The sequence below is a fragment of the Medicago truncatula genome, chromosome 8 (genome assembly GCF_003473485.1).
Source record: "Medicago truncatula cultivar Jemalong A17 chromosome 8, MtrunA17r5.0-ANR, whole genome shotgun sequence".
In the NCBI taxonomy this organism is placed as follows: Eukaryota; Viridiplantae; Streptophyta; class Magnoliopsida; order Fabales; family Fabaceae; genus Medicago; species Medicago truncatula.
In genome coordinates, this window is record NC_053049.1 from 43,820,748 (window position 1) to 43,881,695 (window position 60,948).

At 31.1% G+C, this 60,948-nt stretch overlaps 5 protein-coding genes and 2 non-coding genes across 9 annotated transcripts; 2 read left to right on the top strand and 5 right to left on the bottom strand.

The window, feature by feature from the left end:
- Nucleotides 1-1,584: 1,584 nt before the first annotated feature.
- Nucleotides 1,585-14,826, top strand: LOC120577588 (early nodulin-like protein 2). The gene is made up of 3 exons (XM_039829192.1): nucleotides 1,585-1,641; nucleotides 13,406-13,586; nucleotides 14,099-14,826. The coding sequence occupies exons 1-3, from the start codon at nucleotides 1,585-1,587 to the stop codon at nucleotides 14,824-14,826; spliced, it is 966 nt and encodes a 321-aa protein (XP_039685126.1).
- Nucleotides 14,827-20,118: 5,292 nt separating this feature from the next.
- On the top strand, nucleotides 20,119-21,639 carry LOC11435744 (early nodulin-like protein 2). Its single transcript, XM_003630336.3, has 2 exons — nucleotides 20,119-20,290; nucleotides 20,774-21,639. Exons 1-2 carry the CDS (start codon nucleotides 20,119-20,121, stop codon nucleotides 21,547-21,549), a joined length of 948 nt encoding a protein of 315 aa, XP_003630384.1. The 3' UTR covers nucleotides 21,550-21,639.
- A 2,215-nt stretch (nucleotides 21,640-23,854) lies between these two features.
- On the bottom strand, nucleotides 23,855-28,153 carry LOC11442448 (probable LRR receptor-like serine/threonine-protein kinase At5g63710). 3 transcript variants are annotated; one of them, XM_003630337.4, is made up of 11 exons: nucleotides 27,960-28,153; nucleotides 27,554-27,708; nucleotides 26,986-27,118; nucleotides 26,810-26,881; nucleotides 26,339-26,482; nucleotides 26,164-26,229; nucleotides 25,998-26,068; nucleotides 25,728-25,871; nucleotides 25,236-25,577; nucleotides 24,746-25,140; nucleotides 23,855-24,441 (listed from the first exon to the last, which is right to left on the bottom strand). In XM_003630337.4, the coding sequence occupies exons 2-11, from the start codon at nucleotides 27,660-27,662 to the stop codon at nucleotides 24,124-24,126; spliced, it is 1,794 nt and encodes a 597-aa protein (XP_003630385.1). In that variant the 5' UTR covers nucleotides 27,663-27,708; nucleotides 27,960-28,153; the 3' UTR covers nucleotides 23,855-24,123. The 3 variants fall into 3 exon arrangements, with proteins under 3 accessions (XP_003630385.1, XP_024629082.1, XP_039685370.1); XM_024773314.2 differs by having other exon boundaries at nucleotides 27,956-28,153; XM_039829436.1 differs by lacking the exon at nucleotides 27,960-28,153 and adding an exon at nucleotides 27,829-27,883.
- A 5,921-nt stretch (nucleotides 28,154-34,074) lies between these two features.
- Nucleotides 34,075-36,895, bottom strand: LOC11442449 (ammonium transporter 3 member 1). Its single transcript, XM_003630338.4, has 3 exons — nucleotides 36,166-36,895; nucleotides 35,283-35,568; nucleotides 34,075-34,734 (listed from the first exon to the last, which is right to left on the bottom strand). The coding sequence occupies exons 1-3, from the start codon at nucleotides 36,826-36,828 to the stop codon at nucleotides 34,226-34,228; spliced, it is 1,458 nt and encodes a 485-aa protein (XP_003630386.1). The 5' UTR covers nucleotides 36,829-36,895; the 3' UTR covers nucleotides 34,075-34,225.
- Nucleotides 36,896-49,098: 12,203 nt separating this feature from the next.
- Nucleotides 49,099-49,170, bottom strand: TRNAH-GUG (transfer RNA histidin (anticodon GUG)). The gene has a single exon. It is a non-coding gene; the product is annotated as a tRNA-His (tRNA).
- Nucleotides 49,171-50,091: 921 nt separating this feature from the next.
- LOC11406579 (probable magnesium transporter NIPA6) lies at nucleotides 50,092-60,446 on the bottom strand. Its single transcript, XM_003630340.4, has 9 exons — nucleotides 60,075-60,446; nucleotides 59,932-59,988; nucleotides 59,752-59,842; nucleotides 59,345-59,505; nucleotides 59,133-59,260; nucleotides 58,876-59,013; nucleotides 57,686-57,778; nucleotides 57,479-57,596; nucleotides 50,092-50,689 (listed from the first exon to the last, which is right to left on the bottom strand). Exons 1-9 carry the CDS (start codon nucleotides 60,193-60,195, stop codon nucleotides 50,559-50,561), a joined length of 1,038 nt encoding a protein of 345 aa, XP_003630388.1. The 5' UTR covers nucleotides 60,196-60,446; the 3' UTR covers nucleotides 50,092-50,558.
- Nucleotides 51,920-51,991, bottom strand: TRNAH-GUG (transfer RNA histidin (anticodon GUG)). The gene has a single exon. It is a non-coding gene; the product is annotated as a tRNA-His (tRNA).
- Nucleotides 60,447-60,948: the final 502 nt, after the last annotated feature.

Below are 60,948 nucleotides of genomic sequence, written 5' to 3' on the forward strand. Positions count from 1 at the left end.
TTGTGTTGGAGCATTCCAAGCAGGTGGTTGTACTGGGGAGCGTGCCGGAGCAGTCCAGATAATATCACTTGGTGGGGGAGCATTCCAAGTCGGCGGTTGTGTTGGGGAGCGTGGTGGAGTAGCACTTGGTGAGGAAGCATTCCAAGTCGGTGGTTGTGTTGGGGAGCGCGCCGGAGCAGCACTTGGCGAGGGAGCATTCCAAACCGGTGGTTGTGTTGTGGAGTGTGTCGGAGCAACATTTGGTGAGGGAGCATTCCGAGCAGGTGGTTGTGCTGGAGAATTCCATGAGGGAGACGATGATGGGGAGTGCACCGGTGCAACCGCTGGAGATAATGATGGACCGTGGTGGTGGCGTGGAGAGTAAACAACGACCTTTAACTTTTGACCATTTTGACAATTCACAAGGTTTCCACTGATGAAGTAAAAGAGACTTACTTTGTCAAACTTATAAGTTGAATCTCCATCGCTCATCTTGTGGATTGGATTTTTGATGTTGCATGAATCATAATCGTGTTTGTTTACCACCAATACTGAATCAAATCCGTTGTTGTACTTGAAAACTGCATGCCAAAAAACATCACAAACATACATGAAACAAAAATGATTACCATTTACTTTTGTTAGAACTAAATGTGAATTTTAATCTTAATGAATTCTAAATATTTTAGTTTGTGGTCATTGTAATACGTTTTAATCCATGTATTCAAATTTCAAAACTTTTTTTTTTTTAAGAAATAATTTCAAAACTAATTGCTACAGAAAGGCTTTGAAAGGTGGATATAGACTAAATATAAGATTCTTATGAAAAGATCCAATGTGACCATAACGATTAAATATATAAGGAAAATGTTAACAAGTGTCTCCGGGTATTCTTTAAGGATCTTAAATAGTAATTTTTTATGAAAATTTGTGTATTCAATGCATTGAAAATTGAACTATTTGACTTTTTTAAAGAATAATTTTTTAATGTGGAATGCTTAAAGAGTGTCTCGAGGGCACTCGTTAACAAAACCCAAAATATAATTTAGTTTTTTTCTCAAAAGGTAAAATTTATTTAACGTCTATATAAAGCACAAGATATGCAAAACGGAGCAAGAAAAAAACAATCACCGATGCATCCCAACAGTCTCGATAGAGAAACGATCGAAAAACCACGACAAACAAACACAAGACATGTAAACACAAACGGAAATATTGAAGCCAAAATACATAAACATTGAACCACCTTAAACTCAAATTTGATAAAACCATAAACTGCCGGAAATAGCAGGAAAAATTAGATGTAAATTTGGATTGGAAAATTATACGTAGTTTACTAAGCTAATTTTTAGAGATGATAAAAAAAAGAGAGAATTTTTTGGATTGAACTTACAAAGTATGTCGTTGATTCGAAACCTAGTCCTGGTCGCCCAATTATTGTAGTAGTGTCGTGAGCTTTTGACTGCCCAACCATGGTTGCCACCGACATTAAACTTGTATGCAGATGACAATGAAGTGCTGAGAACTAGCATTGATACAATCAAAACAAAACCATATCTCATCATTGTTAATTGCTAAAATATTTAGAGAAACAATTCTAATACGATGATTGAATTGAAATGTGTGAAAAAGGTTAGGGGTGGTAATGGTTATTATAGTGAGGTGACTGCGTTACAATATAAATCATTGCCAAAAGTATAGGAAGTTTTCATGAAAATAATTATTATGCAAGTGATTCTACTCAATGTTAATAGGTTCTAACAAAAGAAGAATCGTTCAAAAAAACTCTAGTTCAATTTCTGAATAAAATAATTAAAATATCGAAAAGTTAACACAACTTAACTAAGTCCACATAAACGTATTATGTAATGTTCCTATCAATTGAACTGAATTCATGTAAACTTATCATATTAATTAATTAAAAATTAAGATTAAGATATAGTTTTTTATAAATATGTAATATATTAGTTTAAATTATCTTGTGGTACATAAGGTTTTAAATAAGCAGTTAGTTATGGAGTAAGTTGATACCTACAGATATACACCCAATTTTGAGAAATAATTATTGATAAAAAAAGAAAAAAGATATTTTGACAACCATTTTGTGACAACCTATGTGACAACTTTATCTCTCATAATCACATTATTTTTTTACTTTCTCTCTTTATTATTTTGGTTTCCGTGTCACTATCTACTTTTCTTTATAAGTTAGTGGTTGTCACAAAAGTTGTAATTCAATTGATTATTCAAATAACACACCTCATAAAAAAAAATGTATGTATAAAAAAAAACTAATTTATGTCCATCACACGTTTACATCAATGTCTTCTAATTAATGTGTTTCTTTATTTAATTTGGTATGTATTAAAATATTGCATTTAATATTATTTTTTGTTGTTAATCATTTAGTTTTTAAGGGAATCGACTTTAGTGATCCAGAGTTTGGTGGTGAAAGTAAGTATTATTCGAACAAGAAGTGTTCTCATTAGAAATCATACTCGGGCTCTCCTAAACGATGAAGGTGAGAAAAACACAAAAAAGGTTGAATTGTGTTAATTTTTTCTTCGTTTTCTCCTAAGCTGAAAACATTGATCATAAACAAATAGAGTTCTGCTTCTGAAATGATTTTCAGAACTAAATAGCAGTCATGTCCCCCTTGCACTTTCAAGAAGAGTTCACTATGTATACAGGTTCCTTCCACAAACCGGAAGTCAGTCATGTCCCCCTTGCACTTCCAAGAAGAGTTCACTATGTAATATCTGATTACAACTGCTCACTCCTAAAACTAGCAAGAGACTTCAAATGCTCAAGCACAACTGCAAGAGTCTTCCTATGCTCCTGAACACAATCAAGAGACTTCTAATGCTCAAGCGCAACTGTAAGAGACTTCCAAATTCAAACAGAATTACAAAGAAAATTGTTTGAGGTTGAACACTTGATATACAATCAATGGTGTTCACAATACAAATCAGATACAGACTCTTAAGACTCTAGAATTTCTAAGATATGAACTTTGATAAGAAATTCTAAGTGAACTTTTGATGCAGAACAATTTTGACAGAGTTTAGGCGCTTTCAAATTGTTGTTGAGTCTTGTCATTCTCTAAGTCTTCACTCCTTTATATAGAGGTGTAGAAAAGAGATGTTGTCACATTGCCAGCACATCAAAATATAGTCGTTGAAGCTTTGATCAATCACCAATGATCTTTTGCCTGATATGGTTATTGTCCTCTGAAGGATCAATTTCAAATCCTTTCCATGTATGTAGGAACATTGTTGCAGGCAAAGCTGTTATCCTTGTCTTGTAGCAGAGACACAAACTGAGTAGTGGAGATAGTGGTTGTACACTTCGTACAATTGTACTTTGTCAACGCTCTTCAAAGAACAAGCATCCAATGCTTTCAAATCCTTTCAAAATAGTCATTGCTTCACTCTTCCAGTCTTCTGCAATGCTTAGACGAGATTGAATCCATTGAACAACCTTTGAAGCTTTAAGTCTTGCATCTCCTGATGAGCTACAACTTCTGGTGATCTTCAGCTTCTGATGACATGCTTTTGATGAACTTGTTTCTGATGACGTCATCACTTCAGGTGCACTTTGACTTCAGAAGCACTTCTCTTCGGATGCTTTAAGCTTCTTTTTTGTTGATTCATTTGCTCTCTTTCGTTCTTCCAGAACCTAATAAAGATATCAAATTTTTGTCTATGGTCCTGTATGTAACGCCCTATTTAATTATTTGATTATTTTTAGAATTTAGAGTCTATTTATATGACTTATGTGATTTATATGATTATGTGATGTGTTGTTGATTTATTAAGTGGCTTATTTTATTATTTAATAGAATAAGATTTGAAAATAAAATAAGATTAAGTTGTGGGGGCTGTTTTGGAATTTAGTAGAGTTTAGTGGAATGAGTGGAAATAAGATAAAGAGGGTTGAGGAAATAAATAGGAGAAAGTAGAGTCAGAATAGTTTTCACGTAAAATAAGTTTTTGGAGAAAAAGGGAGAAAACAAGAGAAGAGAAGAACCTATAAGGAGAAGCTTGCAATCGACTAACCTAATGTAAGGGCGTGACTAGCTTTCTCTAATTATAAGTTGTATGATTCTGAAACTGGATTTAACAAGTTGTAGGTTGTAGTTTTGGGAATTTGGGAATTAGGGTTAGACGTTGTAATTAGTTGTCGTAATAGTAGAGAATCTGTTGAATTGGTGTAGAATTAGTGTTCAGATCATAGACTAATCATAGTGCAATGTTCCAATCAATTTTGGGGTTTGGGTTGATGAAAGTTGAGATTTTCGCTTGAAAAGTCGGTGTCTAAACATTTTTGCAAATAAGGGATTATGTGAGGTTTGGGAAAATGATTCTTGGGATGGTTGAGACTTGAAATAGCCGTAGATTATGATAGAACCAAGTGTCAGGAGAGTGTAGGCGAATACGACATCAAAATCCGATTAACGGTTTGTATTTTACGCGCGAAATGGTGAAAATCGCACTTTTTAAGAAGCAGATTTATGGACCTGAAGCTGTCAAAACGTGTCACGATTTTGCAAGCGTGGCACGATTTTGTTGGCCGAGAGTTCAATGTTTCTGGGCATAAAAACGTGGCACGATTTTCTAAAATCGTGACACGATTTTTGTGAATCAGATCCTTCTTATTTCACTATTTTTCACCCCTTTCCGCTTTGAACTGGGTCTTGGTGTAAACATGAAAATTTTAGATAATTTTGTTAGCTTTCCAATGGCTTTGGTTTGACCTGAAAATGATTTTTGGTTTTTGAGATATGATGAAAATACTCCAAGGAGGTCTTAGTGAAATCTTAGGAAAATTCAGCATAACCGTTTCTAAGTTAATCCAAAACTTAAGGAATAATTCAAAACCTCAAAACTAGAAGTACTATGAGTTCAATTAAGGTGTTTAAGAGTGTTTAACCTATGTTGTGAGTTGATCTTGGGATAGGAATGGAAGTTGTTATTAAGTTATAGACTTATAGAGAGACTGAATCAAATGATTAATGATTGTTGGCTAGTTTAAGATATTTATATAAGGTGTTGAAAATGTATGATATAAAAATTATTATTGTTTATATCATTCAAGTTGTTATTATTGATGTTGCTATGTTGCAAGATGTTTATGTTGTTGTTTCTGCTGTTGTTGAACCATTATTGTCATCAAGTTGCAAGTGTTGGTCTAAGTTGTGAAGTTGTAAGTTGTTATTCCAAGATATTGGAGTCATATAAGTTGTGGAGTTGTTTAAGTTGTACGTTGTTGAGTCCATGCATACTCATTTGAAGTTGAGGGCTTGATGCCCTGTGAGCTTTTGCTCTTTACGTTGAGGGCTTGATGCCCTGTGAGCTTTTGCTCTTTAAGTTGAGGGCTCGATGCCCTGTGAGTATAATTATACTCTATATGTTGAGGGCTTGATGCTCTGGTTGGCACTACATGCATGATTAAGAAGTTGTAGTTGCATTGTCGAGTTGAAGTCGTTGATATCGCATTGTCGTTGTCGTTAAGTTGTCATTTATCAATGAGTTGTTAATGAAAAACTATGTGAAGTATTAATATTTATTAATCGTTGTTGTTTATGTTGTTATCCGATGATTTTTATGATGTGATGTTTACGTTATAATATGATGATGTTTATGATGTGATGATTATGTTGTTATATGTTGATGTTTATGATGTGATAATTATGTTGTTATATGATGAATGTATATGATGTGATGAATATGATATTAATGATGACTAAAAGTTGATTGATGATTTAATGAAGTACTATATGAAGAATTATTATTATTAATTGATGAGGTTTAAGTTGTTAAATGCATTTAATGAATTAAATGTTTTTTATTATTGAATGTGAAATCTCACACCTTCTGCTTGGAAATGTTGCCTTTACAATTGGATAACTTGCAGGTAATCAAGGTTAGCTGTTGAAGTGAGTGACTCTCACACGTGTCGTCTTAGGGTCGCTCTGATACGTAACGGGATGAGGATTTTGCTTGTTTTCCATGTGTTACGTATTTATTATGATTTTATGCTGAAAATTTGTCTAGACTGGATTTTAATAAGTTGTTTAAGTTAAGGCCGTTGTGCCAACACGATGTTTAATTTAAATGTTTTCCGCTGCATTGAGATTTAATTTGATAACATGAGATGATTGAAATAAATAGTATTTTTACTATATTTATATTTGAAGGAAGTGTAGCATCCTTTTTTTAGTTGTTCACTCTGATTTATGCAAAAAATTTCAAGTTGAGAAAACGGGTGTTACACTGTACACTTGAACAAATATTAGCATATCCACTTGACAATTTTTAATATCTTGTTATCATCAAAACTCTCAAAGGGTAATGTTAAACATATTTTGTTCCAACAAACGATTCGTTATAGAATGAGCTCATTAACCACCTGCTTCTAATCACTTAATTTAAATTTATTTTTTGAGGTGCACTTGGTTAATATTTGTATAATATGAAATAATGCTTGCATTGTGTTTAACTCAATTGATAATATGATTCAATAAAAACATTATTTTTTTAAGAAGGTAAAATAGCTCACAAAAACTGAATAAAACATGTACATTAATATACATAAGAAAATCATTTTCTTTTCAAATGAATTAGAACCCAATTATTATTAAGGATTCGATAAAAAAAAAAAAAGATTTGGACTTTTTTATACCAAAATATTTTTGTACCAGAAATTGGCAGAATAATGGTGTTAATTTTTTTTTTAAAAAAGCCAGTTGTTGGGGGAGGCCAACCCCTAAAATGGATTTCAATTATCACGATGATATTAATCCGTGCAGTTACTTGTGGAAAATACTTTTTGTTTTAGCAAGAACAAAAATTGATCTCTCAACCATTTTTAAAATTTCTCGACCAAATATTGAAATATGGGCGCTACAACAAATGAATATAATTTAAATTTAAAATTTCATAATTTAAAGGATAATGACTAATTAATCATTCCCTTAAAAAATAACTAATTAATCATTACTCACAAATCACCACAAAATTGGTATGCTGTAAAGTATAAAATGGGACATATTAGTCTCGTAACTCGTAAGTGCATCTCGTTGATGCTCTATGGACATTGTTACGTAGTTCTTAGGATTTGAACTTCAGATTTCTAATTTCTTCGTGTTTGTAAGTCTAGATATTAGGTTACTTGATAAAAAATGCACAATTAATATCATTTTTTTGTGTGTAAATCGGATATTCTTTTAGTAGAGCTTAACATGCAGAGACTAATCCTCGAGTTTGCGGGATACTTGGTTTTATCATTCAATAGTATCGTATTATAAAATGTCAAAATTGTTTTTGCTAATTATAATTGCGGCAAATTGAAATAAAATTAAATGAATTTTTTTCTTCATATAGTAAGTATCAGGGCCGTCCCTATGAAATAGGAGGCTTGGGTCTCTATTTAAAATAGGCCCCCAATATAAAAATGCAATTTTTTTTGTGTAGCTATATTAAAAAATCAGAATCAGAAGAGTTTCTAAACATGAAACGAAATACAAAAAAAATAAGTGAAAGAGAGGTAGAATTTACTAACAGTGTCATTTGGATTTGTCACTTATCCGTTGTGGGAAAGGCGAAAACGAATGGTTTATGTAAAAAAGAAATAATTGTTGTGATTCTTTCAATGAAATAGCTTTTCAAATTGACTAATTAAATGATCATACAAATTGGTGGTGGTTTGATAGTACCAAATTTATGCCAAGATAGGAGAACTAAAGTCTAGAAAAAACTCAAACGTGTAAAGAAGTAACATATATATTTTTTATTTAAGTGGAGGTGGGTATTAAAGTTAATTTTTCTGAGACCCATAACTTTTGGAGGTCCAACTTAATTGAACACCTTGCATTCCCTCAAGGCCCTTGAGGCCGGGCCCGGTAAGTATATCAATATTACCTTTGCAATTCCTTCCAAAATTATATTACTCATTTTTAAAGCCTATTTATACAGCCTATTTATATTCACATAATCAAATGTTTAAATGCATTTGAGATAAAATTTCAAATGATTTTTTCACATGCATATAGAGAGATACCTTTGATAGTTTAGATTTTGACTACAATTATTGGAGGCTTAATACTCTTTCTTGTTTAAGGGTTGTAATTTAACCTTGTGCTTGGTTGTTTTGTTCCTTTTTTAGTTATCATGGTATCGTTGTAACTTTCATAAGTCTTTTTAGGCACGTCTTGTGCTTAAAGACTTTTTTGGCGTCGTAATAAAATTAATTTTAGCTTGTTTAAAAAAATAAATACTCATTCTGTTTTAAAATGAGTGTCTCTTTAGGCAATTGCACACATATTAAGGTATGAAATAAAGTAGTCAAATGTTATAGCAATTTTACCAAATTATCCTAATCAACTATTGGTTTGTTTTTCATTAAAGAAAAAATAATATTTTGGAAGTAATGTAACATAGTATTAATTGAAGGGTACAATTGAAAAGAAAAAGTTATTATTGCATTGGAAACTGAAAGTGACATTCATTTTGAAACAATTTTTTTGGCTAAAACGACACTCATTTTGAAACGGAGGGAGTATACAATTGTAGTGTTTATAATTTCAAGTATTTTTTTTTAATAATAATGATGTTATTATTTTATCACTTACATATCGCTAAAAAATTTGCTTAAATATTTATTATATAAAACCTTCCTCTCAAGTAAAAACTTTTGGATCCGTCAGTGTACATTGTCTCTGTTAACTGAGTTGTACATTGTTCCTGTTAACTGATCTTATGCTCGCGGAAACTTAGTTAATCAAATTTTGTCCTCTAATTATGGTGAAACCAATATTTTTTTTAAGTTTTTTGAAATAAAATTAGATACATTCCCTTTTGTACATTAAATATGAATTTTGGTTTAACGAATATATTTCAATTTCTTTTTGCACATTCCTTTTCCCGTGTCAAGGTAAAGAGGCTGTATAAATGAGTAATATAATTTTGGAAGGTTTGGAAAGGTAATATGAAATACTTCGTACTATGAGAAATATGTATTTTATGGACAATCAGATTTCATATTTGGAATAACATAATTGGAAGCAAGAAATGTTATAGAAAAATAATGGAAATGAATACATTTTATTTTATGGAGAATGCTAACTTGTTCCTTTAAGCACAAATTTAGAAGTCAAATGTAGTAATTTATTTTTGAAAATTGTACATTTAATGTCTTGAAAACGTTACAAACTTATTTTTTCAATTCAAAACTTAAGGTTTAATTCTTTTTTTTTGGGTCATGTTAAGTTGTGTCTAAGGGCGTATGTCAAAGAACCCAAAAAAGCAATTTTACATTATAAAACATAATACTTTAACTTTTAAAAAGTTAAATGCACGACTTTTGATACGTATATTTTTATAATAAACTCCTTAACATGTGTCCTTGAAGACACAAGTTAGCATTTGCCTTCTTTTATTGATATTTAACTTGTGCATTTAATGTCTTGAAAGGTTACAAACTTATTTTTTTCAATTCAAAACCATTGTTTAATTCTTTTTTTTGGTGATGCTAACTTGTGCCCACATGACCTTTGTTTTACACTGCACAACTTTTGATACGTATATTTTTATAATAAGCTCCTTAACATCTGCCCTTGGAGACACAAGTTAGCATTTGCCTTCTTTTATTGATATTTAACTTGTGCATTCAATATCTTAAAAGGTTACAAACTTATTTTTTTTTCAATTCAAAACCATGGTTTAATTTTTTTTTGTTTTTGTGATGCTTACTTGTGCCCACATGACCTTTGTTTTACAATGAAGAAATTAATATGCGAGCAACATTAATGCAAATAAAGGAGGTAATTGGTTTGCGTGGTAATAGAAAATTGATTAATTTCTTGGAAAAAAAATTGATTAATTTTATTTCGATTTGCCGCATTTATAATTAGCCAAAACAATTTAGCATTTTCTCATATATTAAGTTGCATTTAGAGGATACGCGGTTTACATAAAAAATGACATGAAATGTGTATTTTTTTGTCAAGTAGTTTGATGTTTAGTTTCACACGTGTGTAGAAGTAGAAAATCTGAGGTTCGAACATCGATCCCTACATAACAATATCCATGCAGCTATCAAAAAATAAATTTAAACTAAGTGGTTAGACACAATTGGTTAATGAACTCCTTCTATACCAAATCATTAAAGAGAAACAGAATTTGATTCCTATTGAGAACACATTTTGATCAACAATAGTTACCTTTCGACCGAACTCAGGATCACTAAAACTGATTCCCTTAGAAACCGAATGATTAACAAAAAAAATATTAATAAATGCAATATTTTAATACATACCAAATTAAATAAGGAAATACGTTAATCAGAAGATATTGATGAAAACTTGTGATGAACACAAATTAGTTCTTTTTTTATATACATAATTTTTGAGAAATAATTATTGATAAATAGTTATTTCTGAAAAATTATGTATATCGGAGGAGGGATCAACTTACTTCATAAGTAAATAATTCGCAATAAAAACAAGGCTAGATACCACTTTTGCTCCTTTTAGTTTTGACAAAATTCTTATGTTAGTCTTTTAAGTTTTGAAAGTTTCAATTAGGTCCTTTTAGTTTGACAAAATTCTTAAGTTAGTCCTTTAAGTTTTAAAAGTTTCAATTATGTCCTTTTAGTTTGACAAAATTCCTAAGTTAATCCTTTAAGTTTCAAAAGTTTCAAATATGTCATTTTAGTTGATAAACTATTTCACCGTTACCCCTGCTGTCAGTCTTCGTTTAACTAATGCTGATGTAGCCGTTAAGTTGTTGACTTTATCAAAATGTTGCCTTTTAAAAGCTCGAGTGTGTCAAAACGCTACGTTTAATGGTCATAAGTGATCATTTATAATGCTAGAAAGACAATTGTTTACAACAATAAATGCCTTTCTAGCACTATTAAACGACATTTATAGTGCTAGAATGATAATTTGTGACGATTAAACGTAACATTTTGACACCCTTAGAGCTTTTAAAAGACAGCATTTTGATCCAAGTCAACAACTTAACGTCTAAATTAGCATCAGTTAATTATTAACTGATAGCAGGGGTAACAGTGAAGTAGTTTATCAACTAAAAGGACCTATTTGAAAGTTTTGAAACTTAAATGACTAATCTGGGAATTCTATCAAACTAAAAGGACTTAATTGAAACTTTTGAAACTTAAAGAACTAACTTGAGAATTCTGTCAAACTAAAAGGACCAAACGTGGTATTTGGCCTAAAAACAACTGTTAACATAGGTTCAAACAAAATTTGTACACATATACACCGGTTCACATCTCGGTTCAACTGAACAACGATTTTCACTGTATTGTGGATTAGAATAGGTTCAATTTTCGGTTCAACCGACCATACCGATCAATTTGGTCCAATTTTAATTACCTTGGGTATGATAGACACCATTTAAAAATCACAATTTAAATTGATCAATGAAGATGGCTTATTTAAAACCTCCTCAACCATAAGATAATTTAAATAAAGGTTTTTCTATCATGTGCAAATTTGCACATGTTAACAAGTTTAAAGTAGTAACTTTGACTTGAAATTTGTGTTTTTTATATTAAATATGTAACTTTTAATTAGTAATTGTTGGTTTTCAACGAAAAGTTACTACTTTTAGTTACCTTAACATGTGCAATATTGCACATGTTAGACAAATCCTTTTTTAAATTATTATGTAATTGACTAGACTCAAGGTTAAAGAGTTTCAACAAAGACCAATCGTTCAAAAAACTTAAGTTAAGTTTTTGGATATAACAATAATAATTAAAAAAATCAGAAAGTTAGCAATTTTTTTTTTTTTAATTAGAATCGGAAAGTTATACATAAATTATGGTTTTTGATAGAACATTATGGTATCATTTGATCTATGTAGCCGACCACATTTAGTGGGATAAAACTTGGTTGTTGATATTGTAGAATGCTAAATTATATGTTTGAATTCATTTAGGGTCTGTTTGGGAAACTAAAAAAAAGAACTTTTAACTTTTAGCTTATAGCTTATAAGCTCGTTTGACATAAAAAGCTCTGTTTGGTAACACTTTTTCACCATGAGCTTATAGCTTATTTCACGAGCTTATAAGCTATTTTTCAGAAGCTATTCCAAGTAGCGTTTGAGCTTATAGCTTATAGCTTCTCACTTTTTCTTCCAATTTTACCCTTATTATTTCATTTAAATTGTATTTTTATCCATTATAATTTTTATAATAAGCTACGTAATAAAGACTACTATCCCTTTATTCCAATTTTTGTATATATATCAGCTGACCTTTTTTTTTTTTTTTTTTTACGAAACAAAATACTATTATTCTATTAGTGATACTTTTTATTTTTATTTTTTTGAGGTAAGTGTTATTTTCTTTATTCTCTGTTATTAATATTACTCTATTAGTGCTACCTTTTTTTTTGTTTTTGATGTAAATGTTATTTTCTTTATAAAGTAGAAACACTTAAATAATAATAAATATAAGATAAAATTTTAGTGAATAAAATTTAATTTAATTTATAATACATAGGATATATTAAATTAATAAATTTAAAGTATTTTTTTAAAGAAAAATTAGTTTACAAAATTACAAATACTTAAATTAATGATATAATTTTTATTATGAATTAAGAATATCCTTTATGTCATTTTACATTTATCAGCTAGTTGAACCGCTATTTTTACCAAACACTTCAGTTAGCTTATCAGCTAAAAACTACCAGCTAGCTTATAAGCTAAAAGTTATCAGTTAGCTTATCAACTATCGGCTATTTTTATCAAACAGAGCCTTAAAATATTTTTGTAGAATGTGTATGCTTCTGCTGTGGGTTGGAGCCTACTAATCAATCATGTTTCCGTTTTTTATCCCTGAAACATTGTACAACTCATGTTTTAAATTATTGGACCCAAGGTTAAAGAGTTTTAACAAAAGAAGAATTGTTTAAAAAACTCAAGTTTAATTTATGGATAAAACAATTTAGAAATCGGAAAGTTAACACAACCGAGTTAAGCTCACATATACATATATTATACAATGTTTCTATCAACTGAACTAAACTCATAGAAACATACCATATAATTAATTTAAAAATAAGATTAAGATTTAGTTTTTATAAATATATGTATGAAATATATTTATTTAAAGGATTTGTCTAACGTGTGCAATATTGCACATGTTAAGGTAACTAAAAGTAGTAACTTTTCGTTAAAAACCAACAATTACGGGTTAAAAGTTACATATTTAATATAAAAAAAAATGGCACAAAGGACTTGAAATTAATATGATGAAAACTTCCTATACTTTTGGCAATGATTTATATTGTAACGCAGTCACCTCACTATAATAACCATTACCACCCCTAACCTTTTTCACACATTTCAATTCAATCATCGTATTAGAATTGTTTCTCTAAATATTTTAGCAATTAACAATGATGAGATATGGTTTTGTTTTGATTGTATCAATGCTAGTTCTCAGCACTTCATTGTCATCTGCATACAAGTTTAATGTCGGTGGCAACCATGGTTGGGCAGTCAAAAGCTCACGACACTACTACAATAATTGGGCGACCAGGACTAGGTTTCGAATCAACGACATACTTTGTAAGTTCAATCCAAAAAAATATATCTTTTTTTTTCATCTCTAAAAATTAGCTTAGTAAACTTCTTATAATTTTTCAATCCAAAATATCAAAATAAAAACTTCTGAGTGGTGTTTAGTATTTTCTTGCTATTTCCGGCAGTTTATGGTTTTATCCAATGTTTATGTATTTTGGTTTCAATGTTTCCGTTTGTGTTTGTTTATTGTGGTTTTTCGATCATTTCTCTGTCGAGACTGGCGGGATGCATCAACTATTGTTTTTTTCTTGTTTTGTTCTGTACATATTGTGCTTTATCTAGAGATGTTTTATAGTCTATATCCACTTTTCAAAGCCTTTCTTTAGCAATTAGTTTTGAAACTTGAATATATGGATTAAAACGTAGTACAATGACCACAGACTAAAATATTTAGAATTTATTGAGATTAAAATTCATATTTAGTTCTAACAATTATTATAAGTAAAAAGGTAATCATATTTGTTTGATGTTTGTTGGTGATATTTTTTGGCATGCAGTTTTCAAGTACAACAAAGGATCCGATTCAGTATTGGTGGTAAACAAACACGATTATGATTCATGCAACATCAAAAATCCAATCCACAAGATGCATGATGGAGATTCAATTTATAAGTTTGACAAAGTAGGTCTCTTTCACTTCATCAGTGGAAACCTTGTGAATTGCCAAAATGGTCAAAAGTTGAAGGTCGCTGTTTACTCTCCACGCCACCACCACCACCACAGTCCATCATTATCTCCAACGGTTGCACCGGTGCACTCCCCATCATTGTCTCCCTCATGGAATTCTCCTGCACGCTCCCCAACACAACCATCGGCTCGAAATGCTCCCTCACCAAGTGCTGCTCCGACACGCTCCCCAACACAATCACCAGCTTGGAATTCTCCCTCACCAAGTGCTGCTCCGGCACGCTCCCCAACACAACCACCGGCTTGGAATGCTCCCTCATCAAGTGTTGCTCCATCACGCTCCCCAACACAACCACCAGCTTGGAATGCTCCCTCATCAAGTGTTGCTCCAACACGCTCCCCAACACAACCACCAGCTTGGAATGCTCCCTCACCAAGTGCTATTGTCTGGACTGCTCCGGCACACTCCCCAGTACAATCGCCAGCTTGGAATGCTCCCTCGTCAAGTGCTGCTCCAACACAATCGCCTCGAAATGCTCCTTCACCCAATAATGAATCTATTTCCAATGAGGATGATGATGATGATGATTCGTTTTAATCTATTGTCTATATGTAATAATATTGAGTAATGGTAGTTACTCTCATGAATTGAACGAATGCGCTTTTGTAATAATATCGAGTAATGCTAGTTACTCCAGAGAATTGAACCAGTGCATTAAACAACGTGTTTGATGCTTTTGTGAATATTTTTAAAAATTAAATAAAGAAATTATCAAACAAAAAGTGAATATCACCTGTACTAAATCATCTTTTCATCTTCACACAAGGTCTATCCACAACCATCTATGAAATTATTGTCGTAACTCATTGAATGAGATCATGCTAACGATCAACAAACAGAAGAAAAAAAAAAAAAGATTGAATCATGTTGTGCAATATTGATTAATATCCAGTGGTTAGTTGAGTGAAGAAATCAAATCCATCTATTATGTTGCAACTTTCTATCAATATTAGTAATTGGATGCTCCACTCTCCGCCATGATCAATATCCAGTGGTTAGTTGAGTGAAGAAATCAAATCCATCTATTATGTTGCAACTTTCTATCAAGATTAGTAATTGGATGTTCCACTCTCCGCCAAATGGATTGACTATATTTTGTTTGTTTTAACTAGGTGTGATTATAATCATACGTGAATGTGTTTGATTAGTGTTTGTGATGCTCTCTAGCTTTGTTTTCTAATTTGTTATAATAAAATTGGAGGTCTAATTCATCTCTAAAAACTGGTTCATAAGGTGAGGAATATTGCCTCCTGTATTTAAACTCTTATCAAGAGTCTTATTTATCCGATGTGAGACATGAATTTTTCCCAATACACCCCCATCACGTCCAGCACTCTTTGGGCATTGGTGCATGAATCGGCCGCCACGCCCAGCAGCACTCAAATTTTATGCAATCCTCATCTGAAGAATCGGTTTTTAAAGATGAGTTAGGTCTTCAATTTCATTATGTTATGTTTCATCCGGTTTGAGAACTTGCACTTCTTCTAATAATAGTGTTTTCGACATCTTGTTGGAAAACTCCTTTAAGCCGTAAAGAGGGTCATTCCATGCTAAATCAGTGATAGAGGAATACATTTCTCCATTTTAACCCTTGAGGTTTCAATTGCTCCATTTTAACTCAACTTTACCTCCTTTTGCATTTGATAGCCCTTCAATATTGTTGACGTGATATTTCATTTACAAATGCTTTATTTCTATTGATCAAATTGGAAAGCTAAAATTGAATTAAGAAAAACTAAAAATATTAAATAGGTCACATGATTGCGACTATTATTTATTAAAAATATAGCCTTCTCTATGCTACGTGGTTTGAGTATGTATTATGAGGTAGAGAGGAGTGCTAAAACATGCGAAAAATGCAGCACGAAATTATAGAGGACGTTGTGGGTATACTAAGGTGATAAGTTTTAGTTTGTAAGGAGATGATAATGATAATACATTTTGGGTTTAAATGCAGTTTTAACCATAATTTTTTTTGTTTGATTATGATCCTCCAAACAACAAAAAAAAAAAAAAAAAAAACGCAAGTTTCCTTGTTTTAAATCTTTCATCGTTTTTTCCAATCCTTTCTTCAACTCTTTACATTATTAAAAAAAGTTAAAACGTTGTCTTCCTCCTTGTTTTTTCCCCTCTCATTTTCAATTCTCTCATCATTGAAGTTATCATCCACTCATCACTCTCCATTATACTAATTTTGTTAAGTTTCTTCCTTGTTATTTTTCTCATCATTTTATTTTATTTTATTATTTTCATTAGACTTCATGTAATTAGTCTTCAATGATTTGAAGAAGGCGTATGGTAAAATGATTAGAGAAATTTTATGGAAAACTTTAGAGAAGAAATATCTTATGATTATTTTATTAGAGCTATCAAAGATATGTATGAGGGAGCTTCAACTAATGCGAACATTTAAGATATGGTTATGACGATTTCCCATAACAATAGGATTGTAGTAATGGTCAATCCCAAGCCCTTTTCTTTTTACTTTAGTTTTGGGTGTAGTTATGGAACACATTCAAGAGTTAACACAAAATGTATGATTTTTGAAGATGATGGAGTCATGCTTGGAGACTCTCAAGAGGAGTTGAATGGAAGATTGCAGACTTGAAGACAAGCCTTAGAAATTAGAAGTGTATGGCTTCCGTTGAGTTGTTGCTTTAAATTCTTTATTTTTGAATTTTGTCATGGCTGATCCTAGTGAAGGTAAAATTTTAGATAAAATTCCTAGTACGTTGTTTGGTCTTGGAGTGCATCTATTGCGCTACATCACTGTTGTAGACATCACCTAATGTACCATGTTTTCAGCTGGCATGATCTGCCCATCGCATGGAGACATTCTTTGTGTCTTGTTTGAATGTTAGTTGACACACAATTTTATATTTAAATTACCATTTTTTTACCTTCATTTGGATGGTAGCGTAGCATAGATGGTTGCTTGAGGTCAACAATTGACGATGAATAGTGTTGACTTTGAACTCAATGATCATTTGTATTGCTTTGGGGATTTACTTTTTGTTAGATTTAAATTACCATTTTTTTACCTTCATTTGTAGTGCTTCTCAGAGCTTTTGGTTTTGTGTACTATTGCTAATGATCAACAAGTTCTACGTAAGGATACAAACACGTCAAAGTATCAATCGTTTGTTATCATCAAAACTCAAAAGGTTGTAGATTCAACTTTCATTGTCAATGTAAAGACTTATTTGGTGGATGATATGTAAATTATCTTTAAAAGTATTCTTTCGTCCTTGAGACATACCCTCGGCTCTAATTAGTCTACGGAACCCAACTCGCCTGAATTTTTTATTTAAAAAAGTTATTGTTTTTTTACACAAAAAATTATTGTTGTTTAGATAAAAGTTAAAAAGTAAATAATTTTTTAATTCTCGGACTCGAAGAACACTTACAAAAATATTTACATTTACCTCCATCTAAAACTACTAACGGGACTCGAAGTCGGAACCTCTCAAATTCAACCAAATCTTTGAAGTTAAAATATAAATTTAATTTTGTGTTTAAAGTGACGTTTCTTAGTGCTTTTCCTTTTTCTTTTCGTTTTTTGTGTTTATCGGTTATCCTTGTAATATTTTAAACTTTTGCCTAATTTCTCGTAGTACATCTTAATCTAGAAGGATCGGATGTGTTGGTTAATATAGTTTCATTTTGCCTTTTAAAAAAAAAAATAATGTAAGTTTTTTTTAAGGAGTATATAAATCTAATTTAATTGATCAAAGTTTGATTAAATCATATAAATGTAATCAGTTAATCAAACTTTGTCCTCTAATTGTGGCGAAACCAATTTTTTTCTTAATTTTGAAATAAAATTAAATACGTTTCGTTTTGTACATTAAATTTGAACTTGGTTTATAATGAATATTTCAATTTCCTTTTGCACGTTCCTTTTCCCATGTCGACATAAGTAAGCTGGATAAATGAGTAATATAAATTGGGAAGGAATTGCAAAGATAATATGAGATACTACTATATGAAATAAATATTTATGGACAATGAGATTTCGTTTTTGGAATAACATAAATGGAAGCTCGAAATGTTATAGAAAATCAATGAAAATGAATGCATTTGATTTTACAATTAAAATGCATTCGCTAAACAAAAAACATTAATACAAATAAAGGAGGTAATTGGTTTGGGTGGTAATAGAAAATTGATTAATTTGGTAATAAAATACAATTTTGGCATTTTATAATATGATACTGAATGACTCTTAGGGTGAGTTTTTCTTCCATTTCCGTTCTACAACACTCGAGGATTAGTTTGTGCAAGTTATATGAAGATACTCAATTTATATAAAAATAATAATACGACATTGAATGTGCCTCTTTTTCTACTTAACTGCATACTAATTTTGTGCGATTTGTGATTAATTATTATAATTTAAATTATGAAATTTTAAATTCTAGTTATATTCATTCATTTGTTTTTTTAAAGTACATGTTTAAGGGTTGATCTCTCTCAACAAACGACTTATAAATTTTTTAATACCGTTATTCTGCCAATTGTACAAAATATTTTGGTAAAAAAAGTCCAATTTTTTTTTTTAAACTGAATCCTTATATATGTATATAGATACACGCTTTATTGAATTGAATCATAACTTTTTTTGTCATGTAGCATAGTGACTAGAGCTCACACAATTTAATTGTGGAGAACTGGAGTGTACGAGGTTCGAACCCCAACTGCTGCATATGATATGCAATATCTCTACCAATAGTTAAGCTCACGGGGAATCATATTATCAATTGAGTTAAATTCAATTTAAGCATTATTTCGTATTATAAAATATCAAACTAAGTGCACTTCAAAAAATAAATTTAACGAAGTGGTTAATAAGAATCCTCTATCACGAGTTGTAGATCCCGAATATTATTTTTGGTGGGAACAATTCTTGGTCAGATACTACTTACTTCCCGATCAAACCTTCGGATGATTAACAACAACAAAATAATATTATACAAATATTATTAAATGCAATATTTTAATTGCTAGATTTAATGTTGCGTGTAATAAAAAGAAAAAGTGTGTCCATATCACACGTTTTCATCTATGTACCCTAATTAATTTATTTCCGTATTTAATTTATTTATTTTGATAGATAGATAAGATGGCAAAACCATCATAAACTCACACATATAAAGTGGAGGTATCAGAGTTTGAACCCCAGTCACGACGTCCGGTCTAACAATTTCGACATTTTTAGCAGTTGAGCTAGAACTTATGGGACATATTTAATATTTATTTAATAATAATATTGCATTTAATTTCTCTCAAAAAAATAATATTGCATTTAATAATAATATTTGTATAATGTCAAATAATTCTTGAGTTGATTATATATTTTTGTGTTATCCGACCAGTTTCTAGAAGGAAGGGACCTTAAGAAGGATTCGATCAAAAGAATTTTTGGAAATGAAACTGATAGCGTCATTATATTAAAATAAAAAAAAATAAAAAAATCTTCACGATTTTGAAATTGTGCACGATATTTTTATTTTTTTTTGCAAACGATTAATCACGTATATATGTTCTAAAAAAGGAATTCATTTGGAATATCATTATATGTTAAGGAACAAACTTGTTAACTCACACACAAGAAAACAAGAGATATGGTATATATCATATAATATGGCACTAATCTCGTTTACTTAGTTTCTCATTAGAAAATTGAATTCATGATTATCAAAACTAGCTACTATAATTTTGGCAATGATTAACATCGTACGCGTCCACCTCACTATAAATAACAAGTACCAACCTTCACTCTTTTCACACATATTAAAATCCTTCCTCTAAATAATTTAGCAATTAACAATGGTGAGATCTGGTTTTCTTTTGATTGTATCAATGTTGATTCTTAGCACTTCATTATCGTCTTCATACATGTTTAATGTTGGTGGCCGCAATGGTTGGGGTGTAAGACGTTCACCTGAACACTACAATGCATGGTCTAGCAGAACTAGGTTTCAAATCAACGACACACTTCGTAAGTTCAATCCAATTTGTTTAATGTTTTGTATAGATGAAAGTCTTTTCATATCACTTCTTCTCTTGTGTCATTTTTATTGTAGAGATGTTTTGTTTTTTAATTTGTTAGTTTCTTGTTCAGTTTTGCACATCTTGTATTTTATTTAGAGCCTTTGGATAAATTTTTCCATTTCGAAAGAAAAAAAATATATCTCTACCATAAAACCTACAACATCTTGTAAAAAAAAAAAATTACACCATAGATAAAATGATTTTTTTTTTTTTTTTGAAAGAACCGTAGAAAAAATGATATTATTTATGAGGATTAAAATCTCATAAAAAAGATCTTCACTTTTTAATGCTTACATTGCATCTTTTTTTAGTCTTTCTTTCGAGATTTACTTTTTGTTAGATTTATGGAGATTAAAATCTCATGTTTAATCTTCAAAAAAAATTGTAAATTTTTGTTTTATCTTTTGTGATGGTGTTGTTTGGTATGCAGGTTTCAAGTATAACAAAGGATCTGATTCTGTGTTGGTGGTAAACAACCAAAACTATGATTCATGCGACACAAAGAATCTGATCTACAAGATGGACGATGGAGAGTCAACTTTTTCATTGAATAAAACAGGTCCCTTTTACTTCATTAGTGGAGTGAATTGCCAAAATGGTGAAAAGTTTAAGGTCGTCGTTATCTCTCCACACCACAACCATGAACATCAAGGTCCATCATCATCTCCGATGGTTGCACCGGTATACTCCCCAGCACCGTCTCCCTCATGGAACTCTCCAACTTACTCCCCAGCACAACCACCGGCTTGGAATGCTCCTTCACCAAGTTTTGCTGGTTGGACGGCTCCAGCGCAGTCTCCGTCATGGAATGCTCCTTCACCTTCTGAAACTGCACCGGTACGCTCCCCATCACAATCACCGACCTGGAATGCTCCTTCACCTTCTGAGGCTGCACCGGTACACTCCCCAACAAATTCTCCTCCAGTGAATGCTCCTTCACCTTCTGAGGTCGCACCGGTACAATTCGCAAAAAATTCTCCGGTGGTGAATGCTCCGGAACCAAGTGCTACCAAAGAGAATGCTCCTTCACCAAGTGCTACCGAAAAGACTGATTCACCACCAAGTGCTCAAAGCGAAACTCCTCCACCTTCTACCAATAATGATTCTCCTGCACCACCTCCTAATCAGTCGGATTCTACGAGGTTGAGTGGTTATGTCAATGGGGGTCTTGTGGTGGCTTTGGTCTTGGGTAGTTTTACTTTTTAGAATGTTAGTTCTTGGTATATCCAAATGTTTCTGCTTTTGTTTCTTGCTATTTCTATTTTGTCGTAATTGTCTTGCTCTAGTTATTTTTAGTTTATGGTTATTGGCTGAACTTTATGGAATATAATAATTAATCTTAACTTTGTAAATAGTGCTATTTGTTCATTTTAATTTTAATATTTCTGTCAAAACAATTACTCCTTATTTATTATCAATTCTATGGAAACAAAAATACTACAACATTTTGTTTAGATTTTTTCTAGGAGGAACTAGTTACAACTAAGTTTTTTTTTTTTTTTCTCTCAAAAAAAAAAAACTAAGTATTTTTTGCTGCACCCAGAATGAGCAAAACCGTTAATTTACGAGATGGTGCTGATGTGGAATCCTTTTCCGATATTTCTGCAGTACGGATTAAAATTTATTTTACATTTATTACTCAATTAAAAATTTGAAAATTTTCATTTTTTTTGTCAAGTAGCTTGGTGGTTGGAACTCACAATTAAATGTGGAGAAGTGGGATATCCGGGGTTCGAATTCCGACCCCTACATATAATATGCAATATCAGAGTTTGCTTTCATTTATTTTAGGTATGCCTATTAGTACTTGAAAATATGTAAGGAAATGATTCATAACCGTGATCACAAATAAACATTAGCATTATACCCAATAAATAATTATGATTACATTCATTCATTACTACATATATTCTCTCTTGTAAAAAAAAAAATAATCATTACTACATATCTCAACAATTCCTTTTAAAATAGCAATTTCTTAAACTCTTAAGTTTTATAGTATATGATAATAGGTTTATTTGGTTGCATAAAGATATAATAAAGACAAGATATGATAAAAAGAATTTGATAAGATAGTGACATAATAGACAAGATAACATTATAAGTTTTTCTAATCACACTCACACTCTGTTTAATCCTGGTTACATCCTAAAATGATAAAATTATCTTTTCATAAAATTTAATTTTAAAAAGCCTCTTCCTTCTTCTCGGTTACACACCTCAAAACCCTCTTCAGTTTAAGTAGGTCATGTAAATTTAGTTTAAGTAGGTTATGTAAAATCAGTTTAAGTAGGTCATGTAAACTTAGTTTAAGTATGTCATATAAACTGAGTTTAAGTGTAATTACTTAAACTTAGTTTAAATATGTCATGTAAACTCAGTTTAAGTAAGTCATGTAAACTGTGTTTAAGTGTACATCTAAAAGTTCAACATTGTTCAATGATTATGCGTAATCTCAGTTTAAGTATATACATGTAAACTTAGTTTAAATAGGTCATGTAAACTCAGTTTAAGTAAGTCATGTAAACCCAGTTTAAGTAGGTTATGTAAACTAAGTTTAAGTAAGTTACGTAAACTAAGTTTACATGAACATACTTAAACTGAATTTAAGTTAACCTCAACAATGTAAAATTGAAACTGTCATATAGTGCAGTTGAATAAGAAGAAGAAAATTGAAACTAGCATTATTGAAAAAGAAGAAGAAATTCGCAATCGAGTATGGATGAAAGATGTTTTGATTCACTCTTTAATCTTCCATAGGAATTGATTGAACATCATGATTGTTTGATCGTTTGTGGGTGAAAGAGATTGAAATTTTAGAGTGACAATTAATGAAATAAAGATTTTAAGAAAATTTATATAAAAAGGCAATTTTGGTATTATTAAAAACTTTTAAGAAAATTTGGGTGTAACCAGAAATATACGGGTGTGAATAAAAAAAGTCTAACATTATTTACTAATTTCTTAAATTATATAAATTTGCTCTCTAAAAGAAATAATCCAAAATTCGCTCTAACTTATTTATATACGGTGATGAGGGTTATGACCATTTGTTTGGATGTGAAGGCAAATTGTACCTAGACGACCTAAATCCATTATTCGACCACTCACAGTATCAAGTCGCAAGAAGGAGGATGGTTTTCTGATGATTTTCTATGCATTTTGATTTTTTGGATTTCATGTGAATGATATATGTTTGTATTGTAATACCTAAACAAGTATACCCCATTTGTTTTCATTTTTGAATATTTTCACTTTGAATGAATAACACACAAACTTACGACATTTTGAATGTTGATTGAATTTCGAATGTTAATCGAATTAATTTTATGGCACTTTGAATGTTGATTGAAATTTGAATGTAAAATAAAAAAACCAATGTTATAACCATTCATAAATCGAGAGGATTATAACATCATCTTTAGTTTATATGAAATGGACTTTTACTGATTTGCAGTTTGTCATGGAAAAACAACAATGTAAAGAAAAAAACTTCAAAGAAAGGCAAACATAGTTGTGATTCACATATATTGCAACCATAATCTTCACCTCTAATTAAATACAATATATTATCTATGTCAAACCCTTCATTCCTTTCTTTTCCATTCTATTCTATATAACATTCATCACTATATATATATATATATATATATAATATAGACTTTAAAGTACGTATGCGTATATATTCCTTTTTTCTTTAAAGCATACTGAAAGTACATATATATTCTATGATGACAAGGACGAGCATTTTCAAAATTGACTTCTGTAGTTATTCTATGCCTATCTTGCTCTGGAAAGTTGTATAGCTTCTTGATCAAGAGTAGATTCATCACTCCAAGGAAATTGGTGAGTCATGAGTGATAATTCTATTTCTTGATTTCTAGCCTCTTCAAGTTGCTTCCAGTCAGCCCATCTATCTGCCAACCCTACTCCCTGCAACATTTTTACCACCTCGGACATTGTCGGACGATCCTCTGGATAGCCTTGTGTGCAAAGTAATGCAACTTGAAGAATGGTTTCAGCTTCTTTTGGATCATAAGTCTCCAAATTGTTATCCACTATGTCCTCTAGCCTATTTTCTCTAATTAGATTTTTTACCTGTTTCATAAATTCAAATTAACATTATATCCATAGAGGAAAATTATTATATTGGGGAAAAGATTTAGTCACACAGTCGAAGGATCTCGACCATTGGATCAATATCATATGGCTTATACTTTTACTTCACCAAATAAGCTTGAAAATCCATATTGAAATATGAGTATTTTGATATTCATATAACTGCCGAGATCCACAACTGTGTGACTGTATAAACTCTAAACCCCTAATAACAACATCGATGAATGACCACTAAACAATATTAACGAAGCAATTAATGGATGAAGTAGATAGAAAATGTTACATGATCAATCAAAAGAACGTCCTCCTCCTCTTCGAGCCGAGAGAGGTCAATTGCGCGCTGACCAGTGATTAGTTCAAGAAGTGTTATGCCATATCCAAAAACATCTGTCTTTTCTGATGATTTTCCAGTTGACAAATATTCCGGGGCAATATGACCCATTGTACCGCGCACTTGAGTGGTAACATGAGTCATCCTTGCATCAACCAGCTTGGCCAGTCCAAAATCACCTAGAACAGGTTCAAACTCATCATCTAGAAGGATATTTGCAGCCTTTAGATCACGGTGAATTATCTTCGGATTGCATTGCTCGTGTAGATATTCTAGACCGTGCGCCGTACCAAAAGCTACACGCTTCCTTGTCGGCCAATCCAAGCCTTTCTCATCAGATTTCAAATCTAAAACAGCATAGAGAAATCAATAATATTAAGCAATGAGCACAAAACTCTCAAAGAAATAGATCAGAGAATTGAAAAAGTTATCTGTTTTTTACCTCTTAGTTGATATGCTACACTTAGATTTTCCATGAAAGGATATACAAGGATTCTTTCAGTTGATGTTGTACAGAATCCAATTAGTCTTAGGAGATTTCTATGAACTGCAACGCTAATCAGATCAACTTCTCTCTCAAACGCAGCCTCACCACCAGGATTATGATAATCGGTGAGGCGTTTCACAGCGATTTTTGTGTTATCTGAGAGTACTCCTTTGTAGACTTTTCCAAATCCACCTTGGCCAATTACATTGCTTTCGCTGAAACTTTTAGTTGCGAGTTGGAGTTCTCGCAAAGAAAACCTTCTTAATTGTCCAAAAGAAATTTTGCTCTCATCTTCACCTGTAAAATTTATCATATATTACTTACTTTCCGATGGAGTTTTGAAAATGTTTCTTATGTTTTATATAAAACAGAAGAAAGGTACTTCCTACTAGGCCTTATTATGTCATGCTGAGACAAAGTAATTTGACAAAAAAAAGGAAAAATTACCTAAAACATCAACAAAGACGTCACTTTTGTGTCTGATCTTTTGATGGTGTCTATATGTAAAGATGGCTCCAAGACACAGAAGCACAAATGCACCGCAACTCGCATAAGGCATGGCTTTTGCCAATTTTGATTTGTTGGTTGAAGCTGCAGCAAAGGAGAGGTAAACTTTATGTAGCTTCTACCTAACAATTTTTTCAGTAGTTCATATTTTTCAAGGTTTATTATACTTTCTTAATCACATGTTTTAAGTTTTGAGTTAACCAATCAAACCTGGATGATCAGATTTAGAAACACAAGGCTGGTCGAAGCTAGAGCCACAATCAAGAGGCGTATCTGAAAAGCTGAAAGTAAAAAAAAATCATTAATCAAGAGAATACATGATACAATATTATCTATTACTAAATGAAAATACTCATAAATATATAAGTATTAATACTTAAACATTGGAACTGAAAAGAGTTGTGTAGGGATAGTTCCGGTAAGACCATTAGATGAAAGATCCCTGTTAAAAGAAAAACACAAATCAATTATAGCATTCAATATCAGAATAGGAAGCATATGGGAAAAAAACCATAGAAGAAGCATATAAGAAATTGAAAATGAATCCTTACACATTCTTGAGACTGGATAGTTGACCCCAACTAACCGGTATAGAGCCATTAAAATTATTGTTAGCAAGATTCAGATATTGTAGGTCTGTCAAGTTGGAAATGTAATCAGGTATGGGGCCTGAAAGATTGTTGTTCTGCAATTCCCTGCATCAAGATTATAGTTTAAGACAAGCTAGCAGGAAGGAGAAACTACCTCACTAGTCAATAGTCATCAATCGTAATAGTCGGATCATTAAAAAAATTTAACGTTAATCATAACTACTTCTAATGTCACAAATATGATTGTGATTTTGTTGCAGTATAAAGCTTTTTACTCTGAAAGTCGATCAAAATCAAACTCTTCATTGTATGGCTAAGAAAAGTAAAATCCAAACACTACTTTAATTGTTATGGCATCATCATGCTGCTATAGTTCATTAGTTGGATAAGCAGCCAATCTAATTAATGTCAACTAATTATAAAGAGACTTACAAGTTAACCAAATATTTCAATCTGGTAATTGAGGGAGAAAGTGTTCCAGAAAATCCAATAGAAGCCAGGGTCCTGTAGATTGATTAGCAAAAAATATTTGAGAATATGAAGAAAAAACTAGATTATGAAAACAGTAGTAAGAAACATTTTGTACTTTATGTGATAGATAAACTTACAGAGATATGACATGTCCATTTCTACAAGTGACATGTGACCAGCTGAAACATGGGCTCACTAAATGACTATCCCAATCTTGTATTTGATTATTTGAATCATTGAGGTAATTCAAAAGATCAAGCAGAGCTTCACCTGGAAATATTAGACCAAATGTTTCAGAATCATTAAGAGTGTTGATATATAATAGAGAATTGTCAAATAAGAAGGATTTAAGTTATGCACAAAGTAGAGAATAACAAGCTAAAACTTTTGGTATGTGGGAAAACAATAACTCTACTAAAGTAGTAATTTTCAAAACTATAACATCAACATGTAAACAAATTTCAAGATAAGAGTGAAACACAAGTTATCCTCCTAAATGTCAAATTTAACAAAGGTAGATATAATTACAGTAATTCAAGTGTTAAATAATTTTAAAATTTGAACTTCTGTCATTGTACAACTTTTTTACACTAACAACAAATAAGATAGTGCCGGAGATTGTTAGAGGTAGTTACAAGCCGATTTTGTAAGGATACATACATATATGCTACTATTGAGAAAGAATAACATCAAAATTCACCATACCTTCTATATCAGGATCTTTGATTGCAGAACTGAGTTTCAAGACAACAAGGAATATGAACCACCTCATCAATATTTTGAAAGGAGCCCTGCTAGAATTTGGGGGCAACATGGAAAACCCCTTTGATCTCCAAAGAACATACACACCTTCTCAAGCCCTTTTTTAAAAGAAAAACCACAATAGAGAAATAGTTTAATAACATTTAATAAAAAACAGAAACAAAATAATGTAAAATAGTTCTCTTTATTCTAAAAAGTAATACTATATCTGCATATACAAGTTTACAAAAGTGACTACATGTTTTCATGTGTATACATATCTTCACATCACATGCATGTTGTATTGTATGTATGTCTTTGATGATATATTTACACAAGACAGGAACAAAAGGAACAAAAACATACTTACTAGTTTTGCAAACATGAACACTGATAGGAGAGAGGGAGTTGAAGGAGGGATCACACTTTATTGTTGTCACAAAATGATGAATGTCAAAGATAGCAAATGAGTTGAGTGATCATAAGGTAGTGCAAGGGAGGGACCCACATGGCAATAAGAAACAGGACTTAAAAGGGTAAAGAACGAAGACTCCTTTTTTTTTCTTTTTTCAAAAATACATGAACCAAGCTAAATAAATTAAATGTGAATTGCATAGAAAAAAAAAAAAAAAAAGGAATATACTAAGAGACCAATGAGAAAGAATATGAGAGCTACTTGGTTATGTGTTGGTTGTGTCAGTGGTGGGAAGAGAATGAGAATCCCACTAAATTAGGATTTCACTTTGTTGATACTAATAGGCTTCTTCATCACCCTTTTATCCCTCTCTCTTGATGAATACTATTTATTTCAATCTATAGTTAGAGACTAATTCCTTCAAATACTTCAATTCATATAAAGGGATACATATATTCTTTCATATGCATCAATTTAAAATCAAATCATTTACTAAGATGATAATTTATCAACTGTGTCGCACCATGTCGATTCTCTTTCTTAAAACAATTTGAATGCTTCAACTCCAAACAAACTCTAAAATACTGCAACACTTCTAATTAAAAATATGTTCAGTGTTCTACGCGAAAAATATAAATTACATCCAATTAATTTATATTCTTAAAGTAGTGTCTGGTGGTATCCAATCCATGTCTTAATGCTTGTTAGCAAGCAAATATCTCACTCTCTCATTTTTGGGCTGAGCTGTGGCACAAATGAAGCTTCCACTAAAAATGATTTGATTATAGATTCTCCTGTTTCCTGACAGTGCCTTTTCAATTTTATTTATATTTAATTTTTTAAAAGCAAAAGAAGAAAGGAACCACTTTAGCTGCATTTTAAAAGGCACCATTAGGAATAGAGTAGTGATATTTTAACAACCATTTGAGACAATTTTTGGTGACAACTTATTTTCTCCTTATTTTTATTGATTAAAAACATTGGAGAGAGAAAAAGGAAGAGAGAGAGAGAGAATAAGAGGATAATGTAACTATCAGAGAAAAAGTTATCAAAAAGTTGTCACAAATTGATTGTACAAATATCATTTCTTTTAGTAATAATAGAGAATTTTTTGGACCGTGTGGTAGTGCGGAAAGGAAAGGGGGAGACTAAGTAAAGTTTTAATTAGGATAAGGAATTGTGGATAATTATGGCATCACCCTATAAGGCATATACATAAACAACAATGGTGAAGTGGGATTGTGACACTTGTAAGATGATCAAACATTGGTTGCTTTCATTTGAGGCATGTTTCACGTGCTAGCGAGAACAGCCCTAATTAGCGGTATCAATCGTAGGCAAATGTTAACATGTACTCTAACATAGGTTAAGGAACATACTACTGAAACATCCGACCGAAAGATATGCATTCAATTTTTGATGGGAGTTTAGTAACAGGTACATTTTTTATCAAAGGTGTGTCTAATGTTTGTATTGTATCACTACTCTCGATAACAATCGGACATTATTGACACATATTGTTACAAACAATTAATTTATTTTTAAAAATTAGTATTGATGTTACTATAAATATTGTGAAGGATATGTGTGATTGGTTGAGTGCTTCATGTAATGGGAGAAATAAGTAAATTAAACCTTGTTTGCAGCGGCGTGTGTTGTGTGATATTTTGGCAACACAAAACAGCTAATTCTTTACAGATAAAATCTAAAGAACCAAAATGATCACTTATTATTAGAGTTTTTTTTATATTATAAAAAAATATATCAAAGGGAAAGGTATGCTAAAGGTTTTCCTTTTTCTGTGTGACCCTTTTTGGAGTGTGGCTATGGAAAAAAGAAGATTGTTTTTTTGTTAAAATAGGATAGGATATGCTGACCAAAAAGGAAGGGGGAGCTAGAAAAAAGTCAGTATGGTGGAGACAACCTCAAAGTCCAGAAAAGGTCACTTTCTTAAGCCAAAAACTGGTTTCATGGGGTGTGGGAGAAGGAGTGCATGTATGCGAAAATAGGTAATTAACGAGGATGAATTATTGGCAAATTGCAAGCACACTTTGTGCTATCCCATTCCAAATTTTATGTAACTTTGATGTAATTTATACTATTTTTTTATTATCAATATAATAATTTAAATTTTACTCTTCTCGCTTCTATAAAAATAAAAATAAAAATTAGTAATACATATTTTGAAAAAAGTTCACTTTTAAGGAGATAACAATGGATTCATAATTCCTTAAAAAAAACTGGGTTCATAACAATGGATTCTATCATAATATTACTTTTAAAATATATGTGAAAATGCTGCTGTGAGTATATCTTAATTGGGAGGGACAATAACTACTTAAAAAAAAATATCTGTGAAAATATCTATTTAAATCTAGTGAAATGTCATTGGAATGCTCGCTCATGCATGAAAACATTTTTATTAAATTATTATAATAAAAGTTTTATTGGTTAACACCACCAAGGAACCAACTAGGAGAGTCGGCCACCACTAAATAAAATGTACTTATTTAAGTAAGTTACCAATTAGGGGAGAATAAGATGGACAAATAATGGAGTGACTATGAAGCATCCATTGACGGCGACGAAGTTCTCATCACATCCAATTCCAATTCCATATTTTATTAGGGTGGAATGACAGCCACTTGGAGAAAGCATTGTGAGAGTGGGAATTAGATGAGATTTATGAGCATAAATTCGGGGCCACTACTTAGATTTGCTATATATTGCTAAGAAATGGATTGGTGTAGGAAAAATTTACCATGTATCATTAGGAAACAAAAGAATAATTTTTACATTTTTAATGGTTTCACTGCACATGCTTCAAGATATTGTTACTATATTTGAATTCTTAACTAGTGTCGATATATGAAATTGAGAATGTGAAAGATAATCGTAAATTGATTATTAATTCAAAGGTAAAATTGAGAGATGAGAACTTACTTAGAGTTGATGTTCTTAGTACATAATGGAGAAAGAAGAAGATAAAAGAAGACTAAGTCTACTAGAGAGATTTCGTCAATTTTTTTTATACTTACTATTCATCCTCATTTTATTTATTTATGCACAACTCAAGTTTTCTTGATTTTAAGATCATTGTAGCCATGTATCCATTTACCTCGACCAATTATATTATGTCAAGTGTATTTTTTCATGTGCTATTTTGAATCATAAGTGTGTGTAGGACACTTCTTAACATTTTCTTATTTATTTTTGAATTTTCACCACTGGAAACAGTTTTACCTTTTTTTAGTGGTTTAACTTTTTACATCTTTTATTTTATTCTCACTTTTAACCTTTCCATATTTAGAATAGTTCACACCCCTACATGAGTTTTTTTATGTAAAAGTTTTTCGGGTTTAAATTTTTTTCAAAAAACTCTTTTCAGCCTTTTTGGTTTGAATAAAATTTCTGAAAAAATTTATTATTTAGTTTTTGAGTTAGAAAAAAATAATTAAAAAAAAAACCTGAAAACTTTATATAAGTTTTTCAGGAATATTATATTCATACACATTGGAAAACTTTGCATAAGTTTTTTAGAAAAATTATACAGATCACAAAACTCTATATAGTTTTTTGGATAACTAGTGCACATAAAAAATGTTAAAATATGTTTTCCGAAAATTGTGTATCGGAGCACTTTGAAAAGGTAATCCGGTTTGTATTCGAACACTTACTTTCACTTTACTCTTCAAAAAACTTTGAAAAAGTCCGAGGAAAAATTGAAAGATTTTATATATGGCAAATTCTATGGTACACTCAAATATTTGAGTGTATCCGTACATCAGATAATTAAATTAATATTTAAATGAATTGTTTTTTTTTAAGAAAAAAAATTATTTTCTATCATTGATAATTATAGAAATTAAATCTTATAACGAAGAAATAATTTTTATTTTATTTTTATTACTCATAACGAAGAATATTGAGTATTTTTAAGAGAAAATGTTAAAAATTTAATTTGATTCTTATAACCAATATGAAATTATGTTTTTTCTTATGAAATAATGTTTTCTACAATATAAATTTTGATAAATAACTTTTTACTTCCTAGAATGATCGATAATTTATCAATTTATTAAGCAAGAGTACTAGTACACCTCAATTTATGAGGTGTACCGTAGAAGTTTCCTATATATAAAGGTGAAATTGACTTTTCATGAAAATGTAGAGGTGAGGGTATACTTGTTGGTGTACATGATAAAATTTTATTGGTGTCGTTTCTCATGCTTTCAAAACTTTTAGATCATTGTGAACTTAACTCATCCATTAACAATCGGGTTTACTTGTTCAATTAAAAAAATCGCAACCTATACATAACAAAACTCGTTATTGTTTATGTTTGTATCAATTTAAATTATGAAAATATCTAAAAATGAATAAATACATAGTTAGTTTTATTTGTTTTTCAAAGCAACAGCCAACAATAAAAACTAATTCAAGAAAACAAATATAACATGGACCAGGATCCCCTATTATTTATAGGAAAATGAAACTAAGTAACTATCATTTCAGTGAGAGATTACGATCATGGCAATTGCCTTGTTAAACTATTTTCTGCCGAACGTGCATTATATTGAATTGGTGCCTTAATTAATACACCAAATGTTGAATGATCAAGTTTACAGGGAGAACTCAATGGGGGCAAGATATACATATTGATTTTATTTCCGACAACCTTTTCCTACTTCATGATTTGTTGTAGATATGTTAGATTGGTGTGTGTCTATATATATATATACACATACACACGTTGACTTTGGTCAATAACATCCGTCAACGTTACATATCTGAAGGTAATGTATTCAAATCATTCTAATTTTTTTTGCACTTGTTGCGTTGTTTTATGTCATTATATAACTTGAATGTTGTAAAATTGTTCGTAAATCCATCATTTCATTTTAGTGATGTTGAATTTATGTTATTTCTTTTATATATTCTACGAATTTTTTTGAATAAATATTATTGTTTTAGTAGATATAAAAAAAAACAATTAATTCAAAGGAAATTTAAAAACTTAAAAGTGCTTAAAAGATACGTATTGTATTCATCAATAAAGGAGGTCCTCAAATCAGGCAACAAGATTCAAAATCACTCCCTTGTGTGAAATCACATGAACTGAAACATTGTGAAATGAACCAATCTTCATCAATTTGAAAGAAAAAAAAAATGGCTTAATTGTAATTTTTCACCTCTATCTTTTGCCAATTGTGCGATTTTGCATCCCATGTTTTTAAACGAGCGATTTTGCACCCCATCTTTTTCCCCCTTTCTGATTTGGAGGCCCCCCATGTGTTTTAGTGATGATGTGTCTGTTTTTGATGACGTGTCTTCATTTAATGTTTGCCATATGTGTAAATATAATTTTTTAAAAACAAAAAATTGATTTTGGAAATTAAAAGAAACGGAAAAAAAAATTTGGTGACCAAAAATAAAAGGGAAAAAAATTGACAGTAGCTCTGCCATAAACGGGACCGGTAATCGATATTTTTTGTTTAAAAAAAATTCTATGAATAAAATCCAAATGGAAAAAAATTAAAATAAATAATTAGATTTTTTTAATTGATTTTTGTTTTAATTTTATTTTTTTAATTGGTTTTTGTTTGTATTTTATTTAATTTTAATTTAACAAGATCTGCATTTTCTTTTAATTTCCAAAATCAATTTTTTGTTTTTTTAAAATTACATTTACACACGTGGCAAACATTAAATGAAGACACGTCATCAAAATCAAACACATCATCACTAAAACACATGGAGGGCCTCCAAATCAGAAAGGGGGAAAAAGATGGGGTGCAAAATCGCTCGTTTAAAAACATGGGGTGCAAAATCGCACAATTGGCAAAAGATAGGGGTGAAAAGTGCAATTAAGCCAAAAAAAATTAACAATGAATCAAATTATGGCACACATAATTGCATATAGCCATATATAAAACTTTATAGCTGTTTTTTTTCTTCCTAATAGTACATTAATAGCTGGTTACCAATGTACTAGACTACTAGTAGTAAGCACATAAATAATTCATTAGAGGTATATATGACAACATAATAAAATGAACAACTACAGGTATAAAAACAAGGACAAACAAATCAGACATTTTTTCCTTAATTATTTGTTTCCTTCAATATTACATTTTTCACAATAAAAAAAAAATGACATCATTTCAACTACATAACCCTCTCGATCGATTTCCAACTTGTTGAATTTTCTCATATGATATCTAGACAACTTGAGTGACACCACTTGAAGCCATGCCATGTTGTGTAGTATCATCTTTGTAGAGACTAAGTTTCTCTCCATCACCCCATAAAGCATAAGCTTCTTCCCCATGAACTGCATCATCCCCAATGAGCAACTCTTCCTCCGTCATTCTTAAAGGAACAATGAAACTTATAACTAGACAAATTATTGAAGTAGCAACAATGTTCCATCCAACGATGAATAAAGCTCCAACTATTTGTTTTAAAATTTGGACACCACCAGAGCCTCCATAGACACCTCCTTTGGAATTGGTGACGGGGAGAAAGAGAGTACTTAATTGTGGCTCGGCGAATAGGCCGGTGAGTACACCGCCTAGTAGGCCAGCCACGGCATGAGTGTGGAACACGGCGAGGGTGTCATCAACCTTTTGAAATATTGATATCTTCTTTCCAAGTACCATCATTGTGTACCATGGCACACTTCCTGATAGCACTCCCATTACTATGGCAGCCCATCCTTGAACCAAACCTATTCACAAACAATAAATTTTTACATAATACGTACTTAACAGCAATTTGAAGCCATTATTATTTAACTTTGTATTTATAATAATAAATAAATAATAGTTTAATTTTTGAAGGAATGTAATAAAAAATAATAGTTAAGAAGAATAATTTTGTACAATCATTGCAATATTTTATTTATTTATAATATACTACATAGGACAGATGAGTAAGAAAAAATATATATTGAATATTTGAACTAATTGCATTACATAAAATAAGTTAGCAATTTAGAGTATATTACATTGCTTTGGAACGTTGACTGTTTCTTGGTTCAATTTTATTATCTTTATCCATAAGTATTTTGAAAAAGTCAATAATGGAATCTTTAGTGATAGACTAATATAGGAGTATGTTCGATTCTTGGGATCCCCCCAAGTCAAGAGTGGAATATCCCTCCCCAGCCGGTTTCATGCATACCCATACCCAATAATGGAGTATATGGCCGTGAAAGAAGGGTCAAAAACGTGACAAGAATTAATAGTAATAATAATAAATAATATGATAACGTACCAGCTCCGGGAGTAATGCAAACAAGACCAGTAATCATGCCTTGAACAGCTCCAATAACTGATGGTTTTTTGAAGAATATGACATCAAGCCATGTCCATACAAGGAGGCTTGTAGCAGCACAAATGTTTGTGTTGAGAACAGCCATTGATGAATCAATGTTGGCAGAGTAGGGATCTCCACCGTTGAAACCTGCCCATCCCATCCATAGTAACCCTGCCCCTGCCAACGTTAGTAACACATTGTTTGGTGGGAATCTCTCCCTGTCCTTCTTCGATCTAGGCCCCACCTATATTTATATTATTTATTACACATTGTCACATTTCATTTGGTTTCGCATTTCACCATTTGTCAAAATATAATTACATTATATTGCAAACACTACCAAACAATACATTTCTTTCATAAAACATTATGAATGGACGGACAATATATAAGATATAATTGTAGACAAAAGAATATCGTCCGAAGATTCTTTGTATTGCCGTTACACTAAATAATTTATCTCATCTTCTAAATTTTTACTATGCTCTCTTAATTGCCATTCACACCATTGACCATTTTCATAATTTATTTTCCAAACTCTACAAGGAAACATTGGTGACAACCAACATTTTCTGTTCACAGTCTCTAGTGTATTAAAGGCAATTTGTTTATCTATAAAATTCAAAATGTGTGAGGAAAAAGAAGCATGCATGTTGTCTGATGAATAGAATTAAAAATGCACCTATATACGTAATGCAATCATCCATATTGTATGATGTATTATATATTGAGAGTGGGAAAAACAGTTAGTGAATTTCATCTAATAAAAGAGTAAATATTAAAAAGAACGTGTTAAAATGAGCATTCTTAGAGAGAAAAAGAGGTGAAGAAGAGAACAAACCCAATAAGCAGCGGTGAAACCAGCAATCCCAGAAGAAAGATGAATAACATAACCACCAGAATAATCCATAACACCCCATTGAAACAAGAAACCACCACCCCACAAACTAAAAGCACCAATAGTATAAGAAAAAGTTAACCAAAGTGGCACAAACATCATCCAAGCCTTAAAATTCATCCTAGCCAAAACAGAACCAGCCAATATAACAAGTGAAATAGCAGCAAAAACACACTGAAACCAAACCATAGTAGCCATTGGATAAAATGGTTCAATCTCAGCAGTCTCCAAACTACCGTCATGATGATAATGCACCGTCGCGGGTAGCCCTGCCTGTCTGATTAGAAATTTCTGGCCTAAAGCAGGGCCAGCTTTACCCCAAAAGGGTAAAAGTTTTTCACCAAATGACATCTTATAAGCCCATGTAACCCAACAGATTATAACCGCCGCGAAAGCGTAGAGAGCCATGAAAGCAGAGTTTACAGCCCATTTCTTTTTCACTATGCTGCCATAGAGGATAACTAGTCCTGGCATGCTTTGAATTCCAACAAGGGTAGCTGATATCATTTGCCATGAGTTGTCTCCTTTGTTTAACCAGTCTGGTACTGCTAGACTTGTCCATGCTTGGTATGCTACCGGTAATGTGTTTACCGGTGGAGCAGCCATGATTAATGTTTGCTTAGTTTATATATTGTTACTATTACAATTGCACACTCAATAAATACTCTATGAACTTGGTTTATATATACAGAGAGCTAAGATACGTGTATACGTGAATATGTGATGTAAAAGAGCTAAACCAAAGAACCGTTGACCTACAAAAATTGTTTAAGGTATCATTTTTATAATTTTTGGGGTACAATTTAAGGTATCATTTTTATTTTCTATGAAAAGTGTTTGTGTGAGGTTAGATTGTTGGAAATTTAGGTCTTAATAATAAAAATAGATTTCATAAAACATGTTCAACAATTATGAATCAATAACGGAAGCAAACAAAACATTGAACATGATTATGATCACATGTTTGATTTATCAAGGATATTAAGAATTAGGGTATAAGAAATACCTGGAAAAAACTTTCTTGGCAACCCTCTCAACAACAACGGTAAAGAGAGAAGGTGATCTGAAACAAACAGCAAGGGTTAGCGGCTGCTGATTTGGTTCTTCCTCAACCGGTACCTTTATGCCTCAAGTACTCTTGAGATGGGGAGAAGAGAGAGTTTTGTTGTGTACGGTATATTGGGGACCATATCCTCTTTCCCATTGTTCCGTTAATGGGCTATCCGGACATCCACTCATTGAGTCCATATCAATTAATTAAATATTTAATTAATTATCCAATTAGAAATTTAATAGCCTTATTACTTAATTTGATCACTAATCAACTAAGTCTCACAATTGATAAATAGCTAATATAATTATTGTTACGATATTTGCCCACATAATGATATTGGAATATAATAAATAATAAAATATTCCAACAATCTCCCACGCATGGGCTACATATCTTAATAATTATATCAGAATTCTTTAGGCGCAATATCTGGTCCACCTCATACATTACCACCGCAGCTGTCGCCACTGACGTATAACGTGACGGAACCCCGACGGCCACCATATCAATGCACTTGATGACATAGATCGATATGGATGAGTGACATGGAAATTTCATGCAATGTGATCTCTAAATCATGTCTATTTCCAACTGGTCCAACTGAAAACTTTAGTGAGATCAAAATTGAAGTTTGCAAATTCAATATTTGCACAAAATGATACAGAAATGATTATAATAAACATAACCTCATGAACTTTATTTCTGTGGAAAATCATAACATAAAGTATGTATCAATACCAAAACAAAAGTATAGAACATAAAGTAAAAGAGACTTCCACTAATCCAAGACATCCTTAATGACAACAACCATATGAAAGACCCTATGTGCCATGTCTTTGATTAGCGGATCAGTTAGCATAAAGTTTGTCTCTACTTGTTCTATCATTCAACAACAATAATGTATAAGGCAATAAACTTTATTAATGTTGTTGAATAACTATATGACTAAATCATGTCACTATATATCTTTAAGTGATCTTTCATTACCTTTTACTATATGCAACCAAGTGACATAAATACTTACAGTCATTTATTGAGTTAGGATGTGTATTATCTACTTACATCTAAAAAGCCAGAGTCTGACACATAAATGATCTTCAAATTGTCAGATCTCTGATGTGAGCATAAACACTCTTGTTCTTTTTAATAATTCTTATGGTTGCCTTTTTCACAATTCAAACTTTGAATTGTGAAAGTATTTGCAAAATAATCTTATTATATACGTTATTTTCAAATGTGTATATCATACACAAAAATTCTATAGGCAAAACGTAGGAAAATACTTAAATTTCTGAATTCATAAATTTTCTAATGGGCAATATTTGAGACTGCAAAGTCTCTGTCGATGATTGAGGTCATCCAAAAAATTATGTCATTTCATTTTCAACTTTATTGGTATAACTCTTTTGTGATGTCTGAATAATACCTTGATAAGAATCTCTAAGTATTGAAATGCATAATACAAAAGAGGTGTCCTCAGGATCTTTCATCACTAACTTTCGTTAGAGATTTCCTTGGTTTCACATAACAAACATATATCATCGTTGACTAAATAAAATAAAATTGACATATTCAACTATGAATATAAACTTACTCCCACTGAATTTGCTAAATCCGCAATTCTCCATAATATCATCTCAAAACAAAATGAGATAATTGCTTTATGAGAATATGTAGTAACAATAAAGAGACTAATTTCTTAACTCATAAGTGGATTTCATGACTTTGCAAAACATCTACTTTGTATCTATTGACACAAAAGTTTTCTTAAGTTGCACCATATTGTATCATTAATGTCACCATTGAGAAAAAATGTATTGACATCCATCTTATGTAGCTTCAAAACTATAACAAGCAAACTAGTGTCATGACTGCCGTAATAGAGTCTTTCAATTACACTATATAGAATTTCTCTTTCAAGTCAATTATGACACTAGAAGCCCTAGTTCTTGAGAGTGTTGAGTTTGAACTATATGAATTAATTTTTTAACTTTATTGAGAGGAAGAACAATAATGTCCTCATGAGGATCCAAAATACTATAATAGTAACTATATGAATTAGTTTAGAACTAAATTCTTCCTCATTCAATTTTGTTCTATTACCATATCTCTCCCCCAAACTCAATATTCTCAAGAAAACTTAACAATTTATGTCTCAAAATTTCCTTAATTTGTGGGACGAAAAACATATAGTTTTCAAATCCTTAAACAATATAGAATATCACAAGTCATAACTGAATTGACTCTAATAATTGAACTTAAAAGACACATTGAATCATCATTTGTAAATAAAACTCAAAACATCTTGATTTATTCAAAAAGAAATTAAAACAAAAAATCATTCAAATGATGATTCACCAAATTGTCTTTTAAATACAAAAATAAGCTTGTAACGACAATCTAAAATTGGTTTAAAAAATGAATAAAGCAATCTTTTTTCGACTTTATCCATTCTAAATTGATATATCTTTCAATATCATTGGACATAAGTGATGAGATAAAACCGCAAGTGAACGGTTCTATCGAAGTAGTAAAATAAGAGTATCGTTCCGACAGAGAGTTGTTAAATTTAATTAACTTTTGTTGATGATTAGAAGAGAATCAAGTTGCAAAGTTGGGGTTTTCAAACGGTTGAAAAGATAATAATATAAAAGAGCCTTGGGATTATTGGTTCACCTTAATGACAAGTCCTTCTCAAACCAAACTATTAAACCTAAAACCTTATGTTACACCTAACTTCTAAAGAAAGTTTCTCTTTTGTTCCTCTAGCAACCAAGCCTATTTCGTTGATTTGATTACTATCAGATTTTGGTTCCTTTAATAACCAAACTTATTTCGCTGACTTGATCACTATTAGTTCCCTTGAAGATCGAAACTATATGTCTCAAAGATTGCAAAGACTATTTCGCTGCCTTTGCAATCCTTGTCTAAATTCACTTGTTCGAATATCAAAGCTCCACTTTCATTTTATGAATTGATATTTGAGATGATGTCAAACCCTCCACTTTTGTTTCCACAGTTTGATAATGGTTAATTCATGTTAAAACGGTGAATTTAGATTAGAGATTAGGGTTACATAAGATTAGGGTCAATAGCTTGGTTTGATTAGGATTATGTCATTAAGACTTATCCAACAATCCCAAGACAAGAGAAGTCTACTCACTCATGATCATCGTAGACATGGAGAAGAAGGAGAAAAGCATAAAAGTAAATCACAAGAAAGTAAAGGAAAAGAAAAGAACTTTTATTAGAAAAACAAATATCACTTATTGAATTCTAAGGAAAAGATGAATATTTGTGATGGCTAGCTACTCTATTTATAGTTTACATTCGACTTAGAATCTAAGCAATTACATCACTAGAATGTTCCACAAGCAAAGGGCTTTTTGGTAAGACAAAAATAAAGTAGCTTGAAATCTAAGCAAAAACAGCAAAAGGCTGTCTTGGGAGGTGGCACGGCCGTGTCAAGCTTCTGACTTGAGGCAGATGTATTTTTGTCTCCAATCTTCGTATTTTTGCACCGAATCAACTCCAAAACCCCTTTCTTTTGCTCCAAGACTCAATTCATCAAATATTCATTCCTGAAATATAATAATATGCAATTGAAGTAAAATAGTTCAAAAAGGAAATAATATTAAAATAAAATAAACTTAAATACAATTAAAACGAAACAAAATATTAAACTAAAACAGATAATTATTGACTCATCAATAAGTCAGTCAAGACTACCTTTCTTTATTTGCCGTTATCTTTTGAGGTATTTTCCGAATGAGCACTATTTTATTTTCTCTTGCTTCATCTTTTCTTTATTTGCACCCTTTATGAATTGATCCTTCAAAAGATCATTTCTAACTATAACGTTATAAACTTAATTGTGCAAATAGAATACTAAATGTTGAATTTTCGAACAAGTCACCTGATAGTCGAAATTATAGAGTCTCAGCAAGATTAAATATTTACATAATGTGCTCATAATATTTTCTTTGCCTAATAATCTTAATAGAATACTCACTCTCCAATGAGAGCTTGTCTTTCTCTGTATTGCTTCAAAAGCACCTTAGTTTAAGCAAAGGAAATATGACAAAAAAAAATGTCATCTTAAACAACACCTCTAATATATATGATATTTTAGCTTTATGATCACACGTGACCTATGAAATTTGGTATATACTCACTTGTCAAACTTGATTCTCACATTAGGTACTGAATTTGTGAGAGAATATGAGTTTCACCATCCTTATCTAAGGTCTAGATCCAAGAACAATATCAATGTTCTTTAAATCCTAGAAAATAGAATTTTAAGAGTTAAAAAATTTAACTCAAATTAGCAGATACACAAACTATATTAGCTTAAAGAGAACAAGAGTAGCCAAATGTACTCACCAAAATACCTAGTGCACTATCAATATCATGTCTTTAAACAATAATATCCATTGCTAGCGGTATTTTACAGCATTGATCAAACAATGACAATTTGCTTTGACAAAGAATAAATTTTTTATAATTGTCAAATGTTTACCATCGCAGGTGTGGATGTAAACTCTTAAATACTTAAATGAGTTTACACTCACGCAACATTAGTCGACATGTCAAAATTAATTAATTATAAGACATGCACAATTTATATTTATTTGTAAATTAAAAGACAAAAACAAGGTACCAAACGCACCATTAAAACACAATCTTTTGACTGCTAAGAATTAATTGCAAGCGGTACCCTCGGTGCAATGATTAAATATTGGTAATAAGTCCTGTCAGATAATGGGTGCCTTTTGACATCCTCATTACTCACATGAAAAAACTTAATAAGTCTTGTCAGATAATGAGTGCCTTTTGACATCCACATTACCCACATGAAAAATTTAAGAATTACCACATATTTATCATCACAAGTTGTAAATTAAAAGACCAAAAACAAGATACCAAAGCACCATTAAAACACAATCTTTTGACTGCTAATATTTAACTGCAAACGGTAATCTCAATGCAATGATCAAATATGGTAATAAGTCATGTCAGATAATGGGTGCCTTTTGACATCCTCATTATCCACATGGATAAAACTTAAGAAGTCCGGTCAGATAATGGGTGTCTTTTGACATCCTCATTATCCACATGGAAAAACTTAATAATTACCGCATATTTACCATCGCATGTATGTAATTATCCGGCCAAACCGTGTCTTCCTTTTGGCCGACTAAAACAGCTCGCATGAACAATTACATACTACATATTTTGTAATTCCAACTGAATCAAATCTATGCAACAAAGATTACTTTTGCAACTTGTTGTATCAACCAACTCAACCAAAATTACTAGACATTTTAATAAATAAATTTAAATGAAAATGGTCTTAAATTTACATGTCAGATGGGAAATGTCTTAAATTTACGAGGCACTACCGACATAATGTAGGCCAAATTAGTTCATTATGTTGCTGAGTAACCATAAGGTCAATCGGCAACCCTTAAGTGTGAAGACAAATTCAAAATAATTGAAAAGAAGATGCAAGTCCCAAAAACAACACCAACGTGTGTATATGACAATGCATTTACAAATATCACATAAAAGCGACAACAAACATAGCATGAAAATTATCCATAATGCATGATTGATTAGGAAAAGAAAAAAAATGTTATTGTAGAAACTTAATAACAATAAACTCAAACATCACAATCATGCTATAAACCAAATATTCAATTTTAAGTCAAAAGAAAATTGACTCTTATATGCTAAAAATATTCATGCCATAATTGATTCACATATGCACTTAATGATTCTTTAAATAAAGGAACAAATAATTCTTGAACCAATTATTTCCAAAATAAAGAAAACAAATCTTTATATGTCTAAAATAAAAGATAAATAAACCGCTCTAAACTCCATATTTCCCAAAGTTAAAAGAATCGAAACTTCGTATTTACAAATTGGATCATAATATTTTGAGATTCATAAGTATATATAATAACCAAATATATATATATAACAAATTTATATGTCTTATTTCTCAAAATAACCCTTAAGTACAAAGTAAAAAAAAAATGTGAATAAATAACCGAAGGATATGATAAAAATATTTGAAAACTAAACCAAAGTGAAAAGATTTGATTTTACACCTTTATTTAATTTAAAAATAAAGAAAAAAAAATCAAATCCCCAAAATAAGATTTAAAATCAAAATAACCTTTATCGCATCCGCATCGAGAATTTGTTGCTGACATAGGCTGTGTTTGGTAACACAAAAAAGCTAGCTTATACCTTGTTGGATTAGCTTATAAGCTCGTTAGATGAAAACGTGGTGTGTTTGGTAACAAGCTTTTTTCATAAGCTTATAGCGTTTTTTGAAAAGCTATTTCAAATAGCTTTTTAGCTTATAGCTGGTAGCTTTTTATATTTTCTTCCAACTTTAACCCTATTAATTTAAATTAATTATTTTTTAATTAAACAACTACCCATGTTCATCTTTATAACCGCCCTATTTTTTCCCTTAAAAAAATGTCACGTTGTTTTTTTTAAGGAGCACTTTATATATATATATATATATATATATATATATATATATATATATATATATATATATATATATGTATTTTTTTAAGAAAATGTTTTATATTTTGCTATAACTAACCTACCGTACACCACAAAAAATAACTAGCCTATTTTTTTTTTAAAGGAAAAAGTAACTAGTCTATTGCGTTGTAAAATTTTATATATTCTAGCTCACATTTTGTTTCCACCTATCTCTTATTTTTGGTGATTCATTAAGGAGAGATCAAAATTGTCGATGAATTTTTTTTAGGATTAAAGGTCGAAGAATTTTTTTATGGAGATTAAGACCAAAAGTTTGAATATTTATAGGGACCAAAAACATATTTAACTATAATTAAAAATATTAAAAAAATAAATACATTACAAAAAAATGTGTGTGTCTATATGTATATTAAAAAAAAAAACATGTCCTTTTATGTCATTTTATACTTATCAGCCACTTCAACAGCTAATTTTACCAAACACATTATTTTTAATAAGCAAGTTTTTCAGCTATCAATCATCAGCTATCAGCTAACTTATAGCTTATTTTTACCGAACAAAGCCATAAGCAATGACTTTTCAAGGCCTAACATATATACTCAGATAAGCTTGAAAGAAGAAAACAAAACACTTATATCATGTCAAAATCAAGATCAATTTTATGCAAAATAAACCGATCATGATAAAACAACTTGCTGCCAAACAATTTCAGCAATGGAAACTAGCAAGTAAAGCATCACAAATATAATTTCTCCATACAAGGCTTCATGTTATGGATCTAAACACTTTATGAGCTATACATATGCATCCTGAATGAACCATTGCAAATTTATAGACCCAATATTCAATATTCTAATGTATTCTATCGATTTGAATGATTTTGTTTTTGTCAAAAAAAAAAAAAAAGTATATGATGATACAATCAATAGTAAAATTCCACAAAAAACAAAATTAGGAAAACTCCTGGATTCACCTTATAACCTTATGCAAATTTACGATTTGCAATTCAAATAAGTCACGTGATTAAATGCAAGCACAAATAATATTGTCCAATAGCACATCTCAAATTCTCGATGAACCGTTCATAGTAATCGGGGCAAAAAAAAATATAATAATAAAAATTATAAACCCAAATCGATTGATTACCACTGAACAAATTTCATAAACAGAAATTAGGGTTCATACCAAAAATTAAATTAAATTGAAAACTCAATTAATCCCAATAAATCAAACCGCTCTGATACCACTTGTTGGAAATTTAGGTTTTTAATAATAAAAATAGATTTCATAAAACATGTTCAACAATTATGAATCAATAGCGGAAGTAAATAAAATATTGAACATGATTATGATTGTATCTACGACATGTTTGATTTATCAAAGATATTAAGAACTAGGGTATAAGGAATACCTGGATAAAATTTCATGGCAACCCTCTCAACAACAACGGTAAAGAGAGAAGGTGATCTGAAACAAACAACAAGGGTTAGCGGCGGCTGATTTGATTCTTCCTTAACTGGTACATTTATGCCTCAAGTACTCTTCAGATGGGGAGAAGAGAGAGTTTTGTCGTGTACGGTACCAGAGCCTCTTTTATATTAGATGGCCATTAGGGTTTCCCTTATTCCGTTAATGGGTCATCCGGACATCCACTGATTGAGTCCATATCAACTAATTAAATATTTAATTAATTATCCAATTAGAAATCTAATAGCCTTATTACTTAATTTGATCACTAATCAACTAATGCTCACAATTGATAAATAGCTAATATAATTATTGTTACGATATTTGTCCACATAATAATATGGAATATAATAAATAATAAAATATTCCAACATAGATTGGACAATTAATTTATTGAACTTGATTTATGAAATAAATGAGCTAAGTTTAGAATAATAATTAAACTTTTTCCTTTGGTATAAAAAATTAAACTTATTTACTCCCTCACAAGATATTTCATTCTAACTAAAAATATTTGTCTCACACATATGTGATTTTAAAATATCAATGAATGCTTAATGTTTATTTTCTATTATATCTCTTATTATTTATTGAATAACTAATGGAAAAACAACATGAAAAATGATTTTTGAAACCAAAATTTTGTTGCGAAATATGTGAAAGATCTTAGTTAAGATAAATATATATATATATATATATATATATATATATATATATATATATATGAAAAAGATAGTGATAAACACGTATATATATGTATTTCGATGTTTAAATAACACAACTTAACTCCGTAAAAAAAATATATATAACAGAACGTGAAAAATATAAATAACATATATATTTGACAAATAGAAAATGGTAGGAGGAAAAAGCCGATCATTGGAGGGGAATGAATGAATGCTTATCATGGGGGCGTCGTGCGTGTTTGTCGTATAAATATCATGTATATTAGCCACCTTGGCATGATGTGATTGTGACGTGCTAGTATCCGTTAATGTTAAGTTTTGTGTCTTTCACTTGCTCTTAATTATTAAGTATAGATTATAGTATGTCATTGAAAAAACTGTTTGATTATAAGCAAAATGGTATATTAGTAATGAGCAATATAACAGTTAGCGCATGAGGTGCCAAATGTTAAGCAAGAGAAGCACGAGAATTAAAAAACTAAACCAATTACAATAACAAATTAAAAATGAGATGCAACGAATCAATCATAATAAGCAACCAGCTATAAACAAATAGTAGGCTACATTTCAATCATTGGCTTGATTTAATTTTTGTCTTTAAGCATCACGATTTGGGATTTTGATCTTCCACTTTTTAGATGAACAATTTTGGTCTTCATAGTATGTATATTCTCAATTGTATTTTTGAGGTTCCGCTCAATTTTGATATTGACAACACACATGTTGACAACTTTTGTCAAAGTGGGGACAATGTTGAGTTGGAATTTAATCAAATTAATAAAATAATTTTGAGGAGGACCAAATGCAAAGGAATGGTGACAGTACAAAGCATGTTCCTATGCTTCTTGTCAAGTATTATGGATTGATTCATAATTACTCAAGGAACTGGAGATTGAAGTTAAGAAATCTATCAAACTGCAAATTGAAGCAAGTTTGTGATAAATTAAGCTACAAACTCTATGTTGCATGATGGGAGCAAGCACATAGAGGCAAGGTTCCCTTTTCTAAGAGACCAAGTGAACAATGAAAGGCTCTAGGTGGTGCATTCTCCAATTGTATTATAACTTAAAGATGTTTTAACCAAATGATAAAAAAACTGACAGTTTTTTCATTCTTAGGAATGATTTGGTAGTAATTCAATTCAATGAGTAAATTGTGATGGATAAATGGTCAAATTAAGGGGTCATGTTAAATTATAATAATTCAACCATGTTACTTCGTGAGTTATTAACTTGTGTGGCAAGTAAATGTCTTAGCTTCTTTTTTTCGACGTTATCTAAGCTTTGTTTTAGCTATAAATAACATTGTGTATGTGTAAGATGAATGATAATCAATATCATTCGAATAAAGTTTTTCAATTTCTCTTCTCACTTTTCATCTCACAACTCATCTTTTTCTTCTCTTTCTTAGAGTGAAAGTAACCACTTTGCACTAACAAGTATGTACACATAAAAAAAATGTCGCCATATATATACTCATCGATCCAAATTGCTCATTTGCTAAGTGAATGATCAAAATTGTCAAATCGTAACACTTCAGAGGTTGAAAACCCAATTAAACCTCGATCATTTAAGTAAACTTCCTTCATTTTAAAAGATCATTAAAAATACAAAAGTGATCTCATTAATAATAGATGGTAACTTTTTTTGGTTGAAGAAAATAGGTCATAACTAAAACAGGGGACTCTTTCTCATTCTAACTAAAATAAAAATAAAAAAAAAAAGAGAGGAGAAATACAGTATTTTTTAAAATTAAGGTAAATAGTATCTACCAAAAGAAATTCAGGTAAATATCAACAAAATGTCCTAAATGTGCATATTAAAGAATCAAAGTAAAGTCTACGTTTGATAGGTACATTTTATAATATGTACAGGAAGGGGTTCAAACCTTTGACATCTCACTTATTCTTTTTAAAAAGTAAATTTTTATTCACTAAACTACTTGACAAAAAAAATCAAAATGTAAAATATTATTTTAAATTGTGTATTCAATACTATATTTTAAAAATAAAAAATTTGTTACTTTCAGTACAATATTCCTATATTTACTTTTTTAACGTGTAAACATTTGATAGCAAGACACTTAGATTAAAACGATATATCCTATGTTTCAATCTCTCAAAAAATAATGCTCTAGGTTTCATTCAAGTTTCAGCTATCAAACTAGTTAATCGAAATAAAATTAATTAAAAAATATTAATTGAAATAAAAAATTGGAGGTTGTGTTTTGATCTCTTTTTTGTTTGTTTGACAAAAGCTGTAATTGCGTGATTAGCGTCTATAATTAGTTCTAGTATTAATTTTTTGAATGAATACTATCAATTAGTTATCGATGATTATACACGCAATGTGCATAGTCAATTAGTCGTTGGTATTTTAATCAGCGATTCCCAGCTAATCTGGATCTGGATCTTCATATACTTTTTTCTTTTAAATCTACATAAAGAGTCAAACATATACCAGTATACTGTTTTGTTAAAAAAATAATGGTAGAGTATTTTATTCTTTTTTTTTTTTTTGTTCAGTAAATTTTATGAGGGGGTGATGCTCAAGTTTAAGGTAGAAAAGACTATAAATCTCAAAGAACACTAAAAAAAAATTATATTTTTTTTCTTGTGGCAAAAGGTTATATAATCATTAGCCATTAAAATGGAATTGCGATGAATGATGGTTAAAGTGTAGAAGACCCCAATTCGGAGACAACACTTGAGTGACATTGCGGTGCCAATGTCACATAATATTAGACAATCACAACATGACAAATATTTTTTTTTCTCTCTTTCACAATGTGATAAGTGTTTTTTAAACTTCAAATTTAGATAAAAAATAAAGAATCAAATGAAATTTACAAGTTATGTAATTGCTTGCGAAATATAAACATCGTATGGTAAAGAAAATTTTTAGAAAATTACTGTCCCTGTTTCTTTTTTTTTGTCAGATAGTCTAATGGTTGGAGCTCGCACATTTTAAATCTGTTTCTAGCCTTATCATATTTAGTAAGTTTGTTAACTTTTTCTTAGAAATGATGATAGTCGATGCATTATTTCTTTGTCGCGGTTGTCTTTATTTACCCAACCTATCAGATGAAAAACTAAAATAAATAAGTGCTCGAAAAAGAAAAATAAAAATAAAAAAGAATTGTGGCTGCTGGGATTCGAGCCCAGGTCTCCACGGCCACAACGTGGAATTCTTACCACTAAACTACAGCCACATGATGTGGTTATTCACGCGTGTTATATTAATTATCTATTGAAATTCTGTGATATGATATGATATGCAGAGTTTTTTCCTACTTGCGTCGGAATTTAAACTTTCAACATGAAGACCTCTAAAATTAGATCAGATTCCAGAGCTATTACATTATATAACAAATTTTTTAAGGATAACATATTTAATTTTAAAAAACCAAGTTAAAATTTTGTTGATAAAAAAGATTGACATGCTTTGTTGATTGTTGTATAGTCCATGAGTTCTAACTCAACCAACAAAATTGTTAAAATTACTGAGTCAACCCGGGATTCGAACCCGACTTATTCAACTGTATGTGTGAGTTTTCGATCACTATTATCATTTCGTCCATCTATTGCCATTTAAGTCTAATTAATTTTTAAATAGGTAATTATTTTCACTGTTTCTTATATATTTTGACCGTCCCAAAATATAAGAACTTTTTTTTTCTTTTACAAATTGTTGTTCTTTTATATAAGATCTGCATTAGTATAATTTTAGCACAATACCCCCAATTAATTTACATATTTTAATTTTCTTACCCAAACTATTTCTTGAAAAGATAAAAAAAAAATCAGAAAATGTAAGGATGTTTGGATTTATACAAAATACCACTTTAATGCTTTTTACTAAACCAAATCAACTTATTTTCCTAATGTGAGTGACTTTGATAAAAAGCTCAATTGAAGGAGTATGTCGATACAAACAAAATATAAAATAATTTTTATAATTATAAGAAAAAAAGTGAAATGGTGCTTTCTTAAATTAATATCAGACCTCAGACTTTTATGTTTTCCAATCATGGAAAATATCCTACTAATAATTTCCAAGAGCCCGTTAAATCATTAAAATTACACTGATCGACATATTTATTTTGTATCGACAAATGTTAAATAGTTCGTACTTTTGTTGGGAGTAGAGATCGTGCGACGAGCACTCAACTTCTTTATCATTTTACTCCGTTAAAAGTTGTATCATCTCAACAATCAAGTCAACCTTATAACTCCTAAAGATCAACATACAAAGATTAGCTTCTACATCTACCAAACACCACAAAAAGGAACCATTCACTTCACAAACCCCTCCAAAAAAAAAGTGTGGTGTAGGAAAAACCAATAAGAAATACACTAGAGAAAGGAATAGAGGAGGGATACAAAAAAGGCAAACATGGTGATTAATCAACCCTTTCAAACATGAGCACTCAAGCCTTCATTCGATATGCTACCAGTGAACAGATTCTGAAGAAAGGAAGTACCATCTCCTCTCTGCCAGCACAGTGTGATAGAGTAAGGATGATGCTATGTTTAGCTGCTCAATGTAAGGATATAGCAGAAGATAATAAATGAAACTTCTTGTGGTTTAAGCCATCTGTTACTTGAAATGATCTTGCCGTATAATTGCTATTAAATTAAAGGGTGGCACATCCTCCTCTTTCTGTTTCCAGGATTCATTGTTGCCTTGGAAATACCATGATACTCTTGGAGACAATGGTGAATATAAATCTGTATGTGGAGAATAATAATCAGATAATGTATTAGTTTGTCCTTAATGTTGACTATATGACCCTTACCTAAATAATAGGACAAGATGTACAGTTCACAAAATTGAAAAGCATCTTAAGAAAAGTTCTTATCCACATACAAATATTTCAGAAAAGAATATTCACTCAAAGAGGGCTTGCTCAAGCATAAGATATTAATAATAAATTTCCTTTTTTTTTTGGTAATATTGTAAATGTGTCGTATTTGATAACGACCTATACAAGCAAAACTTAAGTTTTATGATAGATAGGTAAGACACAGCAAAAGAGACTAGAAGAAAACTTAAGAAGTTATTCATAGAGTAGTGAGTAACAACGTTCACATACTAGTACTACAGCTACTTTCTGATTCTACTTGCAGAAACGGTCTCCCCCTTCATGAAAGTAAAGCTACACACAACTAACCTTCCTCCTGGTTTAAAGATTTTCACAGCAATAATGAGACTATACTATTATGAGTACGTAGTTAATGAAATTATTTGGTAAATTTATTTGGAGACTGGAGAAATCTTGATATTTTCAAGGGATTTTCATGCGATACATTTATTACAAAATATTTTTGTATTTTTTGGCTTATCTTTGGTGTTCAGCTCAAGGTAATTTCAGGGGAATTTCTATTACTGATATCCAACTAAACTTAACTGCTTAATTGCATTTCAATTTTTAATCGACTATAGTTGGATATACTATGATTGTTTTTCTATGTAGGAGGCTTCCCACCATCTACCTAGTTTTTCTTTCCTTCTCTCTTTCTAAGGATATGTTCTTCAATTCTTCTTTAACCAAAAAAATAAAATACATTGACCTGTTCATAATATAGATTACCTCTAATTTAAACTTTTACAAGTACGTGTAACAGAAAAAGCACTATTCATGGAGGTCAGTTAAATATTTAAACAATAGAAGATGTTTGAATGAGTTTCTGAACCTCATGGGAGATTTGTGTAATTTACTAAAGGAGTCCAAAATAGTAAGGATGTAGTACAAGAGATTTTAAAAAATAATAAATTGCTCTCAGATTTTAACCCAAATGCTGCAATTAGACGGACCACAATGAAAGCGGAATTTCCAAAACAAAACAAAAAACGTATGTTTATGCCCAATGAGCCTGAAGCATGGACGACGAGAGAAGGCAACGATAGATTAGGGCAAGCCAAAGAAAGTGAGAGAACATAAAAAATAAAATAAAAAATGTGGCTGCTGGGATTCGAGCCCAGGTCTCCACGGCCACAACGTGGAATTCTTACCACTAAACTACAGCCACATGATTTGATAAATGAATGCAAGTTAAATTAATTATCATAAATTTTGATAAACCAATAACAAATTATTTCTGCATATGTCAGAAGATCCTCTAAAATGAGATCAGATTCCCTAAGTTTATTTCATTTATAATAAATTTAATTTTAAAAACTAAGTTAAATAGTTTTTAGAAAGGAAAAAAAAAACATATTTTGTTGAATGTTGTGGTCTAAATGAACATGCTTGACATACTCCCTTCGAAATGAAATATAAACAATTACCTTTTTGTTTATATTTTATTATGGGGAGTATAATATAACGAAGTGCGTTACAATTTGAATAATTTTTCAAGACTATTTAGTTCCCTTAAAAAGAGTATATTTAGTTTTTTTTAATAATATCTTGAGAGTATATTTGTTTTGTGACCAAGAAAAAAAAGAGTTTGTTTGTTTTTTAAAAGGCTAATTATTCCAGAGTTTAATAAGTATGTTCTGACAGGAGGTAAGTAAAGTTGACCAAGAATTTCACCCAGGAATCAAACTCAGGTTCTCCTGAATAATTCGTCATTTGGTAGACCTCATTAACCATTTGAGCTCAATTGAAGAATATCTTTAAATAAGAAGATAGGATAACATAAAATCAATTTTTATATTTGAAGAAAAGAACTAAATTGTTGCTTCCTCAAATTAATAGACCCGAGACTTTTATGTAGCCCCTACCAATAATTTCTACTCAAATATTCTGTTAGCTAAATTAGGCAGTAATATATTATGATAGCAGTAAATATAAATTAGTCAATTGTATAGTGTGTAGTTAATTGGCAGCTGTCATTCCCTTAATAGAGGAGGAATTATAGGGAGTCTTGTGTATATATGTAACGTTTCATTACTCTATAAAGATATATATGAAATTATTCTCTGAAACTTTTCTAATATGGTATCAGAGCCTCTTCACGATTGTTTGGGCCACCTGTTATCAGGTTTCCGTTATCGGGCCACCCGTCATTTATGTTCACGCTTCAGATGTGTAATCCTGAGCGTGAGGGGGTGTGTTAAGAGTCCCACATCGGTTAGGAGTTGGCCTGACAATTTGTTTATAAGTTGGGGCAATCCTCACCTCACAAGCCGATTTTGTGGGGTTGTGTTAGGCCCAACCACGATTTCTAAAAAGGTTATCTTGCTTACCATCCCACATCAAAGAAATTTTATATTTCTATGGATGTGACATTTCATGAAGATAATTTTTTTTATGTCGATTCTAGACTTCAGGGGGGAATGAAAATGAAGTGCAATATCATGATATTAGTTTATTTGACATTTCAAATGTAAAATTATCTTGTGAGGATCACTCTGCAGGAAGTGAGCCAATCTTAAATACGGACATTCCACTTTTAGATAATACAGTGTCTTCTGATCATATCCAACTAGCTCAATCTTCTCCAAAGGTTCAACATGACTCTTCAGAGGTATCTCTTTATCCTATCCTTGATAATACACATACAGATGAAGTTGATCCTGTTTTTAATTCTGAAACTGATCATGAAATTGATTCTGGTTTACATGAGACCACCATCACACCTAACACTGAGTCGACTATCGTCCAATATATTCTTCCACCCCGTTCTAATCGTGGTCAACCTCCTGTCAGATATGAACCAGACCCTCAATCCAAAGCTAAATACCTCATTAGTAATTATGTGTCAACTCACAAGTTATCTCAGTCATATGCATCATTTGTATCTCAATTATCCTCAATTTCTATTCCTAGTAATGTACAGGAAGCTTTGGCAGATCCTAGATGGACCGAAGCAATGGCTGAGGAGATGACAGCTTTAGAAAAGAACAACACTTGGGATCTTGTGACTTTACCAAGTGGGAAGAAACCAGTGGGGTGCAAATGGGTTTTTACAATAAAACACAAGGCTGATGGAAGTATTGAGAGGTATAAAGCTCGCCTAGTTGCTAAAGGTTACACTCAGTCTTATGGTGTAGATTATCAAGAGACGTTTGCGCCGGTAGTCAAGCTCAACACTGTGAGAATACTTTTGTCACTAGCAGCAAACCAAGATTGGCCTCTTCTACAATTTGATGTGAAAAATGCTTTCTTACATGGAGAAATTTTAGAAGAAATTTATATGGATTTTCCACCAGGTATGGTAGATTCCATGATAAATTCAAATGGAATGAAGGTTTGTAAATTAAAGAAGGCTTTGTATGGATTAAAACAATCCCCAAGAGCATGGTTTGGAAGGTTCACCAAGTCTATGAAGGCTTTTGGCTATAGAGCAAGTAACTATGATCATACCTTATTTTTGAAGAAAGGAGAAGGTAAAATTACAGCCTTAATTATCTATTTAGATGATATGATAGTTACAGGAAATGACCAAGATGAGATTTCTAGTTTGCAAAAATATCTTGCATCTGAATTTGAGATGAAACAACTTGGAAACCTCAAATATTTTTTGGGTATTGAAGTAGCTAGATCAAACCATGGTATTTTTCTATGTCAAAGAAAGTATACTATTGATTTATTATCTGAAACTGGGTTGCTTGGGTGTAAACCAGTTGATACCCCAATTGAACAAAATCATATGCTTTTTCAATGTTCAAATTCAGCTGGCATAGATAGAGGGAGGTACCAAAGGCTAGTGGGAAAATTAATTTATTTGTCTCATACACGTCCTGATATTACCTATGCAGTAAATGTTGTTAGTCAATTTATGCATGATCCACGCAAGCCTCATATGGATGTTGTTGAGAGGATTTTGAGATATTTGAAGTCTACTCCTGGAAAAGGAATTTTATTCTCAAATCATGGAAACTTAGAGGTTGAAGGGTACACCGATGCTGATTGGGCAGGGTCAAAAAATGATAGAAGGTCTACCTCTGGTTACTTTACGTTTGTAGGAGGAAATCTTGTAACCTGGAGGAGTAAAAAACAACCGGTGGTAGCAAGATCTAGTGCTGAAGCAGAGTTTAGAGGCATGGCACTTGGGGTATGTGAACTTTTGTGGGTACGAAATGTTTTGTCAGATATGGGTTTTAAACCAAAGGAAGCTATGAGGTTGTACTGTGATAATACATCAGCAATAGCAATTGCTCATAATCCTGTCCAACATGATAGAACAAAACATGTAGAGATTGATAGACATTTCATCAAAGAAAAGCTTGAAGCTGGAGTAATTTCCTTTCCCTTTGTAAGATCGGAACTGCAGTTAGCCGATGTTCTCACCAAAGGAGTGACAAGCAGAGTGTTTAACGAGTCATTATTCAAGTTGGGAATGTGTGATATCCATGCACCAATTTGAGTGGGGGTGTTAAGATAAGTCAAATATTCTGTTAGCTAAATTAGGCAGTAATATATTATGATAGCAGTAAATATAAATTAGTCAATTGTATAGTGTGTAGTTAATTGGCAGCTGTCATTCCCTTAATAGAGGAGGAATTATAGGGAGTCTTGTGTATATATGTAACGTTCCATTACTCTATAAAGATATATATGAAATTATTCTCTGAAACTTTTCTATAAAAATAGCGGATAGCTGATAGCTTTATAGCTTATAGCTGATAGCTTCTAGTTGATGACTGATAGCTTATAAGCTAATTGAAATGTTTGGTAAAATTAGCGGTTCAACTAGTTGATAAATGTAAAATGACGTAAAAGGGCATTTTTAATTCATAATAAAATTTATATCATTTAATATTTAAATATTTATAATTTGGTAATTTAATTTTTAGCTTATAGCTGATAGCTTCTAGTTGATGACTAATGACTGAAAGCTTATAAGCTAATTGAAATGTTTGGTAAAATTAGCGGTTCAACTAGTTGATAAATATAAAATGACTTAAAAGGGCTTTTTTAATTCATAATAAAATTTATATCATTTAATATTTAAATATTTATAATTTGGTAATTTAATTTTTTTAATTAATTATATCTTTGATATTAAACTATCAAATGTAACCAAAAAAAAAACAACTATCAAATCAAATTTTATTCAGTAACATTTATTTTATAGTTATTTTCATTTAAGTGTTTATACTTTGTTTTTGTTTGAGGAATGTATTATTATTATTATTATTATTATTATTATTATTATTATTATTATTATTATGTATTTTTTTTTTTTGTCAAAATTTTATATGTATTATTAACACTAGATTATATTTACATTGAATACTTACTTCACTTAATTACATTTACATATTTAAAAAACAAAGAATTATTTTACCTAGCAATAAGAGCATGCATGACCCTTTCTTAAAAAAATAACAGTATGTACCTGGAACCAAAATAAAAATAGTACGTGGCTTTTCGTAACAAAAACAATATGTACACTTTTTTTAAAGAAAAGAAATGTACATGTCCAGCACCTAACATTTATTCAAAAAAAATTGTCCAACAACTGACGTATTTAAATTACAATAAATTATAAAGGGTAAAAAAGAATTTTAGATAAAACAATAAGGGTAAAATTGGAAGAAAAAATTATAAGCTATAAGCTCAAACGCTACTTGGAATAGCATCTGAAAAATAGCTTATAAGCTCGTGAAATAAGTTATAAGCTCGTGGTGAAAAAACATTACCAAACAGAGCTTTTTTGGTCAAACGAGCTTATAAGCTATTCGCTATAAGCTCATTTTTCGGTCTTACCAAAAAGACCCTAAATCATTAAAATTACATCGATCAACATATTTATGACAAATGGTATTTAGTTGGTATTTTTGTTGGGTGTAGAGATTGAACCCTCAACTTTCTTATCATTCCATTTGATAATAGTTATCCCACCCCAACAATCTTATAACTCCTAAATATCAACGTACATGGAGTAGCATTTTTGTATTTTTTTGGCATATAGTTCCACATGTCCCTTTTTTTTGGCTTATCTTTTGTGTTGAACTGAATGTAATTTCAGGGGAATTTCTATTACTGATATACAAGGGAACTTGACTGCTTGATTAATTGCATTTCTCAGCCACTGTAGTTGGATATACTCTGAATGTTTTTCTATGTAGGAGGCTTCCCACCATCTACCTAGTTTTTCTTTCCTTCTCTCATTATTCAAATCTTCTTTGACCAGAAAGAGAAAATATATTGACTTGTCCTAAGCTTCGTAAAACTTACTGGCTACAGAAAAACCCCATCCAGTTCCAGATAGAGTTTCATAAAATAGAACGATAGATTACCTCTTATTTAATCTTTCCCAAACACAGAGTCATCGACGTGCAAATATCTGTATGAGCCCATGGGAGTGAAAAAAACACTTCGTGGAGGTTGGTAAAAAACTTAAAACAAAAGAATATGTTTGTATCTATAATTGACTTAAAAAAATACTATTCGTGGGAGGTTTATGTAGTTTACTTATGAGTGTAAATTGTAAGGGTGTAGTACCAAAGATGGTAAAAAAGCATAATTCTGCAGCAATTCTTTCCCTTTATTGGCACATATAATTATAAGGAGCTTATATCATCCAAGTTTTTACAATACATTTCAGTGCTTGAGGTATTACCTGGATTGACTGGAGGGTCTGGCTCTCTTGTACCATGCAATAGAAATGTTCCAGATAAAATAGTTATGAAACCACATAGCTCTGACACAATACTGCCTATACTTTGTCCAGAATAGTCCTACAGACAGGAGTTCAAAAAATAATTAAACCATAAAACCTCTCCTTTGATGAACAAATTTCCATATTATGATTATGTAAAACACCAACCTTAAACATAATTGCACTGGCTAATATTGTAAAAGCTGTGAACAATGCATAATAGATTGGAGAAACAACTGCTGTGTTAAAGTTATCCAATGCCTGCAACCGCGCAAGAGTTGATCACAACAGAAGCTATATTGAAGATCAAATAACATGAAAATTATGAAAAATACAAATATAGAAACAAAATCTAGTAAATGAAAATCAATCAAGGAAGTGGCTTCAGCTCATATATTTAGAACAAAACTTCAATGGACACATGTTATGAAAAGAATTGCAATGAAAACAAAATACAGGCATGATAATATAGTTATTAGTTAGTAACCAAAAAAGAAAATGGACATGAAAAATGATTTCCCGTATAATACATAATTGAATGATATACAGAATAAGAAATCACCACAAAAGCTAGATAGTTTTCTATAATGGAAAGATAAACCAAAAATGTTATTCCAAATGATCCGGAATAGCAAGCAGAAAGATTTTATTCATACTCAACCGCCGAGTGAAAAAATAAATGTTTCTTTTGCAGTCTTAACTCTTAAGTACAGTATTGACTATTTAATACGAGTAATAGTTTTGTTCCAAATTGAGGATTACTATACCACAATCAACATGGTTTCTATAATTGATTAGAAAGAAACTATATATTTGGCCCATGAAATAAGTAACCTACACTATTGTTTACTGAGACTCGAAAAACGGAAGAAAAATAAGAAAGAAGAGGACAACTTGATTTAGGGCTTTCTATATTGGACTAATATTATTAAAAAAAAAAATAATCAATCTAGACAATATTATGTACCGGTACCTATCGTTTACAATCAGTCTACTTTCTTATGTTAAAATTGCAAACAACGGCGAAGGAATAGATAACTAAAGCTCACTTAAAAAAAGTTGTTGTACTGGTCCTAGAAATCAGTAAATTCTTGGTTGGAGGATTAGATATTATACAATATTTCATCAATGCATCATAGCAAAAAAAAAAAACAGTAAGAATGAGGATTTTTCACATCAAGATTTCATAAGTAGTCTGCATACATGAATGTGTATATCTTCCCTTAATGACGAAATTAAAATAATAGTTTTAAACAATAATGCAAAGTTCACATAGTTTTCAGTAATTAGAAGTTTCATTACAGTAAAATTTAATGCTAAAATTATGTTATGTTAACAATGAAATAAGTGATACTGACCATATTAAGGTAATTGAGTTGGATAATGATACATGTGATAGCAACCATTGTAAAAACCCATGTCTGAAAATAGAAAATCTGGTTTGCACCTTCTAATGTAAGTTTGATTGCAATGCCAATCGCTTTCACACTCATAACCTGCAGTTTTATCGGAAATACAAAACAAATGGTTGGGTTTGGTATATAATTTAGTCGACTATTAGACGATAGAGCATACAAGAATATTGAAACAAAGATAACTAGGTAGAATCACTTACAGTCAAAGACCCAACTATAGAGCAAATTCCAATATAAACCAAAATATTAGATTGGCCATAGCGAGGAGCACAATACAAAACCAAGAACAATGTTATGGCAATAGCAGAGGTCGTGTACATGAGAAATGCTGTAGGCCAAAAAAAGAAAGCAATAATCAGGAAAATTACATGAATCGTATAGGCTCGGGCATTATGGCACAATAGAAGAATACCTGGTTGAATGGCCAATTTCCATATCTGTTGTACAGAACTAAGCGACATCTCTTGCGGTGCATGCAGTACAATAATAGTAGATCCTAGAATGCATATAAGACAACCCAGCATGCCCATTTTCTGTAGCTTTTCCTTCAAGAGGAAATGTGCCAAGACAGCACTAGCCAATTCCACAGAAATTGTTAGCTCAGTGAGTGATTAAAAAAGCTAATTTGGTAAAAAAGTAAACACTGAAACTGAATCCTTAATTAGAAGGATTCAAAAGATACACAAATGCGTCAGTGTAAATTGTAAACTAGTTTTACACCGACATTTTACACTGACATCCAATAAAATCATTCCACTTTTGTAAGTGCCTTTTAAAATTAGTAGTTTTACACTGATAGAATTAGAAATGAAAGTTTACCTAACAATAATACTCAAAGCACCTAATGGAGTGACAAGCACAGCAGGGGCGTACATGTATGCTACAAAATTAGCTATCTCTCCAACAATCACTGTTACAAAATCACCAAGTAAAATAATTGAAAACAAAGAAGAAGAAAAAAAAGTTGAAAATTGAAAAGACAAGTACAAAGGTACATACTAGTAACCATTCCGACCCACCAGAGAGGTTGAAGCAAATAGCCATAGCCACCAACACCTGAAAATTAGAATGCAAAAAAACAACCATGAACATTCTAAAAAATTGAATTATTTATTAAAAAGAAGAAAGATAAAGATACTTACTAGCAGAAGGGCCGTTGACTCTGGCAAGTTGAAGACCCTTTTTCTTGATGATGAAACTGGAGCCAATGAAAGCACTGGAAATGAGTGCTAAGAGGAAACCAGTCAAATTGGTGGAGCTCATGTCCTCAAACAAGGATGATGATTGAAGTCATGAGAGAGATAAGTTGAAATGGAACCCTAGATTATGATTATGATTATGATTATGTACGGATGGAAGAAGCAGAGCACAAACACAAGGTCTTCTTCTGATGATGATGAACACAACAAACAACTAATAGTAAGCTTCTATTTTCTTTTTTATTTTTATTTTTTGTTGCCTTTTTTGTTAAAGTTTGGCGCTTTTGTCTCTCTGTCTTGTCTGTATGTTGTGTCTACGTGGTTTTTGTGTGTTCGTAAGTGCGTGTGCTCATTATTTCAGACTCAGACCGCTGCCCGGGCGTTCCCATTTTAGTCGGAGAATTGCTGTTGACACATTGCATAATGTTGAGGCACACGAGTAAAATACGTTTTTGCCCCCTTGGCAATTAACTGCCGATGAATTTGAAACCGGCTGCAGTTAACTGCCGAGGAAAACCTCGGCAGGAAAACAGTTATGCAGACAGTGGATTCTGCATATTTATAATGCATTTCCAAGCTATTTTTTGGCCAGTTTTTAACTATAATTAAACCAGAGCATTTCCAAAGACAATATAAATCATACAACATTGAAACTCGGTCATAACCAAGAAAAATACAATATCTTTTACAGTTGTCCGTAATTAAATCAAACTGACATTTGGTTCAAATTACACAAACGTTTGAAATTCATCAAAACGTTACAAAGTGTCCATAATTAAACAACTCATTACACATCATTAAATTAAATCCCTACTTA

Coding starts and splice junctions, on each gene's coding strand:
- LOC120577588 (XM_039829192.1), top strand. CDS start 1,585: ATGATTGAATTGAAATGTGTGAAAAAGGTTAGGGGTGGTAATGGTTAT. Junction 1,642..13,405: donor GTAATGGTTATTATAGTGAG/GTGACTGCGTTA, acceptor TAAATATTTTAG/CAATTAACAATGATGAGATA. Junction 13,587..14,098: donor TCGAATCAACGACATACTTT/GTAAGTTCAATC, acceptor TTTGGCATGCAG/TTTTCAAGTACAACAAAGGA.
- LOC11435744 (XM_003630336.3), top strand. CDS start 20,119: ATGGTGAGATCTGGTTTTCTTTTGATTGTATCAATGTTGATTCTTAGC. Junction 20,291..20,773: donor TCAAATCAACGACACACTTC/GTAAGTTCAATC, acceptor TTTGGTATGCAG/GTTTCAAGTATAACAAAGGA.
- LOC11442448 (XM_003630337.4), bottom strand. CDS start 27,662: ATGTTGCCCCCAAATTCTAGCAGGGCTCCTTTCAAAATATTGATGAGG. Junction 26,069..26,163: donor TTTTCAGTTCCAATGTTTAA/GTATTAATACTT, acceptor TTTTACTTTCAG/CTTTTCAGATACGCCTCTTG. Junction 24,442..24,745: donor ACGTTCTTTTGATTGATCAT/GTAACATTTTCT, acceptor TTTATGAAACAG/GTAAAAAATCTAATTAGAGA.
- LOC11442449 (XM_003630338.4), bottom strand. CDS start 36,828: ATGGCTGCTCCACCGGTAAACACATTACCGGTAGCATACCAAGCATGG. Junction 35,569..36,165: donor GTTTCACCGCTGCTTATTGG/GTTTGTTCTCTT, acceptor ATATAAATATAG/GTGGGGCCTAGATCGAAGAA. Junction 34,735..35,282: donor TTGCATTACTCCCGGAGCTG/GTACGTTATCAT, acceptor GTTTGTGAATAG/GTTTGGTTCAAGGATGGGCT.
- LOC11406579 (XM_003630340.4), bottom strand. CDS start 60,195: ATGAGCTCCACCAATTTGACTGGTTTCCTCTTAGCACTCATTTCCAGT. Junction 59,506..59,751: donor GCTTTGAGTATTATTGTTAG/GTAAACTTTCAT, acceptor GGAATTGGCTAG/TGCTGTCTTGGCACATTTCC. Junction 50,690..57,478: donor AGACCCTCCAGTCAATCCAG/GTAATACCTCAA, acceptor CTCCACATACAG/ATTTATATTCACCATTGTCT.